Source organism: Quercus robur, chromosome 4 (genome assembly GCF_932294415.1).
Source record: "Quercus robur chromosome 4, dhQueRobu3.1, whole genome shotgun sequence".
Lineage (NCBI taxonomy): Eukaryota > Viridiplantae > Streptophyta > Magnoliopsida > Fagales > Fagaceae > Quercus > Quercus robur.
In genome coordinates, this window is record NC_065537.1 from 27154027 (window position 1) to 27226115 (window position 72089).

Sequence of the window (72089 nt, forward strand, 5' to 3'; positions counted from 1 at the left end):
GTTTACTATGTATAATTTCGAGGGCGAAATTTCTATAAGAGGGGAAGAATGTAACACCCCAGCCAAAAAAAAAAAAAGGGTGGATCAGATTTTAAGGGGCCACATGTGTAACCCCAACTACCCATTTGCTCCCCACCACTCATTTGTAAAATATCTCCTCTCTTTGGCCGGCCACACTCATTCTTTGCTCTTCTTTTCTTTTTCATTTTCTCTCAACACAACACACCTCTTTCTCACACTCCTTCACTCTCCCACCGGCACCTTCACTTCTCATCACCTCAACCATCTTTTTCCGGTGAAGTATACCGGAAAACTCCATAAGAATAAGGTAAGGCTCACTCATATCTATTTATTTGCAATAGAAAATTCTTAATCTTTTGGTGGGTTTATATGCTTTTGCTTGAGGTTATGTCTATCTAAGTTTTAATAATAATACCCATGTGATTAATGAGCATTAGAAGTGATATTTATGTGTTTTTATGTATGGGTTTTGGTGTTGGTGGATGTATTTGATGAGTGGGTTTATGATTTTTGCAATAGTGGTTATTTAAGTAGTGAAAATTTGGGAGTTTTGGTTTTTTAATGTGAAATAGATTGTGAATATAATTTTATTGAGTTTATTTGGAGCTAGTAAAAGATTTAAATGGTTGTGTTGGAGGATATTGTGATTTTGGTTTCATGGGTCTTTGATGATGTTGTGTAAATCTTATGGAAGCGACTCATAAATTGTAAAGATTTTAGTATTAGGGAGACGACATTGAATGGGTAAATTTTATAAATTGGAGCCTATGTCTTGTGAGTTAATTTGTTGAGAAACTTTGGAAGTGGAATATATTATTTGTGAGGTTAATTACTAGGCTTGCCTAATTAACTGCTTAGTTAGCAATCTCTAATTCATAGTTAAATGCAATGTCAAGCTTTATGCTTATTGTGATAGGTTTGCTTGGTATTGTTTAGGTTCTAGCTAATCTCCTTTGCAGCTTGGAGAGTTAGGCTTTTTGCAGGTTGCAAGGTAAGTTGCTTTTTAATGGGATTTTTCAAAAATAATCATGTTGCATAAACTTTTTTTTGGTCAAACACATTTTGGAAAATTATTTGTGGAACTATGTTTTTCTTAAAAAGTATTGTGCTGTGACCCTATTATATATGATTATATATATGAAAAGCGCATCATGTTTAATATTGCATATGGGGAAATGTATGATTTGTTAGTATGGAAGAGATAAACATCTTTGATATAATTCTTGGGAATGACTTTTATGGATTTGTTGCATTATTTGCAAATTCTAAAGATGTTTTATCTTGACTTATGATATTTGGGAAATTGATAGAAAATGTTATTGACGAGAAATGATTTTGGAAAATTTGAGAACCTTATGAATATATTGGGTATTTCAAGGGTTTTTGTTAAACTACTTGAAATTGAACAATGTTTTAATTTCATGTAAACTGTGAGCTCTTTATGCTTTTACCCTTGGGCTGTGATATGTGACTAACCGGTGATTACCCAACCAGATGTCGTAGTCTTTGTGACATTGGTATCTTGGCACCCCGTCTTTGTGGCGGATTGATGTCTTTGTGGCATAACTGATGTCTTCGTGGCATAACTTGATGTCTTTGTGGCATATCTAACGTTTTTATGGCAGCTTATCATGTGGCCTTCGGTTAGATTTTTAGGTTTTAAAAAGGTTGTTTTGATAGCTCACAGTAAATAGTATGTAGTTTCATGTTGGTATACTTTGAAAAAGCTTGGTGCTTCATTCTTCTAATCATTCTTGTCATTTTATTAAGAAAAATGGATTTGCTAGATTTTTATGGAAATTCCTAGACTATGAAATGTTTTGTAAAATGTCCATTATCATGAAACTTGCATTTCCCCCACCCCCATCAATTGTGCTACTTACTGGGCTCTGTCTCGTCCCATTATTTTATAATCTTTTCAAAGTAGGCAACAATCTTTTGAGACAACTTTTTGGTGGCTAATAGTAGTTAGACTAACTACTGATGGAGGCTGAACTTTTGAAATGGAGATATTAGATGTTGTACATCTTAGAATAGGCTTGACTCATTCTTTTGTATATTATAGTGGTCATTGTAATTAATGCTCAGAGCTCTATCTTACTCTGAGAGTATATTCAATGGAATTGTAATGATAATTCTTGATATTAGAACTTGATATAATTTTTGTGGATTGGATTGTTAAAAAGGAAAAAAAAAAATCTACAAGTACTTTGAGATGTGATTTTTCATGTTGTGGACCCTTTTGGGTTTGGGGCGTGACAACTTAGGCCCAAGGATCCTGGGCCGAGTTGTTGTTTGGTGGACTGGGTTTTGATTCACCACATCTAAAGGGCTGTTTAAGAATCAAGTGGTGCACAGTGCATACTTCCTACAATACACATAGACTAACAAACAAGGATATTTGTATTGAACAACAATCAAAATATCAAAGTAATGCAAAAAACAAACAATAAAAGCACAAAGTAATAGTTAGGGATCCTCAAATCAGTAGAGAATATTTCATTGAATTTTCTTTATTATGATTACAGTGTGCTCACTATGACGTGATACAAGGTTCAAGTAAGCTCAAAAATTACAGTCTTAGATGGTTATTCAAATCTCTAAGACTTGCAAAGTTTGATTCTTTTTTGAATCCGAGTATGTGCTATAGTGGCTTTTTCTAGGATACCGGGAAGTAATTTACTAGTTTCTCTGAGTTTTCTTCTCGACAGAACTTTCTCAATGATTCTGTTACCAAATTCTCTCCTTTTTGCAATCCTCCCCCCCCCCCTCCCTTTTATAGTGTTATTCTGGAGTCCTAGGGGAACTACTGATTCCCCTGTTTTGCCCTCTGGGTAGCAAAGCCTGTGTTGTGCCCATCGCCCAGAAGGTTCAATTTCCCTATTCTTCATTCTTTCCTTCCTTTTAGTTTTGTTTCTTTGAAAGCCCATGGCTGACTACCTATTTTGGAGTATGTTGAGGTCACGTTCTTCACAGTCCAGCTTTTGGCCGTCCTTCTTCTTTATCTTTTTTCTCAAATGGGCAGAATCCCACTCTGCCAGTTTGAAAGTCTTTCGCTGCTACTCCTTTTTTTATACTTCTTCATTCTGGTTCCCCCGAGGTGCTACCCACTTGCGCTATGAGAAGTCGTTCCAAGTTTCTCTCTTCTTTTTCTTGCTGGGTCACTTGACACTTGAGAAGGACGTGCCCTCTCCTCTCTTTTTTTGTGTTCCTTTTTGTCTTTTTCTTTTGAACTGTCTTAGTCCTTTCTTGACTGTATTTACACACCTAGGGGATCTCGAGCCTTTTGGCAATCTCTGAGGATCCCGGCTCAGCTTTCTTCTTCAATCTTTTGACCTGGGTTTCTTTTCTTTTTCTTTCTTCTTTTCTCATAAACTCCTGGGCTTGCCTTTTTTCTTCTTGATGTTTTTTGGGCTTCAAGCCTTTGGGGCTTACCATTTCTTCCCTTTTTCGTGGCCCCTTGCGCTTATTTCTTTGGGCTTGGGTGCTGTGACTTTTTGGACCTCAACACACATTTACGTATCTTTTGAGTAATTCCACTAACTACTTCTTTTCCTTTGCTGATAATTGGCTACTAATAAAAACAGGTTTTGGGGTTCTTGGGTCAGCCCCCAAGTTTACTACTTCCAACTCCTCTTTGGGCTAAATCTGTGCTTCCTTCTCCACGTCTTCTGGTATCTCATCTTGAGCCATCATGTAGTCTGGTGGTTCGAGACCCTCCTATAGAGTGCGTTCAAGTCTCGTGTACCTTCATAAGCAATATATCAACCTACCTCCGGGTTCTTAGACTACAACACACTCCTAGGATCCTAAGGAACTAGCCTCTTTCCTTTGCCTCTTCCTATCCAAGAGATCCCTCAGATCGTGGGTGTTACCCCCTTCTTCTTCTTCTAAGACAGGTGCACCCGGGGTCCTTAGTGTGGGACATTCATCATCTGGTACTAACTTATTATAAAACACAGTTTCTAAGAAGTTCGCTTCACCTTGATTAAAGGGATTTGGGTTGGTAAGGGTCCTTTTGGGTCTCCCATTCAGCCTCTTTTCACACATTGGTGGTACATTGATTGGAATTAGGCAGTGCTTGTGGAGCCAAGGTTGCCCCAACAAGATATGGTAAGAATCCTCTGAGATGATCACATGGAACTAAGTCAAGGCTGTTATTGGGCCTACCCTTAGGGCCAACTGCATATATCCTTTAGTAGATTTAGTAGCTCCTCCAAATCGTGTTATTTCCACAGGGCCTCCTAGGATCCTCTTGCCAGCCATGCCAACAGCCTCCAAGGTACTCAGGGCAATGAGGTTGAGTGAAGCTCCAATATCTATCAATGCTCTTTTAACCTAAATAGCATTTATGGTGGCTGTCAAATAGAGGGGTCTTCGATGGTATGGGTACTCAACCTCTATATCTTCATCCGTAAAGGTTATTGCATTATTCGTTTCCAAGAAAGCTCTACTTGCATAGGATTCTGCTATGAAGCATTCCACCCCTAAGTTTGCTACTATGCTCATGAGGGATTCTATTGCGATCCTTCTTGCCTCTAGTCCAAATCCCAACTAGTTGAACAGGGACCTGAACCTAGGGTTCTTCTAAAGGGTCCTAACTGTGTTTGGATGGAAGGATTCGTCTAACACTTCCTTTGTACCTCAAGTTCTCGCTGGGTAAGCTTTAGAGTCCCTTCCCTCAACTTCTTATGAAAAAGTCTCCAGAGGGTCCAACAGTCCTTGGTGGAATGTTTGACATAGTTCTGGATCCTGCAGAATAAAAGGTTCTTCCTCCCCTCTTCAGTAGGTGGTCTTGACATAGTGAATGGCCGACAACTCCATCTCCAATCCACTTATCTAGGACGTGGTTCAGCTCTTCTGTAGTACATGGGATCATAGGTGGTTCCTCAGTCACTTTTCCTCCAAGTCTCTTCCTTTTTCCCCCTACTGAGGCTGTCATGGCCTATGAGATTGGTACCCTCTTTGTTTTCATAGCTAGCATTGTCCTCCTGGTTCTTTACAGTAAATCTATGAACTAGGTTATGCACAGGTTCTCCAGATTAAGTTTGTAATCAAAGAGCATGTTAGATATGTAGGTTTCCATAAGCTCCTTTTCTTCATAGTTTCCATAACAATCTAAGGAGACATCTTCGAATCTTTTGATGAACTAGATGGGATCCTCCCTAGGCTTTTGCTTCACCATCTGAAGGGTTTGAAAAGTGGCTTTATCTTCACCTAGGTAGTACTTTGCTAAAAATCTCTCCATCATCTCATTCTAAGTCTTGATGGACCCGGGCTTCAAGGTGGTGTATCATGTATATGCTTTGTCTACTAGGGATATAGCAAACTGCCTTAAACATAATTCTTTGTCCTTAGCATAGGGACCCATAATGTGAATAAATCTACTCACGTGCTCTACAACACTCCCATTCCTCCCTTAAAATGGATGGAATTTTAGGGGTTTATACCCTTTGGGATAGGGCTTGCCGAGGAGCTCTGTTGGGAAGGAGGGATCTTGAGAGAATTTCTTGGGGATCCCTAAGAGCTTCTCCCTTTCTTATTCAAGAAAGGCATTCACATTTGCTAGGGTGAGATATTGGGGATTACCTCCCCCTCCTACTGTTGACCCTCCCTCTAGATGGATCTCTTGCTGGAGGTCCTTCATCGTCTCTGCCCTTTGGACCATAGGGTCTGGTTCTCACATCTTGCACCTTGGCCCTGAGGCAATTTTGTGTTCTGCCAAGGGTACCTCATTCCTTTGCCTAGAGGCCACTTCATTTTCTCCCACGGGCTCTAATGCTACGGGTGGTAGGTTAGTACCCTTGTTTTTCCTTAGCCTTGAAGCCATGCTTTGTGAAGGGGTTGCTTCTTCCCTCTTTTTTGCTCCCAGTCCCTAGTGAAGTCACCTAAAAATATGGGTTCCTTTTTTGGTCAATACCTAGATCCAAGTAACGACAAGGGTCCTAGGTCCCCAAAGAGTTTTATATTCGTTTATTGGTGAACTGAGCTTGGTCCACCACAACTATAATTGGATGATTACAAACCAAATTATGCATAAAACATGGGCCTTACAACACATACACATTCATACATACAAACATATACATATTGTAAAATAAGTGGCTAAGGAAAATAAATAATCATTAAAAAATGCAAATAATCATTATATTGAGTTTTTTAGTACATTGGACCCTATTTCTCACTAGGATATGCCACGAGGTTCAAATAGGTTCAAAATTCACAGACTTAGATAGCTCTTTGTAGGCTTCCAAGACTTGTGAAGTTAGAATCCCCTTAAATCCAAGTGTATCCTCAAGCACTTATCATAGGATCCCACACAATATTTCTCTCTTTTCTTTGTTTTTTGAGGTTTAGTGACTCTCTCTAATGTTTCTTTTTGCCCTAATTAATTGTTACTGAATGAGTTTTCCTGAGGGCATGGTCCCCTTTTTATAGTACCTTCCTAGGGTTTTTGGTGTGCCATTGATTCCCTCCATTTGTTGCCTTGGGTACTAGAACCAATGTTGTGTCAGCAACATTGGTGGCTAATCCTTTCCTAATTTTCTCACTACATTCTTCTTTTGAGGTTTCCCTCCCAAAAGTCCTCAGTTGACCTTCCTCTTTTGGGGGTCTTGGGAGCTGACTTTTTATCCCTTTTTCCAAAGCTTCTATAAAAACTTTTTCAAAACCCCTTTTGGCTGCCTCAGCCCTTGTGTTTTTTCTCTAAATAGGTAGATTCCCCCCTGTCAAGCTAAAAGATCCCCAACCACCTTCCTTCCATGGTTCACCTTTCTACTCTTCCCAAGGTACTAGGCTTCCCTTCATTAGGTGTTGGTTCTTAAGTCATCATCTGGTTCCAAAGCCTTTTCTTTTGAGGTGCAGGTGGCTGATGGGACATGTCTTTCTTCATTCCTTGTTTCCATGAGCATGCTTCCCTGAGCTGTCCATTTTTCAACTGATTCTTGCCTGTACTTCCCAAGGACCCCCTCCCTAGTATCCTGGTCTAGTCTCTGTTTAGGCACCCTGGGAGCTTTTCTCACCAAGGCTGGGTCGAGCTTCCTCTGCTTTTTTCTTCTTTCTCTAAGGCCTAGGGCTCACCCATTCATGAGCTTGGGCTTCCTTTTACCCATTTTAAATGGGTGTTGGCACACGGATTGGGCCTTTCTCATCTTTGAGGGCCCATTAGTTTTGGATTTTAATACTTGTAATATTTTGGACCTCAACACATTGTTATGAACTGTTACTTATTCTCTCCCTGTCTTCTCTCTCTTCTAATTAAGATTCTCCCTTCTTTACTGAATGTTTATGTTCATGCTAGGATCTTTGAATTCTATTCAGAGTGATTGTACAAACATACACACATAGCCATATAAAACTTGATGCCCCCAAAAAATCTTGATCATAAAGCATAAACACATATTCATAATCATTCATGCACCAACAAAAACACTATATTAGACCAATTTTAAGAGAAAACCCACAAATCCACATATTACCATATCGAAACCCCACCTTTGAAACCCAAAAAAAAAAAATCACCAAATCCTTTATCACCAAAAGTAAACCCAATCCCTAAATCAACCAAGGCTCGAACTAGCTTAGGAGGAGAAAGATTAGTGTCCAGTGGTGGCGTTACCAATGTGATTTGTCACATATGCTAGTGGTGGAGGTTGTGAGTCTTCGCCAAAATTCCCTTGACGTTTTGTACACAAACCCAAACACAAACAGAAACCAAGCCCAAAAGTAAACACAAATACGAACTTTCTCTTCCATGGTCGAGGAACACCAAAGCTAGTGTCGGTAGCACCTGATTAGAGCCTTCAATGAGGAACAACAGTTGTGCGGTGAAAAGAAGCTCGAAAATTCCTGTCCAACTATCTTCATGGAACTAATTCGAAGTGAGATTGCAAGATGGTAATGGAAATACAAGGATTTTGGCCATAGCCAAAGCTTGAGAGAGGGAGTGTTCATCCGCTATGGATAAGAGAGATAGAGAGAGTGTCGGAGAGAGACAGAGAGCGTCAAAGAGAGAGAATGGGGGAGAAGTTGGGAATAAGTAATGACCCTAAACAGCGTTTAGGAACCAAATATTGTTTAGAAACCAAGTTTGTCAATTTTGAAAAATTTTGGACCTTGTTGGCACCAGCCCGAATCTCAGAGTAGTTTACTAAAATTTACCCTAGTCTTTTTGGGTGATGAATACATTAGCTGGCTCAAGCAGGTAGACTACTAAGACAATAGCTTAAGACCCTACCCTTTTAACTAATAGTATAATTTAATATATTAATGGGTACATTTTAATTAAGGGCCCTTTACACACAATAATAATAATAATAATGCCATTTGTATTGGCCACGAATGCATTGTGTATTAAAAATGCCTCCACATTTATCATTATTTCATTTTGAAATTTGAACAAAACCTATCAATTTATCTACAGGCCAACTAGCACAAGTTTACACACATAACACACCTCTAGTCTGTACCTTTTTTTTTTTTTTTTACTAATTAACACAAGACTACTAGAGTAGAGTCCTGTATTCATTTATGGCATTATCACCTTATATCAAGTCATCAACCGATCAATTTTTTTCTCAAAAAAGAAGATGAAAACACCATCAACCAATTTGTTTCTATGTTAAATTGTTTTTTTCAATTAGTTTGACTTTTCTCATTTCCATTGGTACCTACTGATTTTTAATTTTTTCTAAAATATATTTCCATTGTATTTTTCAGATATATTTGCATTAGTTATCCTTTTAGAGTAATTTACTTTGTATTAGTACTAATTTATTTAGTTAAGTGCTAAATAAATACTTTCTAAAAAAAAAGTGATAAATAAATGTTTATTTGTGAATATTTAGAGTATAAAGTGATCACATCATTATAAATTTGCAGCCTTGCCTTTGATCAGGTTTCTATTGTTCTGTATTTTAAATTATATTTTAGTTAAATTATAATGTTTTATTATTATAAATTGTGTTTAATTTATTTAGAAATATTTCTTAATTATAAATGTCTAATAGAAAATATACAAGTAGATATGAAAAAAAAAAAGAGAAAAATTAAAAAATAAACAAAACACAACATAAAATTTGGGTGAAAATATAACAAATGGACAAGAAATTCACCAAAAGAAGTTAGAAGATAATGAAATTATACAACAAAAATATATTAATGAAAATAGTCATAATAATGTTCAATCGAAAAGAAATTTTAAAGAAACTTAAATACAAAAAACTTAATTAGTGATTTTGCATCTCAAAAATCAAGAAAAATATATTTTAAATAAAAGGTTAAAAATTAGATAAATATTATTTAATCAATATTAAAGTGTAAGGCCCACTTAAGCCTTAGGCTCCAAAATTTGTTAAGCCAGCCCTAGAGGCATCGGTAGGTCTAGTACCAATCTTCTTAGTTTGTGACAAATATCTTCAAGTAGCATTTTGTATATGTATGTTTACTTTTTTTATTTATTTTTTATTTACTTTTTATCTTTGTAATTCCATGGCCTTTAATAGGAAAACTATTTTTTATTTTCAAGATATTTTTGATCACCTGTAAGATGTAGAATACAGAGTATGAAAGGTTTGAAATGATGAGCATATGAATGATCCCAATTTTTGTCCATGGATGCTTTTGAGGAGACAGTTTGATGTGAGTGTTGAGTATGTATTGAAATCAAAACAATGCCCTTGTATAGGGTCATTAGTGTAGCCCCAGCGAATGCAACAACTGTTCCGAATATCTTTGCTTGTGAACCACGTTGGGATATGTCTAACTTCTCCATCCTGAATTCAGAAATTAAGCATAACTTGTAAGTGTTTTAAGAAATATGAGTTATAAGAAAGCCTAGACTAGGATATAAAAGATACAACATGGTCCAAATCCTTATTTTATTAGGATTTTTATTATAAATAGAAAGCCTAGTACAGATGTTTTACTCTATATTTCATTATATTATAAATAAAAAGCCTAGTTCAATATGAGTTATAAGAAATATGGGTCCAAATCCATATTTTATTAGCATTTTTTTTTTTTTTTTTTATAAATAGAAATCCTAGTACAGTTGTTTTACATACAATAATTCTATATTTCTCTCTTATTTTAAAGTCTTTTGCCAATGCATATGTTGATTATGGAACGTTTGGTTTACTGTAATAGATTTTGTAATGAAATGATTATTCATGTGGGACAGCCATTTGAATATTTGATTGCATCTTCGTTACAAGGAATAACTGGATTAGTATTATGGCAAATAAGTTGATCTAGATATAATTTTTAGAAGATTATGTTGACTACGTGTACAAAATTAATTTGAGATAATCAGCAAAAGATTGGCTTTGGTATTGATATTGTTGATAATCTAGGTTAAGGTTTGCTTATCTTAAGTTGGACTTAATGCGAAAAAAGAAATAAGATATAGTTCATGGACAATGAATCAATTCATGATCATTGCATTAAATTCCTATTCTTACTTAGTTTCCTATATGGGTTTTCATGGTGTAATTAAAATGAAAGCCTACATCTTGTCAATGAAATAATTTTGAATTCTTTATCCACAAATGAATAACAGTTTGTTGAGTACCAAAATTTGACAAGAAAGTCCATTCCATGAAAAGCAAAAAAAGACCATGGGCCTTGACAAAAAGAATGCCCAACTCATGAAGTTAAGAAGGACCATGAAGGCCCAAAAACCCAAAAAGAAGGAAAAAAGAAAGAAAAAGTAAAAATAGAAGAGGACCCAGACTTAGCCCACAAGCAGGATCTCCATCACCTAGGAAGCAAATACTTTGAGAGAAAGCCTAGTAGATCCTGAAAAGGATGTGGATGGCTTAGAAGATCCTAAGAAGGATATGGGCAACCCAGAAGATAGAATAAACCATTCATAGGTATCCTTGAAAGAAGGAAAGATTTGTTAGATGTCTTGTTGAAATCAAGAGGCAAAGAGAAGTGAAAGGGACAAGTGGTATCCTCGGGTTTAGCACCTAACATAGAAATCGAGGGATCTCGATCACCCATTACATTGAATATCCCACCTGATGATGCACAAAAAATCAGTAGGCTGAACGCTCCGTGCTTCAATGGGCTAGTGATTGCTTGGAAGGCCTGAAAAGAAAGAAACACAAGATCAAAGCTTATGTTAGTTTTTCTCTCTAGAACTCAAGGATTCCAACTTTAGGAGTGGTGGAAACTTACCTTCATTTGATGTGGATAAGTCCTTATATAGTGAGTTTTGGAGTGGTTACTTATTTGGTAACTTCCTCAACGTGTATGGAAGTTAGAAGGTTCAAACTTAACTTCCACAACCGCTATAGAAGTTAGAAGATTTAATCTTGTCTTCTATAACTGCCATTAGAAGTTAAGAACTTAGTGGGAAGTTAAAGCGATGAATAAGGATATTGCTCATACTTCAAAATAGTAGAGCGTGGTTCGAATTATAAGCTTTTGTGCATAAATTCATTCTAAAGATTTTCTAAGTGTTGAGGGGTTGTCCAAATGTTTCCTTGCTAGACGACCTTCTTTAGTTTAGACGACCTTCTTATACTGGACCACCTTTTTGGACTTGGGTGACACTATGGACGAACTAGAGATGGCCCAATTTTTGGTTCCATCAATTGCCCCCTTTGTCCAAGGATCGTCTTGAACACTGTGGTATGACTGTTTATTCTTGACATGAGTTAACATTTTTATGGTCAACAGATATGCCACATGTCATCCTTGCCTGATTTAATTATTTGTTTCAGATTGTGACACGTGTCAAAATCTCATTGGTTAGCTATTCGTGTCGATTTATTTTTCAAGGAAAATGCCACGTGTCAACTTCTGGTTGGTCCATGTTACTTTGTTGATCCACCTCTAGGCTCTACAAATATGTACATTCTTTCTCTTACCCTTTATAGTTCTAATAATTTCCTTTCTGCCATCTCATTCAAGAGCCTCGTCTCTAGTCTCATCAACTACTTCCTTCTCTTCATCCTTAGGTTTTCATCTTGTTCATTCTTCTAATCATGTCTACGTCTAGTGGTAGTACTGAGAGAGAGATAGATGAGTATCAAGACGTGTCCTCTAGAAGTGGTGGTAGCTATGAGAGTAGTAGTGAGGGTAGTTTTAGTAGTAGTAGTGATAGTAGCTCCCTAGACAAGCATTATTCATCTGGGTTTCCTGGTTTTCCTTTAAAGGAAGTCTAGGAAATGCAACATAGGATGGCTTTTGGGACAAAGCCTAGCTCGTCCAAAAGGAGTAGGTCACCTAGCCCTCCTCAAGACCAAGACCAGGAGGAGGAAGAAAATATAATTTATAGTTGTGCCCCTAAGGAGGTGTCTACTTTGGACGCAGGTAAGTTAAACACTCTAGTAGGTAGATATTAGATTCCTATAGAGTTTAGGCCTCATCTGCTTGAAAGGGGGGAATGGTGCTGTTCTCCTCTTTCAAGCTTCGTTGTATATACTTCTTATCCCTTAACAGGCCTTAGGTTTCCTTTAAATTCTTTCTGTAGAAGTCTCTTCCATAGGTTGGGTATTGGAACAAACCAACTCAATCCTAATGGATGGATGACGATAGTTGCCATGCAAGTGTTATGGCATGAGGCACTTGAGGGGAACCGTCCAATCACAGTGAACGAGTTCCTTTACTGCTATAAGCCGTCAGAAATTAAACAATCTGCTGGTTTTTACCAATTCTCATCTAGGGGCTCCCAATTTAGCTTGATTAGGGGTCGTAGTTCTTTTGATAGGCTTTGGAAAAAAGAATTCTTTATTATTTCTGGAAATTAGGCTAGGGATCCAGTTGATGTAAATAGCGCCCCCTTCCCTCCTTTTACTAGCCCCTTAGGTTGTCTTCTTCTAGATGGTATGTTCTTTTTCCTTTGATTATCTACTTTGTCTTATCTTCTCCTTGTCTAACTCCATTCTTGTGTTTGTGTAGCTGTTACTAGTCCACATTTGGATAGTTTTTATTTGGAGCATATTGATAGAGTTCGTGCCTTCCCTAAGATATCCTTCCACAGCTTGGTGACTCTTAATCGTCTAGCTGTTTGGGGACTTGGCCCTGAGCCTACTGTACAGAATCTTGCACATGAGGAGACCACTAGTCAAAGTAAGCTTCGTCCATTCATTCACTATCGTACATATATATATATATATATATATATATTATGTCATTAATTCTATGTCTTCTCCATCACTAGGTTAGCTACTACGAAAGAAAATAAAGGGAAAGGCGTTGCTAGTGGCACTGAGGGTCAAGTTCCAAGATGATGTTACCCCCTTGGTCGTCCAAAAGCCTGTCATCCAAGCTAGGAAGAGGAAGGTCATATTTAGTTCTGTGGACCTTGGTGAGCTTCCATCTCATCGAGGTCCTAAGAAGCAAAAGTTTGGCAAGACTCCTCATCCTAAGGTTTCAAAATTCCCTCCTACGACGGTAGACCTAGACGACTTGACAGTGAACTTGGTACCCATCCAGACCACTCCATTCGTCCAGCTTGAGAATCTTCCTCCTCATGCAGCCAAAGCTCCTCATAGGACTCATCCTTCAGAGCCAACCAAGTGTTCTCTTAACTTGGTGTTGGACGAGGGTTATTCTTGATGGTCGTTCAAAGGACTCATCACTGAACATGAGGTGAATGCATGCTACAACATGTCAGTAAAGGACTTTAAGCGTTCTGCCATCCATGACCTTTTTAAGGTAAGTAGTTTTTCATTATCTCTATTTTATTTTCTAAGAAATTTAAGTAAAATTTCTAACTCTCCTTCATCCATCTATTTTTCATGCCATGTCGAAGTTTTACATTGGGTCCACTCAAGCCAAGGAGCTTTGTAATGAGGCTAAGGTTGCCAAGGAGAAGAGTAAGGAGCTGACTAATGAGGTCCTCTTGAAGAAGGTGGAAGTAATCAGGCTGTCTGAAGAGCTTTCTCATCTACAGGGAATTGAGTATAAGCTAAAGAATGAAGTGGAGGAGCTCTCTCGTATCACTCACCTTGAGGTGAAGGTTCAAGGGTTCACTTCATCTATGGAGAAGGCTCAGAAGGTAGCCGTTGCAGCCTTCATGAAGTCTAACAAGTTCAAGAATTGTCTAGATTTTCATTATGCTGCTGACTATGAGGACTTCCTTTCTAATGCCAAGGAGGCCTACCCTGAGATGGACTTTGACTCCTTCAAGATCCCTACTGCCATAGAGAGTTCCCTGCTTCTGATGAGCTCCGAGGACGTCAACGTGATGGACGATGCTTCAACTGAACCTACCCAGGACACCACTGATGCCAGAAAAGACGACCCAAAGTTAGGGGTGATGCCCCCAGTGGTTTATCCTAGTAATTTATTTTCTTTTTTAGAAAAATTTATTTATTTTAGCTTGTTTGGAAGTGCCCGTTGTTTTGGGCTTTAACATTTAAAATTCATTTAAGTACAATTGCCTTCATTGGCTTTGAATAACTCAAGAGTTTTTGGACGGTGGTCGTCTACCATTCTTTAAATTTTATGAATGAATGTTTACTTCTATTTTCATTCTTCATTTAATGTTGAACATGTTATATGCTTTCTGTATGAACAAATTTCTTTGTTTAGATCGTCCATGTTATCTTTATGGTTTTAAGTGTGGTACATCCACTCATGAAGGCATTTAGCTTGTTTATGTTAAAATAATTTTCCTATGTTCAACACTTACCATTCTTTAAATTCTATAAGTATAACTCATTTACGAATGGTATTCCTTTTGCCAGCTTTATTCATCCATAAATTTGACTTATAGCTTGCGCTATCTTTCGTCTTTGGGTAAGACATTCCCAGCATTTACTCATCCAAAGATTGGACTTTTTGGCTGGTCAAATTCATCCATGGATTTTAAGTATTTTTACGTGCACGTTTTTCCTCGTCCATTTATTAGATGAATATACCTTAGGTTTCACCACGTCCATTGATTAGACAAATATACTTTAGGTTTATTTTTCTTTGCTTCATCCATATTTTAAGGAAATCTTAAAGAAGTTACATCCCTACGTCCAGAGATTTTACTCATCTTGGGCCTTTAGCCTTCTTGTAGATTAGTTTGAATGAAAATAACATGAAAATTAGAAATTCACACAACATTATATACATTAGGAATCCAAACTATATATACACAACATAAAACATCGTCCACAAGCATGGCACATGCTTAGAAGCTAGTGCCTTTAGGGAATTAAAAATACTTATGTATAAACAGACTAAGTTCATGAATTCATCCATCACAAATTCGTCTATAGGCAATGCACAAGATGGAAACTAATGCACTTTTAGGGAATTAAAATATTATAATATGTAGTACTAACAATAAACATAAATATGAGGAAAGTAAAACATAACTCCAACTTCGTCCATGATGATGCTTATCTAGGCTGATCCTTTACTAATAGTATCTTCTTAGATGCTCAACATTCCAACGGTGCTCTAGCCTCTGTCCATCTTGGGGTTCCAAGTAGTATGATCCTTGCCTTTTGCAATTGATGACCCTGTAGGGTCCTTCCTTATTAGGCCCCAATTTTCCATGGGCTGGGTTTCTGGTTGCCAAAGAGACCCTTTTTAGAACGAGGTCCCCAATGTTGAAGCGCTTGGTTTTCACCATTGCATCATATTGTCTAGCCATAAGATTTTTATATCTTGCCATCCTCTGCTATGTATCCATCTTTACCTCGTCTATTAGATCAAGGTTAAGACGAAGTTGTTCTTCATTCTCCTTGTCCTGATACTTCATCACCCTGTGGTTGGCCATGTGCACCTCTGCAGATATGACTGCCTCACTTCCATAGGCTAGTTTGAAAGGAGTTTCCCTTGTGAGGGTCCTCATAGTCGTCCTGTAAGCCCATAGAACACCTGGTAACTCGTCTAGCCATACTCCCTTTGCCCCCTCAAGCCGAGTCTTGATGATTTTCAACAAGGATTGGTTTGCTACTTCTGCTTGTCCATTTGCTTGTGGGTGGGACAGTGAGGAATAATGATTCTTGATTCCAAGTTGCTCGCAGAAATCTCTAAAGGGTGTGTTATTGAACTATCCTCCATTGTTTGATACTAGGACTCTAGGTACCCCAAATCGGCATACAATACTCTTCCAAACAAAGTTTTTGACATTCTGCATTGTGATCTTTGCTAAGGGTTTAGCTTCTACCCACTTAGTGAAGTAATCAATCCCCACCACAAAAAACTTCATCTACCTGGTTACAATTGGAAAGAGACCCAAAATATCCAATCCCCATTACGCAAAGGACCATGGAGCCATCATCGGGGTGAGGTATTTCGATGGTTGTCTAGGGATGTTGCTAAAGCCTTGACATTGATCACACACCTTCACATAAGCCTTAGCATTTGCTTGAATGGTCGGCCAGTAATAACCTGCACGGAGGACCTTGTGGACAAGTGCTCTAGCTCCTGAATGGTTGCCACATGCTCCTTCATGAACTTCTCTCAATACGTACTTTGCTTCGTCTGGAGCTAAACACCTTAGGTAAGGCTAAGAGAAACCTCTTTTGTATAGCACCTCGTCTATAAGGACATACTTAGCTAATGAAATCCTTAGCTTTCTGGCCTTGTCTCTTTCTTCTGGAAGCCTTCCATTCTTTAGGTAAGCTATTATTGGGGTCATCTAACAAGGCGTCTCACCCTATTAAGATTTTTTCTTTTCATCCATTCTTCTTTTGCTTCACATGTTCCATTCACTTGGCCTATGATTAGTTGAGAGTCTCCTTGGACAACTATTGCCTCTACCCTTAAGAAGAGCTTCATACTCAAATTCATTGTTGGTTGTTTGGTACTATAGATGAGCTACATACTTCAACTTGTTTCCTTCTGGGGATTTCAAGACAACTCCTATTCCTCCCACATATAGCGTAGATGACCTATCTACATGGACGACCTATGCCTTAGCCTCTTCTACCCTCTCTAGATCACCATGACTTGGAGTGAATTCCCCAATAAAATCTACTAGAGCTTGAGCCTTTATTGCATTCCTAGGTTGATACCTGATATCAAATTCACGTAGCTCTATAGCCCATTGGATTAATCTTCCTGCAGCTTCCAACTTGTTCATCACCTTCTTGAGCAGATGATCCATCATATCATTGATGATCCTTGCATCATTATTGTCAATTAACATGTATGCTCCAATGGTGTTTACCCCCTGCTTGAAAGTTAGAAGTACATCACAAGCAATAGTCACATGGTTTGACTTGATAACTTCATCAAAGTCTAGATCAATCTTGTTTTCTTTGGCAAGCTTCATGATTTGTTCTTTGAAGCCGAAGAATTTTTGGATTGGGTGGCCAATGATGTGATGATATTTGTAGTAGTTAGTGTCATCAACTTTCCCCATGTCTTCTAGTTGCTTGCATTTTGGCAGTTCAATCAACTTCAATTGTAGTAGTTGTTTTAAGATGTTCAGCACATCTTCATTAGGAATGGATATACTTTTTGCTCATGTTCCTTAAAAGTCGGATGATGCACCTCGTTCTTTTGCCATCCTTCAAGCCATTTTTCATTTGCTTTTGCTCCTCGTCTTGGAACCTTAACGACGGTAGTGTTAACAGTCACTAGGTCTTTAAGATTGACTTTTGCATTCCTGTCATTCCTTCTTACTTCCTTCCTTTCTTTCCTTTCCTCAAGTATGAGAGGTTTGGTATTTCTGTGGCTAGCAATGGTTAGCTTCATGTCGTGTGTGCGAGTTGCTAACTCTTCAAATGTTTGAGGCTTTATCCTTTAAAGGATGTAAAGAAGTCCCTAATGCATGCCTTGGATGCACATCTCTATAGTAGATATTTCAAAAAGTATGTCCTTGCAATCCAAACTCAAAGAACACCATCGATTGATATAATCGACCACCGGCTCATTTTCCTATTGTTTGGTATTAGTAAACTCCATCGTGCTCACTATTCAATGCGTTCTATAGAATCGGTCAAGAAACTCTCTTTCAAGTTGTTCCCAACTGTCGATTGACTCAGGTTCTATGTTTGTATACCAATCAAAGGCATTCCCTTTGAGTGAATGGTCAAATTTTTTTACAAGGAGGCCTTCTTGAGTCCCTACGTTCTCACAAGTTTCTATGAAGTGAGCAATGTGTTGTTTAGGGTTTCCTTTGCCATCAAATTGCAAGAACTTGGGGGGTTGATACCCATTTGGATTTCTCATGTTGTCAATGCGCTTTGTGTAGGGTTTTGAAAATGTGAGAGAGCTTGTAGAAGAACTTCCATATTTTGCTCGAATGGTATTTATTATCATATCTTGCAATTGTTGGACTGACAACAAAGCAACCGAAGTAGATTGTTCTCGCCGGGGAGTGTTTTCAATTTCTCTCCCTTTGTCATCCTTTGTAGATGTGAAGTCGGATGGGAATTTATGACCATGGCTTGATTCACCAAGATCTTGTACTTCGAGTTTATTCATTAGATTTGCAATTTGGAGATCCTTATCTTCAAGTGCTTTTGTGAGAAGAACAACCCTTTGTTCCATTTCAGCCATCTTTTCTTCCATGGCAGAGGTGTTAGTCATCATGACTAACACAACTTAAGATGATGGAGAAGAAAGTGATTCGAAGTAAGCACATGAAATCTCATCTTTTGGGTTCCCTGCGGTGGGAGAGAAATCATGCGACCAACTTCTTGTGAAGGAAGAAAGGGATTTGCCCCCATACTCGAGGAGTTTCAAGGTAGAGATGTACTTGTTGATGACTTTGTTTCTTGCAAGAGGGTCTAAGGAGATGATTGTTTGGACCTTGGATTCCTTAGTTGATTGAGATTGAAGTTGATTGTTTGCTTTAGGTTGGCTGCGATTGATTACACCAATGTAGTTGTTGGTGGTAGCCGTACCAAGTCTAATTGAAGTAGCTATTGTTGAAGCTTGAATGTTCTTACTAGAGGCCATTGAAGTTGGTAGCAAGATGATGAAGATTTCTTTCTTTAAAGGAGAATGAGATGAGAGGCAGAGATGTCCCATCGGGCATGCCAGAATTTGTGAATTGTTGGGTTAAGATAGCTTGATCCTGGTTAATTAATTCAATTACTTAATTTGATTAATTAAGTTCAATTGCATGCAAATCGTGAAGGCACCAACAAATCACCAAAAATACTAAGTGCAGCAGAAAATAAATTGAACACGGTGACTTGTTGACAAATGGGGAAAACCTCGCAAGGCAAAAACCCCATCGGGTGATTTTAAGGTCACTACTCCAAAGAATCCACTAATCAACAATCAAGCGATTACAAGTATAAGGAATCTTACCAAATACCTTTGGCCTATCTTGAAATACCAACCTACATTTGAACTTTTGCTCCAATACCCAATTAGACTAGATCTTGTAGTAGCCTTCTTTCCCTTGATGCATAAACCTCTAATTTGTGACTAACCCTTTGCAAAGATCCCAAGTACGTTACTAACTCCAACAGCTTGAACAGATGTTGTTGGTTGCAAAGTTCTTCAATTTATTAACAATGAAGATCTAGAAGCACTTGGTTACAAAACCTTATGTCATACAAAAACAGTAGCTTCACACAGAGAATATAAGTCTCTTGGTCTCTGCATCCATGTGTGACGGCCTTTAAAATAAGCCTTATATATGTCTAGGGTTGTGAGAAAAGAAACCCCAAACAAATATACAAGATTAGGCCGAATTTCATATTTAGAAATTCTGAAATCGTAATTTGCGATAGATCAAGTTGCTATCGAGCTATCTATCAAGCTTCACATTAAGTCTCGATAGCAGACATTTGTCTAGCTATCTGTCGAGACTTAATGAATAGCTTTTCTTCACTTATTTCTTGGATCAATCTTCATGTCTTTAATACTTGAATTGAACAACATGTTTCTCAAATTACTAAACTCATCTTAGATATACCCAATTACTAGTAAAGTGAATTTTGTCAAAGAATTAGCGAATTACAACAAAATATAACCCTAACAATCTCTCATTTTGGCAATCCGTGACAAAAACATAAAAAACAATTATGAGAGAAGTCTAGCACAATTGTCTCATAATACAAAACTACATAAGTCTAACCCTAACATGAACTCTTGAAAAACTTTGGAAGAAGAGAGATCATGGCATGGTAGACTTGCAACATGTCTTAACTGAAACACTTAAACAAGATTCTTCAAGGCATTAAGTGTGAAACATAGACAAGTTGTATACAAGAAGAAACATGTGTATAAAAATAGAAAAGAAACAACAAATGTGATACAAAGGTGAAGAAAACATAAATCATCTCATATATATATATATATATATATCGAGGAATACAATGTATGTAATAAAAATGGTCACAAAACCATGGTACATGTATTGAGAAAGAATACATCAAAACCTCACTACATCCCTCAAAAACACTAAAAACTATTCTCCCCCTGTCTAGTATGTCCTATGCTAGCTCTCCCTTTAACCCCTAGACTACTCTCATCTACAAAACTACTTCCCCTTTTTGTCACAAGTGACAAAGGGTGTATCACTAAGAGGTCATCATCTCATCGTCATACTTTGAGCTAGAAGCATCATCATCATCATTTCCACCATTCGAAGAAGAGGACTCCTCAGCAAGCTCCAGTGAAGGTAAGGGCGCAAAACCACCAAGTCGAGACTGGCGGTAAGCGATACTACTGATTCTGGTGTTCATCTTACACATTTTATCGATTAGATGGTCTAGATGACTACCAAAATTAGCACGCATGTGATGAAACTACTCCGTGATATCAACAAGGGAGATAGTGGCTTGAGAAGAGGAAGAGGGGGCAGAGGATGAAGAAGGTCGAGAGGAAGGAGTTGTAGGATTTGCTAGGACTGTATCGAAAGGCTCTACCCATGGCGGCTTTGCAGCAAGCTGCGTTGCACTACGCCAAATAGACTTCTTACTAATGGCACCCATGACGTAGAAGTGATGAAAGGGAGGGATAGTGACGTGCAGGTGTGTGAGGATACACGTGATAGACGTAGGAAAGATGAGCTTATCACGTGTAGTCGTGTTGCAAAGGCAATCTATAATAGATTCTACCATATGTGAAGGAAAGAGTATAGAGAGACTTTCCATAAAGGAAAGAAAACAACGAGCACGAGGCTCAGTGACAGTGTTATAGTGAGATTGTGGAGTGAGTACAAAGCTCATCACTATATTAGGTAATTATGGTCCTTTAGTGAACTCGGTTGTGGAGAAATTAAGGGTACCTCCCCACAACATGGTCTTCTCACCGAAGATTAAGGCCAACTCATCTTTAGAGATGGAAAAGAGACGAGGATGACTAGGGTAATTTGGATGATCCACCTTAGGGACATGTAGTACCTCGGAAATTAAGTTCGGGGTAATTACGATACATGTACCACAAAATACTATAGTAAACCAAGGCAAAAAGGTATCGATGGCGTGCATATTGGAGTAAAACTTTTGTATGAACACATTGGAACACCTCGAGGGTTTCTCACAAAGAGAAGCCCATCCCCAAGAGCTAATAGCATCGCGTAAAGGAGTGTCTAGGAAATCAAATAGAATGACCTAGCATTCCAAATGAATCGTCCGGTTAGAAAATTTCTCAAATTAATCACTATGTGCCTTCTCATCACGAAACCGAATAGAATCAGGAGGAAAAGAAGAACATGAAGAACCATGACGAATCGGGTTTTTAGAAGGAATAGAATTTTTGGGTGCCATGATAAGGAGACTAAACAATAGAGACAGAGAGAAGAATAGAAGCATAGTAAAAACTTTAAGGCATAGGAAAGAAGAAAGAACGTGTAGTGCATGAAGTTGCGTGAACATGTGTCATGCAAAAATAAATTGCATCATGGACAAAAACCCAATCCAACCTAATAGCACTTATAAGATATAATCAAACACACAATTCTAGAATGCATGAAATAGAGTTATAATGAACTTAGAATGCAATGCATGATCATATGAGTTCATTTTAACAACACCCAACCCAAAAATTTTCACAAAATCATAAAAACCCCAAAAACTTTCCCAAAAAATGGAAACTTAGGAAGAGATAAAGAACACTTACCAAGTGAGGGAGACTTGGATTAGGCCGAAAAAATGATAGGAGTGATTTTGGTGAGAAAGAGGGTTTTAGGTCACGAGAGAAGAGAGAGATTGAAATATATGAGAAATTTCAAAACCAGGTCGAACCTCAAACTATATATAGAAAACGTAGCTCGATAGATCGAGGAGGTATCAAGCTTCTATTGAGAACAGAAGATCAATGGATCAAGAGGTATCGAGGAGGTGCCAATGGCAAAAAAATCTCGATAGATCTAGGAAGGTATTGAGAAGCTATCGAGTCGATAGAAACCCCAAAGAATTTGGCTCGATGGATCAAGCTATCTACCGAGAGGTATCGAGAAAAACCCATAAACATCGATAGAAAGGCTTGTATCGAGGAGGTGTCGAGCAGGTATCGAGGTATCTATCGAGAGCCTTGAAAAAGAGATTTTGAGGAGGAGAAACAACACAAGATGAATGCAAACAAGATAACCATCAAAGCAAGTATTCAAAGGGCAAGTGTTGATACCATATTTTGTCTGCTCTCGATTTGCATGTCGAACCCTGAAAATCAAAAAATATTATTTTCTCTCCATGGGGCTGCGAGAGAACATCCAGAATGACGTGGCGTAACCTATTCGGACATCGGAGCACCCAAAGTGCCTTTTCAGCCAAAATTACCAAAAACACCCCTAGTCAACCCTAGGTTGACCAAAAGTCAAACAAAGTCAAAATCCCCTCAAAACCCGAGCTTTTCAAATATTTTTGGCAACTTTGACTAAGTTTGACCTAGAGTTGACTTTCGGCGGGCCCCAGAAACCATAATTTTGATCCGGCTGTTAAAATGGATTGAAACTAACTCAATTGTGAAGATTATAAAATTTTCAGTCCAACGACTATTCATGGGTCTAAATCGGAGTTAGAACGGCTAAGATATCATGAAAATCGAGTTAACGCACCGATCGATGCAATACTAACTTCTAGGAGTCATGAATTTTGATTTGACTGTTGGATTTTCAAGTTCCATACCTATTTAGAAACAGGAAGTCGAGATCTTTTTAGGGGTATATAAATCAACTTGATCAGAGGCCTTTTGAAGGGGGTGGCCCTTGTAGGGCCATCGCCTCAAAAAGCATGTCGGGACTATAAAAGGCCCCAGGAACCTCCAAACCAAAAAAAAAAAAAAAAGAAAAAAAAAAAAAAAAAAGAAAAAAAAAAAAGAGAGAGACTTTCCTGGGTCTTGCTTTCTACCTGGATGAATTTTGAATTTTTCTCCTCTCTTCCAAATACAAGAAACACATCAAAGCCGCTTGATTCTTCCTTCTTCTCCAAAAATACAAGATATTGTTCTTATACCCGATCTTCTTCTCCTTGGTTCTACACTTTGGATTTGGGGTTTAGGGGTGTGGATGTAGCTTTTTAGCTACTATCCACACCCCTAACTCTCTAAATCTTTCCCTAGCATTTATCTTGCTCTTTTTGCTTTGATAATATGATTTATTGCCTTATCTAGCATGTTTCTTGCTTTACCTTGCTTCTAGCATGTTCTTGGCTTATTTCCATATGCTTCCATGTTTGTTCATGTGTTAGTTGCCTTTTCTACATGTTTTATGCTTTATGTCATGCTTTAGATGCTTAGATATTTTCTTTCCCATGTGTTGATGTTTGGGTCTACACGCTCACATGCTTGATATTATGTCTCCGGCTATGCCTTTCTTAGATCAATATGTTTATATGCATGTTCTATGCTCCTATGCCTATGTTTATGCCTTCACATGCTTGTATGCTTGGATTTGTGTTCTTCCATGCTTTTATACTTACTTCCACATGCTTAGATGTACATTCACATGCCTAGATCGATGTTCTGTACATGCTTTATGCCATTATCTCTGTGCTTAGATGCGCTATGTCATGTTTATGTGCATGGGCCTAGACCTTGTTTGTCATGCCATGTGCTGTTGTAGCCATTTTGTTCCTTTTATCCCAATTTCTTGTGTTTTGGCCTAATGGTTAGGACTTGATCTAGACCCTATGGTCTTTGTCATCGTCCATACACTAAGGCCCACATCAAAGGGTTTGGATCATCTAATTTGCATGTTTATGCTTGCTTGCTTCCATGCTTTATGCTTGTGTTAGCCTTTCTAGTTCTAGGTTTTGCCATGTTTGGTGCCCACCATGTGCTTGATCTTGTTTGGTTATATCTGATGCCTATGAGGCCTTGTTTGGGTGTGACCCTTCCCTTTTCCACTCCGTGCAATGTTATGCTTATCATGCTTGATTTGTGCACCTCCTAGAAATAAGAGGCACACCCCGTCATTGCTACATCAATATCCATGAGCCTGTACTCGCAAGAGACAATGGAGAGATCACTAAGTCGAGGGATATGTTGGATACCCCCAAACTGCCATATGGCCATGCCCAGAAAGTACCCTGTGCATAACCAAATTCAAAAATTTTGGGACTAAAAAAATAATGTTGTTATTGCTTTTATATATATACATATATATATATATATATTTATATATATTTGAAAATAAGCTAGTAATTAAAAAAAAGTTGTCCCAAATATATATTTAAATGAACTAAAGTTGACTAAAAACTAAGCTTATGCTTTCATTCTACAATTGGCTGAAACATAGATAAAGCACTCCCGCTAACCTAGTCACAAAGCACTTGCAAGCCAGACTAAAGTGGAGTCACTGAGGATAGCCAAAAAAAGAAAAGAAAAAGCTGTCGTAATATATATTTGCATGAAGAATCTCTTATTAAAAAGCCGATGGAGGTTAGAACCATATGTAAAAGCCCTTCTAATTGAAAACGATCAAAATGGAAGACCTAAAGGAAGAGAGTGTAAGAGGAGGAAGAGGAAGCACTAAGCAAGAGGTGTGCAAAGAGTTGAAACCATATATCTATTGCATATTCTCTTCTTTTTGCTATGCAGGATTCAACATAGTCTCCAAGGTCTATCTAGACAAAGGCATGAGTCGTTATGTGCTAGTTGCCTATGGACATGCATTTGGAACTTTAGCTACTGCTTTTCTTGCATTTCTGTTTGAGAGGTACCCTCTTTCCTTTTTACTCTATTTTTTTTAGAAGTCTTTAATACTCTTCAGTTTATTTCTTCCACTATATATGACCCGAAAAGAATGGAGAAAAAACAAAGAAAAACTTTTTCCACAAGTTCTCTCGTTGCATAATGGCATCACAATGTTCAGATGAGAAATTGAACATGAACATACATTTGATTACAACGAATGAGAGCTTAAGCAAACATTCTCAGAAACTAAAGGCCTCTTTTATGGCATATCGTTTGTTCCTATGCCTCAACTCATACCTTACAAGTTTTTCTCTAAAGAGATGTCTCATAAAATTGGAAGTATGACAGTAACTAGCAAAACAGCCAAAACTTAAGCGGAAGTTCGTTTTCACTTTATGGTATTAATGAGGAAAACCCTTTTAATGAGGAAAGTAAATTTATGTTTGGTTGGCAGGATATTATATATATATATATATATATATATATATATAATTTAGTTATGGCTTACAGGAATCCACGTTCATGTGTCTATCTTTTCTCACCTATTCCACGCCTGAAGTCCTGATCACTGAAATGAGAATAAACGGTGGACCTAGATCCTTCTTTCTTCCACCAGCTAATAATAGAATTCTCTCTCTCTCTCTCTCTCTCTCTCTCTCTCAATTAAATAGGTTTCTTCTTTCTCTCTAAGGTCTGAGTTGATAAGAGGAAGAGGAAGGAAAATGGTAAAATTATTATCAATTTTACTAAAAAAAAGCTTTAGAAATTAATAAGAAAATATCATTGGGTACTATTGGCATAATGGTTACTAAAACATAATAAGTTCTTGTGGGGTAAGAAACAAGAGCTGAGATTTAAGTTTAAGGTGTGTTTGGCTGGGATGAAAACAAGGATGAAAAATAGAGAGGGGAAAATATGGTGGAAAATGTTGTTTTCCACTGTTTGGTTGAGGAAAGAAAATAGAAGAGACAGAAAATAGGAGAGAAAGTTTTCCCTCCGAAGCCCACTTTTTTTATCCACCCAAATTGGGAGGGAAATGAGGAGGGAAAAGTGATGAGAAATACATTTTACACAAATACCCTCATTTTATTACACTCACCTACCCCTCTCACTTTCCTACTATTATATAACAAGGACATAATAGTTAATTTATATAAACTACATTTTCCATCCTTCCCTTTTTTCTCTCCAACCAAATAAAAAATTTTTCCACCCTCCCACTTTTTCACCTCTCCAACCAAATACACATGAGGGAAAACCAAATATTTTCTATCCTCCCACTAATTTTTCATCCTTCCACTTTTCTACTCTTTCAACTAAACGGGCCCTAAAAGGAAATTTAACTCATATATACACTTAAATTAAACTAGAGTAGATTTCTATCTCAAAAAAAAAAAAAAAAAAAAATGACAATGAATGTGATAATCATTTTAAAAACATAATAAATAAATGTCTTAATGATATTTAGCAATGGTAGAGTTTTTACAAATTTTATTATATATATAAACTTTACAAACTGATAAATTAGCGATAAAAAAATGTAATTTAAATATTTATTTATTATGTTGATGAAGAAGCAATACACATTCTTTATTATATTATTAGTAGTATATCACTATAGGTTTACATGGTAAAATTTATAATGTCTCTAGCTACCATCAATTAGAGGAAAGAGAGATAACGGAAGGATGAGAAAAATATACAGATGGCTCGAGGAGGGAGGGGAATCACAATTCATCTGGGAAAAAGAAGCCATCATTTCCTTGCTCCCTATTAAATAATAAGAATAATAATGATTTTAATTATTTCAATCATGGGGTAAATCTCATATGAAATTTAATTATAGAAAAAATAAACGAATTTCAATATGAGTATTTGTGTTTCTTATGCATGGAGAGAGGGTATCTTCTCTAGATAATAAACAATTAAAATTTTCTTGCTTGCAGGAAAAATGACAGCAAAATTAGTGTACCAATCTTACGAAATGTCTTCTTCTTGGGTCTGCTGGGGTGAGAAAACTGCCAACCAAATTTAAAAGTCATGGCCATTAATTAAAATTAATTTTGTTTTTAATTCCTTTTTTTATATTTTAATTTTATATTTAGAGCCGTGTTAGGGAGGACACTATTTTACGCAGGACTAGAACACACTTCACCAGCGTTTGCATCTGCCTTGTCCAACTTAATTCCATCAATTACCGTTATCTTGGCAGTTTTGTGCAGGTATGGATAAAGCATAATTTCTCCTTATTTGTATTTCTCATTCTTGATGGAGATGTAGTTCTTTCGGATTTTATTCTTTTATTTATTATTTATTATTTATTTATTTTTAACTTATTGGAGATATGTTGGTATTGGGCCTTATCCATCTCATGCTTTCAGTCTTTTAATAACCTCCAGCCTCCAGGAGCTTAGAGATAGTGACGGAAATAGGCCCAACCTTTTAACAAAAGAAGCCGCATTTAGAGAGACAATAAGCAGATTTTTAATTTTTTTTATATAATAATTAGATAGTTATAATCAGGGAGAGAATTTGAATTCTAAATATCATGAACACACTAAGAATTATAAAACTCTTAGCATGAGCAAATTAATTCAAGTACATGTGAAAAAAATAATATAACAATATTAAAAATGAAGCTTACAAACTATTATCTCTTGTTATAAAATATATATATATATATATATATATATATATATATATTCCTCTCAAGAAAAAAAGAAAAAAAAAAAATCAGTGCATGACTTGTTGCTTCCCCTTAACTATCACATCAAAATTTAAAAACTCCCCCCTTGGGGAAGGATGACTTGTTGGGACATAACCCACTTTTATACAAATTATAAAAATCCAACAAATAGGGTTAAGGCAATACTTAGTTATGCAGAATTAAATTCAAACACTGTTGCATTGACTAATAAAAATATAAACAATATTATATTTTCTAAAAATAATTAAATCCAATTCAACTTTGTGTTTGAATTTATTTTGTAACCCTAATGTACTGTACCCCATTTAGTGTATATCTAAGTTTTTCCTTTAAAATTATGAAGCCACAATCCCAGGCCAATAATTATCACACAAAAGAACCATAATCCTATTTTTTGGTAAAGGAGTTGGTAATTTCCTGTTACTAGAATATAGCCCTCTCACTGATATATCAGGCCTTTTTCTTTATGCTTTCAAATATTCCAAAATAATCTCTTGATTCGTGTGCAACTAAATTTTGTTATTCAGGATGGAGAAATTACAGATTTCAAAGCGTAGTTCTCAAGCCAAGATATTGGGAACTATTGTAGCATTTGCTGGTGCAACACTGATGATCCTGTACAAGGGTATCGCCTTGATTTCTCTACATAATCACCACTCACATCAATCTGCCAATTCGTCAAAAGTATTCTTAGACAAAGATTCAATAAAAGGTTCCCTCATGCTTGGCGTTTCATACATTTCATTGTCAGCGTTCTTCATCTTACAGGTGATCTTCTGGCTTCAGCGTTGAATTAATGCTAAATTTCAGCCATTATTTTCATCTACGGTTAGTAGTCTCCAATAAAATATGTTGGCTGTGACAAGAGGTAAATGTAATATCCTTATTATTTAGCTAACAAAATATTGTAGTTGCTCTGAAATTAATTAGAGTTTCGGGTGAGTGTCAAGTTGGTCTTTGAATTTCGATAAGAATAATTAATTCTCTGGATATAAGTTTAATGGTAAATCAAAATTTTTGTTTGTATTCACTGTTAAAGCTGATAGATTTAATAAATAACATTCACATGATAAAAATAATATTTCAAAATAATTGACAATGTAGGGGGAATAAAATATGTGCGTTATGTGATATTGTGATTAGATCGGTTAGCTTTTAACCTAAACTAGTAGCAGGAAAAAAAGTGCTCGTGATAATAAAGTTTTTTTTTGGGTAGAAATCGTGATAATAAAGTTGCTTGTCAGGTAGTGGCAAACAGTAAATAAACTTATTCGTGTCTCCCACCCACAATAGATGGGTAGCGCACTTCTCAAAAACAAAAAAAAAAAACTTATGCGTCTGTATTATCACCAATAGCACGAGCAAAATGGATTGTCGGATACAAAACCTGGATTTGGTATTCCATAATTGGGATTTATTAATATATGGTTAAGGCATACCTTAATCGGACTCTCCATAATTAGTCAATATTGTTTGTTTGAGTTTACACAACTTATGGGATTTAGTTAGCTCAAGTACTTAACTGGTAAATTCTCTAATGATTGAATAAAATATTTGGAGTTCAATTCCCACTTACACCGAAAACTGATTTATGCCTTGGTTTGATAATAAACTCATTTTAGAAAATATTTTGAATCTCTTTTCATGGGGAAGGATAAAAAAAAAAAAAGAGCTAATTTTTTAGTTTTTTATATTTCACACAAAAGTGGTTTCAAAATTTACTTAAAATAGTTCATTAACAAATGTGCTATGAGCACAAGTTGATTAGACATTTTTTTAATAATTATTTAAAATTTGGTTCCTAGATTTTATCTATTAAAAATACTATAAATTGTTAGCTGAATTATAAAGATAATCGTAATTAAGATGATTACAATATTAAAGACTAACGCACATCTATAACTATTGCAGACCATTACAATTAAGATGTATCCAGCACCAATCACACTTACATCTTTAACATGCTTATCGGGTACAATACTCTCCACAATCATGACCGCAATTTTGGATCATAAAGCTTCGTCATGGAAGTTATCATGGAACATCACCCTACTAGCTCCAATTTATAGTGTAATCTTTTGACTTAACACCAAATTTTCCTATTCATATTTACGAAAGCCTAATTATAGTCTTTTGCAGGGAGTTGTGATATTTGGAATCATAGCATATCTTCAAACATTGGCAATAAGACAAAAAGGGCCAGTTTTCATGACAGCATTTAGACCATTGGCCACAGTAATTGTAGCCATTACAGGTCTATTCCTTTTAGGCGATGCTTTATATTTTGGAGGGTACGTATACGTATGTGGATTATTGAGCTAGATTAGTGAAATTTGAGATTTTATAGAAAAAAATAAAAGTTACAAATTTGGAATAGCAATTCTCATATTTCTACTTTTACTCCAGCGTTATTGGAGCTATGATGATAATTCTTGGTTTGTACGCAACTCTATGGGGTAAGCAAAGAGAGAAGGCAGAGAAGCTGTCGGAGCAAACCATGTCTGTGGAAGGTACTGAAATCAAACAAGAAAAGTAATAGAGGTAAATAAATATATATAGATTGTAATTTCATATAAGTGAAGAATGAAGTAATGTAATTTATATGTTTGAATCAATTTGTCCAATGGCAATAATCACAGAAACCTCTGCCAAAATGGATGCATATATATTAGAGTTATAACTATGTAATTTAAATCTATTATCTACTACATGATAAGGAAATCACGTGACTGATGCAAAGACATAAATAGGCTATATGAATTGTTAGAATATAGGTCTACTTGCTCGAGGACCAGACTCTTTGTCAAATCTACTTCATTTTTTTTAGTATTGTTGTTTTACGTCGATATTATGCATTGTACTTGTGTACTTTAAACCTAGATTCTTAGGCCTATATTGAGGGTTTATTTATTTATTTATTTATTATATATATTATTTTATTTTATAAGTTTGATAGTTACAATAGAGAATGTTAAATTTGAATTCAGGACGTTTTGATTATAATGAAGGAATAACAATTACATTATAAGACTCTATATATAAAATAGGTTATCCCCACCTTTGTTGCACTTATGCCCACTTATGCCCACTTATGTTGAGTTGGTTTATGCGGGTGGTGAGTTGAACGAAAAGGATTTAGGTAAAATGTCAGCAGGTAGCTTAATGGGAGTAATAATATATTATGTTTATAATAACCAATAAGAAGAGCACTGTCCTTGACAGTAGACAAGGCATCACAACACTACTGTCACTACACAAGGGCCAACTTGGCCGACTCACAACCATTTAAAAAAAAAAAAAAAAAAAAAAAAATCTCATTCAATGGTCAATGCTTGCTAGCTGTAGTCCATGTCCATCACTCACTCGGTTCACTCCATTGTCCAAAGCCAAAGCACAAAATGCACAATACAATCAATTATACAAACAAACCTGAAAAGTGAAACCTGAAAGTTTAGTTGAGTTCCTCTACTTCTCTAAGTTCTTCTCTCGCGCCTCCATGTTCACAGTCTCTGCCCTTCTTCAGTCTTCACACATTCGACATTCCACACTTTTTTATGTTTATTTTTAAATCTTTTTTTTTTTTCTTTAGTTTATCTTTCGAAGTAATCTAACTTTACTATTATTTTAAATACAACAGAAATATGTGCACTTAAAAAGACCAATAACTTGCTACTTTGCTAACTTACTTCTTTTGTTTGTTTTAAGATTTATCTCTTTTTGAAGTTGTAAACTTGTAATTATATGCATTTTAACAGTGAACTATTAACATTGAAGACTTTTTACATTATGAATTTATGACCATAAATAATTTTTGTCATGCTCAAAAGTCAAAACTGTTAGAATTGGAAGGATATTAACAAATGGCATTAAGTGCAATTCATTTGCATAACTGATTATTCATTCTCTCTAAACAGGTTGTCATTGATTTGTTTTTGTAATTGAGAGAAAAAAAATAAAAATAAATAAAAAATAAAAAAATTTGAAAAATACGGGTCAACCCGACCTGACTCGAAACCTGATTGACCCGTTTAAAAATGACCCGTGACTCGTTTGACCTGCCAACCCGATTGACCCGACCCAAATCCAACCCGACACGCCCGTTTTGCCACGTCTAAGTGGGCGAGTCCTCCAAAACTTTACCATGCACATGTGTTTGGACCAATTCTCTTGCACTACACTTAATTAAGTCCAATAACTTACAGGACTTAAAATTAAACAAGGGCTCTCTCTCCTTATTAACGTGGTATTCAATTTATTTTACAAAGACACTAAGTGGCCACTTAAGGTTCATTAACCACATAAAACTCCCACTTTTTCTCATTTAATTTGCCAAATTAATTTATTAAAAATTCATAATAATATTAGAATTAATAGGGGTGTGCATAAAACCAATGAACCGAAAAAACTGGCCGAAAACAATCAAGCTGTTGCAAAAATTTCAGTTTTTAATTTTTAAAAACCGAAAGTTTCGGTTCGATTTTCGGTTTTCGATTTGGTTTTGATTTTTTGTTTGAATACACCGAACCGACCGAAACCGAACCAAACATATTATAATATATAATATTTGGGCATTAGGCCTCCTATACATATTTGGACCTACCATACATGTTTGGCCTTTTCATTTTTTTTTTTTTTTTAAATCCATTTGGGCCTTTCTTTTTTTCTTTTATTAGATCCAGCCCTTTCCCCTTTTCCATTTATTCATTTTATTTTTACAATAAGTAAGTATAATTAAACTAATTACTAATTAAATATCTAATTAACCTAATTAAACTTAATCTAATTTAACTATAAAAACAAAAGGTAAACCCTACCCACAGCACACTTTCTTTCTCATAGCCTCCACTCTAAAGATTAAGAACCTTAGAGAGCTTCTCAAATGTGTTGGCCTGACGAGGAGTCTAGTCTTTAATGACGTCGCCGGTCATATCCACAAGCCATGCCGGCCAGCCTTGCTGGTTCCTAACAATGCAAGGTTCGACTCTCGGCTTCTGGCGATCAATTCCCTCCGCTAGAGTAGAACTTGCTGGAAAGTCAGCTCTGGAGAACTGACTCGCCCTGATAACATTTCGCCTTTCTTTCTCAACTGCCCTATTCCTAACACCAACATCGGTAACGGCACGCTCCTCGATGCCACCCACACGCCGGCCTCCCTACGTTGGCCTAATCTTTTCATTCTAACGGTGACCCTCTCTCTCTCTTTAATTTCTCCATAATTTCCTCTCTCTTATTTATATTCTAGGTTTGTTTAATATTGAATCAATGCTATTTTTTCAAATTTTATGTGCAAATAAAGTTAGGGTTTTGAAAAAACCCAGGTGCTTGGTTGTTTAATCCAACCGAAACCGATTGAATTCCAATTACTTCAGTTCATTTCAATTGAGAATTTTACAAACCGAAAATTTCGGTTTCAGTTGGCCAACACTTACAAAACCGACCGAAACCGAACCGACACACTCCTAAGAATCAATGTTCCAACAAATACCTTTGCCACCTTACATGAATTCCATACTATTCATGAGCATGGTTTTCAGATTTGGACCGTTCAAAGAACCGAGAAAGGGAGAGGTTCAAGGCTTTTAAGGTCGAACCGTGATGACGTCATAATTACTTTAATAATTAATTAAAGCCCAAATATATATATTAAATTTATAAAACTTGCAAAATTGACTAATATATCTATATATGTGAGGGAAATTTAATAATTTTCAAGTATATATTTACAAATTAAATAAGATAAAATAAAATAATAACCATGAAAATATTAAAATTTATGATTAATTTTTGAAGTAAAGTTGAATATCTTTGAAGGATTTTAATTATAATTTTTTTCATATTCCTTTTAAGAGATGGATAATTTAATTCAATAGAAAGAATTGTGTTCAGTTGTTTTTATAAAATTAAAAAAAAAAAAAAAAATTGCACTAAGTTTACTTCAAGTGTTTTTTTTTTTTTTTTTTATTGTTGAGCATCAACTTGCAAGCTTAGTTTAGTGGTTAGACTCTAACTCCAACTCTGATCGTGCCATGGTTCTAAACCTGGTAAGCGCACTTTTCCAATTTTTTCTTAACTAACAAGCATGGTTGGACCGCAAATTTCAAATAAATCTGGTTCTCTTTGTTTAAAAAACCGGATTTTAGTCTGGTTTCTAGTTAACTCCCGAATTTCAGTCCAATTTTTGGTTAACTCGGTTGGACCACCCAGTCCGGTCTGAGTTTGACAACCTTGTTCATGAGGTAATAAGGGTCTGTTTGGCTGGAGGAGTGAAAAAAAGTGATTATGCATGTGTGCATACACAATCACTTTTTGATTCCAATCATTTATACTGTGTGTACACACAATCACCATGCACACACATTATACTATTCATTCTAATCTCATTATAGTTGTTGCATCTTGTCATTCTCCCTCTTTTAAATGGATGTAAAGAACGCATTTCCTTATACTCCTAATAAAGTTAATTTGATGACTATGCCTTGCATTATATAGATTTAAGCAAGCAACACGTGCCTGGTTTGCAATGTTCATTTCCTCTATCTCACAGATTGGATATTCGGCCTGCTCCTATGTCTTGTCCTTGCTAATTCGAAACACAAACCACAGTATTGTTCTTCTTTTTCTATATACGGATGTCATGATTATTATAGGTGATGATTTGTAGGATTCACGAGCTCAAGCAGTTTCTCAGTCAACACTTCTAAATGAAATATTTAGGTCCACTCAGCGACTTCCTTGGCCATGAGGTTTCCTCATCCCTGCATGGCTATTATCCAACCCAAGCCAAGTACACATCAAATCTCCTTTCTTAAGTTAGTATCATAGACAGTAAGATAGTTGACACAACAATGTGTCCAATGTTTGTTGTAATGCTCATGATGATGAACCCCTTCGTGATACCACTCTTTACGTACAGTGGTTGAGACCTTGATTTATGCTTTTGTCACACAGTTACATCTCATATGCTGTGCACATCGTTGTACAAGATTGCGCCCGTGGCCCATTTGGCTTCTGTTTAGGCTAACCTCGCGTGAATAGGTGGAGTTTTGTTGGTGTCCCTCCTAAATCGAGGGTTTTAACAAGGAGATACCATTTATTTTGTTTAAAGAAAAAAAAATTATATAAATAAAAATGCATTTCATTGAATAATTGAACTTGTCATTAAATAGAAAATAACATTACAGCTTACAAGGCCTTGGTCCTAAATACAATATAAGAATTACATGAGTTTTGTCTAAGTTACATTCTATAAAATGTAAAACTACATGGACAGTAACTAGTCTAAGAACCTTTAATCTAAGTTTGAATGATAAGTTACAAGGTGAAAAGGGGTTAGACACCCACCTTGCTCAAAGAAACTAGTCTTTTAGACTATGTTGGCCATTGGTCATATCATATTATCCATACAAAGAAACATGTAATCAATCAATTGCGTCTTAAAACTTGAAAGTAAACATGACATGTGATCTTGCTCAAAATTAAAAAAAGTGTTTGTGAGTGCATGCATAGTGAAAAATCTGAATTCTAGCATTACGATTATTTCATCTGGATTTGGATTCAAAATAGGATGACTATGTGTGTGGTAGGTGTAAAACCCTAATTCTAGCATTGGATAATTTCATACAAAGTGGAATTCAAAACATGGTGATTATGTCACTATGATGGCATTTTTTTTTAGTGGCGTTCATAAAAAAACGCCACTATAGGTATTATATAGTGGCGTTTTCTAAAAATGCTACTATAGGCTTATCTATAGCCGCATTCTAAGGGCTCTATAGTGGCATTTTCAAACACCAAACCTATAGTAGCATTTGAAAATAACCTATAGTGGTGTTCATGAATGCCACTATAGGCCTTTTAAAAAATAAAAAATAAAAGGGTTTATTGTGGTGCTCATAAAATTTGGAGAGTTGAAGGGAAAAAAACCTTTTGATCATGACTAGAGGGAGTCGCCCTAATTTAGGCGAATTCCTTTGTAAAGGTCTCGAAAACAGTGATTTTACTAGTTTTAATAATATATATTTTCCTTAATAACTTTTAGTTTAAAAGTCAGAATAAGGTCCTGTCTATTTTGGAATGTTTCTTTGAGAGTTGTTTCAATTTCCGCAATATCTTAATTTTGTTATTTTTGGTAAAAAATTACTATATTGCCACCTAATTACATGATTTGCATGAATTCGTTTCCTAGGCATTTTCCTAGCCGCCCTAGGTTTTTCTTTTTACTATTTAAACGTATTATAGCCTCTAGGGCAATTTAGTTTTTTAGATTAATACAAAATTCAAACTTTTTTTCTATTGTTTCTCTTTGGTGGATTCTAGAACTCTATCACCTTATGTATTTAAGCGACCTCTCATGGATTCAAGGCCTTCATTCAGAAGCTAATGTGTCTAGCTTATTTTTTTCCATTCAGAAAGCAACGTGTTTGTTTTCTTATAGCTTCCGCGACATAAAAATTACTATCTTACCCTAGGATGTGGAATTACCATTTTCTCTTAAGACATGGTTAAATTCATGTTGTAAAATGAGATATCTACATTGTCTGCCAATTCATGGTGGTGCCATGATATTCTTATTTTGCCACCATCCTTCATATTCTTGGATGTCTAGAATACACATTGTTCCATAGAGTCTACTTCTCCTCACAAACACCATTGAATGGATCATATAATGATGCTGATCTACTACATTGAAAAATTTAGGGCCTGTTTGGTAGAGAAGTTTGAGTAATGCTGTTTGTATTTTTTTGAAATACGTGTGGGTGAAAAATGTGTGGAAATGCATATAATGTTGTTTAAAAACTAAAAACATATTGCTAAGATGCTCTATCAAACGAGTCCTTAGTTTCAAAAGTGTGATCGAATCCATGTCTCAACTCCGTCAACTTTTATTGATAACTTTATTTGGTGCCCAAAAAAAAAAAAGATTCAAATAATATATCTACTTTTTATTCCAGCAAGTACTCACATAGGTACATTATACATGTAAATAATAAATGTGTGAATTACATTTTGCCAAGAGTTTTGTAACTCAACTGACACCTTCTGATATTTCTAATAGTAATGTTCAAGATTCAAATCCCCTTCTTACAACAATTGAATTTTTTTTTTTTTTTTTATTTAAGAAAAGGAACATGTCAGTCGAAATTCTACATCATAAATCTTTATAAGATTTTGTTAACAAATACCCTAAGGGTATTCATTTAAGAAATACCTTAAGAAATTTTTATGAGAAATGAAAAAAAGTTACTAATTTATTATCGCTTAGTGATGCACATACAAAGAGAAGTCGATGTTATTTGGCCATGTATTTGTGCCCTAAAGAGTGTAACTAAACCAATGTGTAAGTGTGTATTTGGGAATGACTTTTAAGCTTCTATCACTACCATAGGATCCACTTAGCTTGTTTTTTGCAATGTTATTAATTTCATTCTATTCCGACCGGAATAGATGGAATATTTCGTACTGACATGTAATATAGTACAGTATTAGCTTTGCTATCATCTTTTATTATTTTCAAGTTTCAACTTTTCACTTTTGCTTCATCTAGTGTGAGCCACGTGATTGGCTTGGGAAATGACAAAGGAAAGTTAAAAAAAAAAAAAAAAAAAAGTCCACAATAAGTGTTAGACACTCAGACTTATTAACTTCATTTCTTAAAAATAAGTCTTTGTTTTTATTTTTCCTATTATCTAGGGACAATGGTACATGTTAGGCTGCGTTTGGTTTAATGTAAAATGTTTTCCAAGTGTAAAATATTTTCAGGTGTTTGGTGGCATTTTAAAAAATACTTGAAAAATATTTTTTAGTGTTTGGTTGTGTTCTTGAAAATACTATAGAAAACACATTTTCTCATCTTCCAAACAAATATATAATATCAAACCAAACCCAAAAATTCATCAAATCCAGTTAAATTGAGAGAAGAAGGAAGAGAGAGAGGCGACTGGGTTCGATCTAGAGGTGGCGGGTCGCTCGTCGATGAGGGTCACGGTGGGTTCGATCTAGAGGCGGCGGAGGCAAGATTAGTGACATGGGTCTAATGGCAGCGAGATCGATGGGTGGGTTTGAAGGAGGCAACGGCGGCGAGATCGGTGGGTGGGTCTGAAGGAGGCAACGGTGATGAGATTGGTGGGTGGGTCTGATACCCGTGACGAGATCGGTTGTCTTTTTCACTTTTCCTTCTAGCTCTCTCTCTCTATCTTCGGGTGTGTGCTCTCACTCTCTCTCTCTTCAGGTGTGTGCTCTCACTCTCTCTCTTCGGGTGTGTTTTCCAAAAACGCTTTGAAGGTAAAATCAAAGCATAAATGATTTTACGCTTCAAAAGTGGTTATTTTCCGGTCAAAAGCGTATTTGATTTTCGTTGACCATATTTTCCGTAGCTGCCAAACACATACAAGGGTGTAAAATGATTTCCTGAAAGTGTTTTCAGACGAAACAAACGCAGCCTTAATGTTTATTTATTCTTAAAAAAAAAAAAAAAAAAAAAAAAAAAAAAGAGGTATTATTATTACTATTATTTGGGTGTGCTTTGACTTTCACCTTTATTGAATTGTTTACAAATATAGAAAATGTGAATTTTATTTGTATAAAAATTATAAATATATATTTTTTATACCACTTTATTTAATATTTTTTAAATAAAATAAAATAATTAATTTATATAATAGTATAACTTCTTTGAGTTGATACTTTTATGTTGTATAACCAAAAAAAAAATGTATATGGATTAGGTTTAAGTTACACCTGGTGTAACTTTAAGGCTCTATTTGGAAGGAGGGAATGGAATGGAATGAAATAAAAAGAATATTTTTAGAATATTCTTCCCTCCCTCTTATTTGGTAGTTTTAATGGAGGGAATGAAAAGTTCAATCCCTTATTTGTGAGTTTAGGTGGGAGGGAATGGAATAGTTAAGAGGGAATACTCATTCCCTCCTAAGCCCTCAAAATTTCAAATTTTTGTTTCTCCAAATTGGGAGGAATAGAAGGGAATGAATTTAGATTTAATGAAAATTTTATTGAAATTCCTAAATTACCCCTTGAATCTTAGCCCTCTTTATTTTCAACCAGCCGTACCAATATTTTTGCTCTCTCTTTGTCGCTCCTTCTTTCTCACGCTGCTACTAATCACAACCAGCCATACCCAACTATGAGTTTTTCAATTGTTTTTGATTTCATTGATTTAGTTACTATTAAAAAGTTTTTAATTATTTCAATTGTTTTGTTTTCATTGATTTTTTCTCAACTAGCCGTACTCAACTATATGTATTCTGCTTGTGCTTGTGTGAGTGTAGTTTGCTACTCCTTCTTTCTCACGTTGCTGCTAATCTCAACCAGCCATACCCAACTGTGAGTTTTTCAATTTTTTTGATTTCATTGATTTATTGACTATTAAAAAGTTTTTCCATTGTTTCAATTAAATTTCTTTCATTGATTTTTTCTCAACTAGCCGTACTCAACTATATGCATTCTACTTGTGCATGTGTCCTTAATTCCTATCATTGATGCACAAGTAGCGTCAGGTCAGCATAGTGCCAGGGGCACCAAAACTCCTTTACTATTGGATATTTAGATTAGTTTGTCTCCCTATAAAGATATAAGCATAACATGTTAGTGAGTAAGAGAGGAAGGGTTTTAGTTGGTTTACAAATTTTACACTCATTGGGGGCTATCCAAATAGTGCTATTTGCCTTTCATGTTAGGAGATATGCTCTGTGTTTTGGTCAAGAAACAGAGTGTTTTTTAAGTCATCCATATTTTCATTAGGCAAGGGTAAGGACTAACGAGAGGGTTTTTGTTAGATAATATTCCTCTCAAGTTAATGAATTTAGTTTAAGCTAATATATGTCCAACACTTATAATGCCAGTAATCAAAGAGCACACCACATGTCAGTTCAAAGTTAACATGCAATGGGATGAATGTGGCCACGTTGAAATGGTTCTTACTAATTCATATACTTATTGTACCATTATTTTTAGGCGAAATCACATTATTGGTCCCTGAAGTTTACCATGTGTACGCAAATGGTCCCTCAAGTTTGAAGCGAGTACAATTAGTCCCTTAAGTTTTAAAATTGAGTTGTGTTGGTCATTTTACTAACTATTATTAACGGTGTTACTTATGTGACTAACGAAACAATGACTTGGCTTTTTTTTTTTCTTTTTTTTCTTTTTTTTTTTTTTTTAATGATGTGGCATGTTTTTAATTAAAAAATTAAAATCTAAATTTACACATGAGAAAAAAAAAAAAATCACCGGTACCAAATTAAAAAATTTATTTTTTGCCCGTTGTAAAAACCCACAACGAGAGGGTTAAAATATCTTTTCTCTTTTACCAAAAAAAAAAAAAAAATCTTTTCTCTCTCTCACACTATTCTCTCTATTCTTCTTTCTCTTGACTCTCTTTTCTCTCTCTTCTTTCTCATTTTCTTCTCTCAAATCAAATCAATGTGCAAAAGCAGGGATTACATCATCAATACATGATAAAGTGCTATAGACAGCAAGTGCAAAGGAACCAAAATGAATTGCAAATTGTCAAATTGTCAAGATTGAGAAGAAAAAGATGGTAACTAAACTTGAAAAAGAGGCCATTGATATTTGGGCACTCTCAGATACTCCAACCTGCATCAACTAAATATGCAGGAAGACCAAGTAGATATGAATCACTAGAACCTTTTGCAGAAGATATCCAATTTAGCGGGTTCATTGGTTTGAATTATTTGCCTAGTCGGCCTCTTGCCCATGGTGGTCTTTGGTGGCTGGGTTTTAGTGGTTGTTTTGTGATTGGTTGTTTGTTGGCTGGGTTTTGTGATTTGGTGGTTGTTTTGTATCAGTGGTGGCTAGTGGTGGGTTGATTTTGGGTTGGGGTTTACGTTGGGGGTAGGTGAGTGGGTGATGGTGGCTAGTGGTGACTGTGGGTTTGTTGGGTTTACAGTGTTTGTTTTCGCTTTTGATTTTGGTGGTGGTGGTGGTGGTGGTGTGGTTGCTGTGGGTGTGGGCAATGGGTTTGTGTGGGGAGTGAAAGATCACTGTTTGCCTGATAACTCTCTCTTGTTGTGGGTTTTTACAACAGGTAGAAAATAAATTTTTTAACTTGGTACCGATGATTTTTTTTTTCCTCATGCGTAAATTTAGTTTTTAATTTTTAAATTAAAAACAAGGTACATCATTAAAAAAAATGTTAAGTCATTGTTCCGTTAGCCACGTAAGTAAAACCATTAACAATAATTAGTAAAATGACCAATATAACTCAATTTTAAAACTTAAGGGACTAATTGCGCATACAGAGTAAACTTCATGGACCAATAGTGTAGTTTTTCCTTATTTTTAAGTTAACGATGAAGTGAAATGTTTTTTATTAAAAAAACAATATTATCTATTATCTATTAAAAAAATTTGTATATAAGATAACATATACATAAAAATTGACTCACTACACTTGATCTTTCACAATAATTGAAATTGATTTTTCTCATACCACTACATTTCTTAAGTCTTTTTTTATTATTAAAAAAATCTTCTACCAAACCAAGTTTAAAATTTTCTCACCTCTTCAGCTTAAAGCAGTAGGTCCGTAGCCATTGGCCCAACAAGTCATTATACAACTTTTCAAATACATTGTTATATTTTTTACACTTTTTCATTGAGTTTGATGGTTTTTAGACCCCTTAAACAATTGATTATACCTAGGTAATTAGCCAAGTTGTTACTTAGTCCAATTAAACAAGTCTAGGTTATCACAATGTAAAAGATCAAATCATGCAAAGCAGCGGAAAATAAATAACACAAGATCAGGAAACCAAACCAGTAAAAACCTAGGGAGGATTTGACCTAGCTATCCTCAAGGTAAACTTGAATCCACTATCTTGAAAGAATCAAAGTTCATACAATAAGACTTACAAGCCCCCACGCTCAACTTCTTATTGCTACCAACCAGTAGAACTTACTGACACGACCACGTGCAAGCTCCGAATCCACAGACTCCTTCTTTCTTGGATTCACCACCAGATACAAGCACACCCGCTTATGTTTTCTTTAAGCTTCAATGGCAGCAACTGAATTGATCATCAAGGTGTAGATAAATCTTCTCCTTGAAAACCCTAAGTTTGTGTAAAGGAAAGCTCCTCTAGATCTCACAAGAGATTTACACAAACCGCAATTATGAGCAACACTAAAACGTGGCTAGGGTTTGCCTTTTATACTTAGGACAAATAAGAAACCCTAAAAACGTTTTAAAACACTTAGGGCTGAGTTGGACGAATCTGCAGAAAAACATTCTGCCCGAGCTTCGATCGATCGAGCTTGTCTTTCGATCGATCGAGCTAAGCTGAAAGGCACAATCCTTTCCTGCTTTAACTCGATTCCAACTTTACATAGACGCAGAACTTTGAGCTAGACTTAAACACTTCTAAACACATTGTTTTGATCATGGTTTGCCAACAATACAAATTAGAGTTCTAAATACATAAAATCCTAAGACTTTAGAACCTAACAAATTCCCCCTTTGGCAATCCGTGACAAAACACAACTAGAAGCTCAAAGTTTACAAAATAAAAAGCCCTTTACAAAATAATGCTCATACAACAAATTCAATCCTAACTACTATCCATCAGTTGCAAGTGTAGACAGCAGCTCAATTAAATCAACCTGTATATTTCCTAAAACACTAAACAAAATGCATAACCGCATGTGTGGAAACAATAGAAGTAAACAAAATAACTTCTTGATTTCAAACAACACACAAATAAAGACATATATCAATGAATAACTCATAAATATAAATCAATAAGCAGTTTGAAACAAGAAACATATAAAGTACCAACAAAAACATAAAACTCCCCCTAACATGAATATCCCATCAAAAACAAGGTAAGAGCTAAAAATGTTAAGTACAAAGTGAAGCACCTAGATGCAATCTAAACTCCACAAGCTCCAACCAAAAACAAATAAACTCCCCCTGAAAGCAAAAACTCTACAAAGTACTCCCCCTTTTTATAACGGAATGCCAAAGGGTAAACAAGATATCCATCATCAAAAGAGAGGTGGTCTAAACTGCGCCAACTCCGCACGCAAGGCACGGATCTCATCAAGCACGTCCACCAAAATCTGTCCTTGAGCCGCCTGAACGGTCAAGACATGATCCAACGTGCGACGAATGTCTAAATCATCTGAAACAGTCGATGGAGGAATATCAGCATCAGCAGCAGCACCTGTAGAAGAGGGAGGAGGGGGAACACCACTAGATGATGCACCTTTAGGACGAGAAGGAGCAACTCTTAACTGAGCAGCCCTCTGACGAAGAAAGGTGGCACCTATGGGAGCAATCACATGAACATGCTCACCAGACGGAAAACCATCTAGGCCTAAGAAGAGCAAAATCCTATGAATGAAAATAGGATGAATCAGCGCATGCCCTACAGCAGAACTCCTATGAACCTCGTTCAAAGAATGAAGGAACAAGTGAGGAAAACTGATAGACGCTCCAAAAACAAAGGCATACAAAAACACACATCGCTCTAAAGGGATGGTGTGGAAGTGAGAGATAGGCCACAAGGAATGACACGCTATCCTAAAGAAGAGATAGGCCGTCTCGGTAAGCTCAGCGGACGTGATCCGAAGATCAGAACCCCACTGGATAGATGACCTAGTGATGTAAGACATGACAACATCTAATGAGGGTGACTCATTATAAGGATAGTCAGTCTCCCGAACAATCGGCACCCCAAGAGCCTCAGCCACTACTCGAGGGGTAATGGTGAACTCTACACCTCATATCCAACTCCTAATAAGGGTGTTGGAATCATAGATGTGGCAAGAGAGGTTTGAGAAGAACTCTCTAATCAGGGCGATCGGGGGTGGATGATCTATCTCTAAGAGAGGCAACCAACCTCTCAACTCAAAATTGGCCCTAATGGCCGGATCAAGCTCATCCAACACAACAGCTCGCTCAACCCATATCTTACGCTTACAGTTCAAGAAGTCAAAGGCTTCTCTATACTTATCATTCCTAAACAACTCAACCCTAGTGAGAGACTCAGAGGAAGTGGAAGTGGTCCTATGGGCTCTAGTTTTCCTAGGCATGGTGCTAGGATAAGGACCAACACACAGATAGAAAAAAAAAAAAAAAAAAAAAAAAAAAAAAAAAAACCAAGGGCAGAATGCAAGTTAGCACAAAAACAAAATATAGAATAAAAATCTATATGATGCATGAACAAGTTAAATGACATGATGCATGTTCTAATGCATTGAATTAAGTCCAAAAAGTTCAAATTCACAAAATTGGCTTGAACATTAAGGTTTTAACACAAAAAAAAAAAAAAAAAAAAACCCCAAAATTTGGAAAACCACTTGATAAATTTGAAAAATATTGACGAATTGATCATCACACATGATAGAATAATAAAAATAATGACCAAATACATCAATTTGATAAGCCAATTTCATCAATTTAACCCAATTAGACAAAATCCCCAATTCGGATCAAATTCAAACCCTAGAATTTCCAATTTTTCAAAAACCACAAAATTGATCAAATTAAACTATAAGAATCATCATTATAGCATCATAGAACAAAAACCCATTGATCAATTTCACCAAAATAGGCTCGAATCATCAAAAACCCCAATATTTTGAAAGTGCAGAAAATAGCCACAAGAATGCATGAAAAATGCATGAAATCATGAAATAAAATGGAAAAGGAAGGGCAAAAGAGACTTACCGGCCTCCAAAGACAAAAACCTTGCAAAAATCTTGAAGAAAAACGACAAAAAATTGATGGTGGAGCCTTTAGCCAACGCGGAGAGAGAGAAAAGTTGAAAAACTATTTGAAAATGTGACTTTGAAAAGTCCAATCTGTCTTTTTAAAAAACCTGTTTCACGAGGTTCGATCGATCGAAAATCAGCCTCGATCGATCGAAACAGACAGAGATTCTCTCTATCAAATTTAAAAATTTTCGATCGATCAAAAAACAGAATGGATCGATCGAAATAGGCAGAGGCTTACCAAATTTTGAGGAAAAAACACAGTTTTTGAAAAACATTTAGAATTAACTCAAAACATTGAAATTTAAGAACAAAAATGCATGAGTATGTGATGATATGATTTTCAAAACAAGAATTTTAAGCCCAAATTCCCAAAAAACAAAATTTCTTGCATTCTCCACAAATTTTCCAACAACAAATTAATTTTGCACAAAATTCGAAGTATTTGCAAAACTTGGTTGGTCAGACCATAAACACACACAATAACATGTACAATATTTAGCAAAGAGTAACTCGTGTAGTGTGTGTAACTAGCAAAAGCTTGAGATACATGTGAGGTGATATGTGAATAGTAATCAATCACAAAGTCTACGAAATTCATCACAAAGAATTTAAAAGAGACTATCACCTAAAGAATTACATCATATAACTCCCACATCTCCTAGATCATAAGCTTGCAATCATGTAAGTTTCTTGTATTTATGGCTCATAATATACATACCAATTTTAAGTTATGTGAGTTTGGCATCAAGCCTAATAGTACACACCAATTTTGATTTTAAGAATTAAGCAATTTAACCCGAGGCTTCACCTTATGTTCTTTTTGTGCATGTGCTACACTTTCTTGAGCACAAAATCTTATGATATGCACTAAGGTGTTCATGATTGGCTAGTGAACAGTGGTGAGATGGTTATTTATGCCTTTCTCTTCAAAGTTCAAGTCAAACATTTAAAAACATGTGACTTCAAGATTAAGACATAGTAATCAAAGGCCATAAACATCTTTCCCACACAACATGCACTACAAAGTTTCAACTAGTAAAGTGCAATAAATAAGCTCAGCAAAGCTAAACAAGGTACAAAAGACATGTTATGTGAAAATAAATTGACCAACCTTGTTCTCAAAAACCAAGAAGAATAGTACAAAACAAAATGTGCTTCCTTTTTCTTCCCTTTTTTTTTATTTTATATATATTAAAAATAAAAAACATCTAGAATGAAATGCATGAATGTTATGCTATGCAAATCCTAGAAACAAAAAAAAAAAAAAAAAAAAAAAAAAAAAAAAAAAACCAAAGAACAATGGTCACAAAAGGTAAAGCAATGAAGCACAAGGACCATGTCATAAAGACTCAGTTAGATCGAGTCTTTTGCATCCAAAACCTTTTAGATGCACTATGAGCATTGGAGTTCTTATTCACATGAGAATGATTACCAACTCTAGGATTGGAATTAAGGTTTAAAGCCTTTACCAAATCACCAAAAAGTACCATAGGATCAAGTGCTTGAGGCACAGGTACTTTTGGTTTGTTTACTCTCTTAGCAGCTTGCAGCTTGTAGCAATTTGGCCGGATGTGTCCAGACTTTCCACAAAAGTGACAAACCCATGCATGCTTATCATGTGTCTTGTCCTTAGATAGGGTAGGCTTCTTAGACTTAGACTCTTTCGGATTAACCCTAATCTTTCTAGATGAAGAACCTTCTAAGGGTTTAACAATCTCACTCACAGGGGGTTTGACAGTTTCACTCACTATCTCACTCACGGAAGGTTCAGAACAAGAAGATGAAGGAACAAACTTTGTGGAATGAGGAGCGGACACAGAGATGCTTTCAACATAACCTAATCTAGTTTTGTCAGAAGAAAACTTTTGAACACTCAGCATTTGATAAAAGTTTAGAACTAGCAGATCTAGCAACAGATAAATCAAGTTCCAAAGATTTAACTTTATCAAGCAAAAACATATTTTCAGTTTTCACATTTTTCAAAAGATCATTAGCATTAAATAGTTTAACAAGCAAATTTTTCTTTTCAAGTTCAAGAGATTCAATTTTCTTCAGGCCAAGTTCAACATTCATAGCATCCTTTGCAGCAACTTTGCAAAGTTTATTATAGGCCTCTTGAAGATCTGCATCTTCAGAGAGTTCCCCATCAGAAGGGTTCTCTTCAATAGATATGCTCTCATCAACTACAGCAGTAGCGGTGAAAGTAATGAAGTTTTCATCCTCATCACAATCAGACTCATTATCCAAAACTTCACCATCACTAAGGGTTACAGCCATAGCTTTACCCTTAGACTTCAAATAGGTTGGACATTCAGATTTCATGTGTCCATACCCTTGACATCTAAAACACTGAGAGCCCAAGGAATTATTGGAAGATTGACCTACTCTTTCTCTAGGTTTATCATTGTTGTTAACCTTAGTGGGATCATGCTTCCTAAAATTTCTAGGTTCAGCAGTGTTTGTGCCTCTTGCCTTTCTATTACTATTTCTGAGAAAGTTTCTAAAGTTCTTGTCAAGGTAGGTAATCTCTGTAGCAGAGAGCTAATCATCAAATCCACCACCTTCAGCATCATCAACTGACTTAAGAGCCATTGATTTGGATTTGGTAGTTTTGGGTAGATCCAACTCATAGGATTGAAGAGATCCTACAAGTTCATCAACAGGGATGGAGTCCACATCCTTACTTTCAGTAATGGCAGTCACCTTGGGTCTAAAGTCTTCAGTCAAAGATCTAAGAATCTTCCTAACAATTTTAGGTTGATCATAGATTTCACCCAAGTTAAAAGCAGAATTAACAATATCATTCAATTTAGCATAGAATTCATCAAAAGATTCATCATCAGACATCCTAATACTTTCAAATTTAGAAGTCAATTGCTGTAATTTATTTATTTTGACAGCCTTTGTGCCTTCATGCACAGTCTGGAGGATGTTCCAAGCAATATGAGCGATCTCAACATTAGAGATTCTCTTAAATTCCTCCATAAAAACAGCGTTAAAGATCGCATTCATAGCCTTGCTATCAAATGAAGCTGCTTCTTTTTGAGAAGTTTCCCACTCACTAACAGGAGTAGTGGGCTTCTTCCATCCGTATTCAACGGAGTTCCACACTCTCTCATCAATGGATTTCAAGAATGCTTTCATCCTTACTTTCCAGTAAGCATAATTATTCCCATCAAAGTGAGGAGGAATAACTAGAGAGTGTCCCTGTTCCATGACAACAGGGGTCAAGGATCAGCTCAGTGATCAAAGGATCAACAACAAAAGAACAACCCGCTCTGATACCACTTGATGGATTTTAGACCCCTTAAACAATTGATTAAACCTAGGTAATTAGCCAAGTTGTTACTTAGTCCAATTAAACAAGTCTAGGTTATCACAATATAAAAGATCAAATCATGCAAAGCAGCGGAAAATAAATAACATAAGATATGATTACCCAGGAAACCAAACCGGTAAAAATCTGGGGAGGATTTGACCTAGCTATCCTCAAGGTAAACTTGAATCCACTATCTTGAAAGAATCGAAGTTCATACAATAAGACTTACAAGCCCCCACGCCCGACTTCTTATTGCTACCAACCAGTAGAACTTACTAACACGACCACGTGCAAGTTCCGAATCCACGGACTCCTTCTTTCTTGGATTCACCACTAGATACAAGCACACCCGCTTGTGTTTTCTTTAAACTTCAATGGCAGCAACTGAATTGATCATCAAGGTGTAGATAAATCTTCTCCTTGAAAACCCTAAGTTTGTGTAAAGGAAAACTCCTCTAGATCTCACAAGAGATTTACACAAACCGCAATTATGAGCAACACTAAAACGTGGCTAGGGTTTGCCTTTTATACTTAGGACAAATAAGAAACCCTAAAAACGTTTTAAAACACTTAGGGCTGAGTTGGACGAATCTGCAGAAAAACATTCTGCCCGAGCTTCGATCGATCGAGCTTGTCTTTCGATCGATCGAGCTAGGCCGAAAGGCACAATCCTTTTCTGCTTTAACTCGATTCCAACTTTACATAGACGCAGAACTTTGAGCTAGACTTAAACACTTCTAAACACATTGTTTTGATCATGGTTTGCCAACAATAAAAATTAGAGTTCTAAATACATAAAATCCTAAGACTTTAGAACCTAACAGAGTTAATCTCATAGTTTATTTTGAGTACATTGATTAATTTCTTGAATTGTGTATAAATACACTGATAAATGTCTACAATTAATTTTTATTTAATATGAATTAATTATCTTTTTTTTATTATATAGTTTTTTTTTATTTTTTATTTTTTATAATCGATGCAAACTCATATTTTTTAGATTAATTTTGTTTTCAATCTTATCTTGTAACCTTACCCCCCTGAACTAAAATCCTAACTCCGCCACTGCATAGTGCAGTTTGTTTACTTTAAATGATACACGTAGTGTTTTTGTTTTTTTCCTTTCATTCCCCTGTATTCGGTATGTTGGAACAGGGTTCATTCTTTTGTGTAATACATGTGCTTTAATTTAATTTTGGTATGCTGGAAGAGGCTTATATCAATAAAAGTTTTGGGTAGACAATAGAGAACATGCTAGAACATGTAGGATCCTTATCAATATTACTTGTTTGTGGTTAAATTAAGTTCATTAGTGGATGCTTTATTGGATGCTTTTTTACATCAAGTGATCATAGGTGGTAGAGTTAATGGAACTTTTACCTCTAAGGTATATGATGACATAGTGAAAGAGTTGGTCAAAAAATTTCACATGGAGATTAACAAGGATAAGGTGAAAAATTGACAAAAGACATTGAAAAAGAATTTTCATGAATGCTATGACATATTTAAAGATGGATTGAGTGGTTTTGGATGGAATGATTCTTTAAATATATGGACAGCTGAACTAGAAGTTTAGGAGCCACTCATAGCAGTAAATTCCCATTTTTTGTTAGTTTAATTTTGTATTACATAATTATATATTTGTTGTATTAACATTTTCCTTTGTTTGTAACAGTCTAAACCTGCAACCAAGAAGTGGATGACAACACCTATGGCCAACTACTCTTAGATGACACAACTTTGGGCTAAAGATAGAGTAAAAGGTAATCATGCTAAAACTGCAAAGGAGAAAAGTGCTAGGTATGCTGCATTGACCACTATTGATGAGATTGATAATTTGGTATCCCAAAATAAAGCTTCTTTGGAGAACTTTGAAGTCGAAGATGATCAAAGGTCACCAGAAATTAATGTTGTACATTCTCGAGTATCATCACAAGATGCAATGTCTTCTAAAAGAAAGAAAAGACGACTGGCAGAAGATGATGAACTTGGGAATGTAATTTCCCAGTCATTTGATAATGTATCTATGGCAATTGATAGGGCGACTGAGGTTATGGCAAAGTGCTTTTCAAAGTCATATGGAGCATAAGTTCATGCAGCTTTGGACGTATTGGACTTAGATCCAATATCAAAGACTGAGGCCTACAAATTTTTGATGGAAAATCCAACATATAAGGAGATGTTCTTTGGTTGCCCAGATCATGAGCACAAATGTGTCTTATTGACACTGATGTCTAGGTCTAAAAATTAAAAAGTGTGGGATTTTTTGGCCAACCTTAGTTTTGGAATGGATTATGTTATTTTGTTTTGTTTTGGCAAGACTCATTATCAAAGTTTTAAAAAAAAAAGATATTTGTTTGCATTTTTAGACAATATTTATTTTGTTGAGAATAAATATATGATACGTGAATTGCTTTACAACATAGAAATATACATAACTTGTTTTTTATGTTCTTTAAAATGAGGGGTATAATAGTAATGTTGTTATAAAATGATTCTATTCCATTCCTTCCAATGTCACTTCCAAACGATGTTACTTACATTCAATTCCTTTCCATTCCTTTATTTTATAACATCAAAACAAGATTTTTAAATTCCATTCCATTCCATTCATTTTCCTATTAAATCCATTCCATTATGAACTCCTAAACAGAGCCTAAGTAATGTTATACTACACAATAATTTATTATAGAATTCATATTTTGAAAATCCCACTATTAAATTACATGTTCTATATGTTCTTAACATTCATGCTAATTTTCATGTCAATTGGATATTATTTACCATTTGATCCATAAACTCATCTTTTATGCATTATTTTAAACTACAAAAACTTGAATTTAAACAATTGATTTATTACCTGGCTATTAATCTTTGATCACCTTGAAATTTTGCAAACATGTAGAATATATGGAGATAATGTAATCTAACGGTAGATTTGTCAAAATTCACACCAAATTAAAAAATATCAATTGGTGTAAAATTGCTTAAAGTTACATCAGGTGTAACTTGAACCTCTTTGAAATGGCACGCTGAAATAGGCCGGTATCGAAATATTCCGTTCCACTAAACAAACCTAAATGGAGTCCAGAAAGAAATTAATAACATTGGTTTTTTTGTCAAAAAGTCACTTCTTTGCAGTTCCCAGTCCTTGATTTTTACTTTTTTTTCCCCTCACATTTTCATTTATTGCAGGTCTAACTCTACTTCTTTTTTTTTTTTTTTTTGCTACTGTAATTTAAAAAAAAAAAATTATTTTAGCTTTTATTTATAGTACTTTTAACCAAAATAATAATAATAATAATTAGATAAGTTATTAACCAGTTACTAAATAAATCCCATTGAGAACATTCGTAAAGCACTGGCCTCTGGATTTTGTTAAAGTGAAAGTGGAATCAATGCAGAATTTGCATTCTGCAGTAGTAGACTAGTAGTAGGCCAATTTTTGTACACTGTCGAAAAGCAAATAGGATTAATTTAATTGTCCTTTAGTTCTCACAAGTTTAAACATTAATTAAAATGATAGAACATAGGTATAGTTCCTTAAGTGTGGTATTTTAAGTTCTCTAATTAAAATCATGAATTCAAAAATGTAGTTATATTAGTCAATACAATCATATATAGTTAATTTTAACAGGAGAATTTAAAGAAAAACACTTAAAGGTATAGTGAAATTTTACTCAAATTGAAATTGTGCGTGGGTGGAATGAAATAAGTAGTGGTATTCTACTAATGTTAATGGAAAGGGCGTGGGAGTGAGGTAGGTGGATTAGAGTAATTTATTTTTTTTCCATGTTTTGGCATTGCATGGTGGAACTGAGGAAGAGAATCATAGCCCTTTTATTAAAATGAATCGTGGCCTTTTCATATAAGTTCATCCTCTTAAAATGTACGCGCATGCCAATACAGATTAATGGTTTTGGCCACTAGATTGAATCATATTATGATATATATTAAGATCTTTCATCTGCTTAAATTTGATTAGCATTAGTTGGTAAAGCTGCTTTACTTGAATACCATATCATCTATTTTTTTGTGACGTCCCCTTCACCTAGCTAGAAAAGTGAATAAATAAAAAAAATCAATGCCAAAAAAGAAACCATGCCTGCTGTGGCCCTAGCTGTGGGGAATGAATATAGCGGAAAAGGGCAATTAAGTATGATGAAGTAATGGAAAAAGCATTAGCATTATTGGTGAAAAAATATTTTTGTATATATATTGTGGCCGACTAAATTTCGAGTTTGAAATAAATCAAATAAGTAAAATAGTTTCACAAATGCGAATTTGCATTGATAAATATGTGGTACAATTCTTTGTAATTACAAGAGAGTGATCCTCTTATTCGATCTCCTTGAAAGATTTGTTGATTGGAATTGTGGTAATGTGATTTTGATTTGAACAACAAATATCCTTCAATTTGGTTGAAGAATGTATCGAAGATCTTCGAAACAAAATTACAATGAATCTTTGGTTACGAGCTTGTTAGAATCCTTTGTTCTTCACGTACTTCGTGTGTTCTTCGCTTGTTCTTCATCTTTGAAGGTTTGTGGTGGAAGTTCTTTAGGGCTTTAGAGGCTTGAATCTGTAGAGCTTCACTGATTTGTGGTTTCTTGAAGTTTCTGGAGACTTTTGAGCTTGATTCCAGTGAACTTTGAGATCTAGGAAGATGATTTGGATGATTTCTCTTCAATGTTCTTCATATTTGAAGGTTTGTGGTGGAAGTTCTTCGGGGCTTTGGAGGCTTGAATTCGTAGAGTTTCACCAATTTGTAGTTTCTTGAAGTTTTTCGAGGCTTTTGAGCTTGATTCTAGTGACCTTTGAGATCTAGGAAGATGATTTGGATGATTTCTCTTTGAATGTTCTTCGTATTCGAAGTTGAGGTTCTTGAAGTTCCTGGAAGCTTCAGGGCTTGATTCCAGCAGAGCTTCTGTACTTTTGAATCTTCTTTGATACTGCTTGTGCTCTAGATATCTTGATGTCTTCCAAGATCTCTCCCAAGATGTCTTGGTGTGTTGAAATGCCTTAGGAATGCTTCTATTTATAGGAGATTGGGGTTGGGTGAGCAAAACGTGGCGAAGTCTGATTGGTGACATGTGTCATAATCTGATTGGAGGAGCTTTAAGACTTTTTCTGCAAGACACGTGGCATCTTTTGATTGACCGAAATGTCTTGATTTTCAAGGTGACATATGTCAGCACCTGATTTGACTGCTTATGTCATTGCTTACATGCGCTAATGTGTGATTAGTTTTTGCATGCTTTTTATGTCTTTATTTCAACGACACTTGACAAATTTCTGTTGGTTTTTGAATAGTGATAGCAAAACCTAGAAGTAGTAGGTGGCACACTGTAATTGGTCGTACTTTGTGGACTTTGTAGTATGATGTGTCAACTTATGATAGATCGGGAATTTTTCCTCTCTACAAATGCTCCCTTGAGACTCGTTCACGCACACAGTTTCGGAGTGTGGTGAGGGAATGAGTCTCGAAAATTGATTTTGACACTTGACTCTTCAAGTGAAGTAGTTGAAGATGGTGAAGCTTTCAGCAGGATGAAGTAATTTCAGAAGAGTAAACCCACCCAAATGAAAGGTTTTGATGAGAATCAACAAGTAGTTGAATGTACCTGCGTGACTGAGCCTTCTCAACATAGGTTAAGTTGAAGTAATTTCAAAAGAGTGTTCCATGGTATTTGAAATGGGTTAGTGAGGCTGAAAGTTATTTGCCAGTAGTTGGATGTACTTGCGGGATTGAATCATTTCAACAAAGGTTAAGCTGAGGTAATTTCAGAAAAGCTTCCCATGGTATTTAGAATGGGTCAGTGGGGCAAAAAGTTATTTGAAAGTAGCTTGATGTACTTGTGTGACTAAATCATATTAGCAGAGGTTAAGCTAAGGTAATTTCAAAAGAGTATTTTGGATTGCTGGTGGCAATTATAGGGTGTAGAAGATGGTGATGAGGCAAGGATGTTGGCTGGGTACAACATGTAGAGCTATAGGGCTAGCCACGCGCTTTTAGGAAGTCTAAGCGAAGTAATTTCAGAAGAATATACTTTAGATTATGGAAAGGACATATGGGAAAGTGGTTGAGTGTGCATATGTTATTGTATCACTTAGGTTAAGTTGGGAAAGTGGTGGTTGTGAAGAAGACGGAGATGAAGCGGAGATGGTGAATGTGTGAAACATATGACACCATGGAGTTGGCCCTGTATGTCAAGGAATTTCTTGGTGTAGATGCTTCTGGGGAGTATATTTTGGAATATGGGACTGATAGTATACTAAGCGAAGTCCAGCGGCAAGTTGTAGAATGTGCTTGTGTGATGGGACCATGCCGACGAAGGTTAAGTTGAAGTAATTTCAGAAGAGTACTTTCTGAAATACTTCAAGTATAATTTAAGTTGGAGTAATTCCAAAAAGATGTGTTTTGAAGTACCAGCAACGATGATCTTTGTGTCCCGAGCTAGTGGCAACATGGAATGTGGCTTTGGTGGAAACACATCTTTGATTGACCAACACTAGAGGCTAATAATTGTGGAGGACCCAGACTGAACCATGCTGCCAATTTTTGATGAGCTGGGACCTTGGAGTTTGTTGTAGTGTTGGATGGGAGAAAATTTGTAGGATGCCCTAAGACCTTTACAACCCCTATATAATGGCACTTGTTGAAAGATATAAACAAAGTCGGGGAGGTTGGTTGAGATAGATGAGTTAATGATTTTGCAGTATGTTGGAAAAGCCTAGAAAATGAAAGATAGAGCTAACTTGTGATCTTGGTTTTAGAAACCAGCCAAGTTGCTATTTGTTCTGAACCTTTGTTTTTGCTGTAAGACCAAACAACTTGAGAAGGACTATGGAGTTCTCAAAGCAGTTAGGAAGTTCCTTAAGCTAGGGTATGGGTGATTTAGTTGGACTTGGATCTCCTGGCTAGGTAGATTTGAGACTACAAGGAACAATGATGTGGGCTATGTTATGTGGAGAAACAAAGCTTGTTTGGATCTCAAGACTACAATGATGTTGTGAGGAGGGTTTCTCCTGAACCATGAGAAGGTTGAGTTCAAGCTGATTACGAAGCAATATTGGTTGCTAGGTATTGAGAATGATGAAGTTATAGCGAGAAATGGTTGTGAGAAGGAGGATTTGAAAATTTGCAAGAAGCAAATCTTTATTTCATGATTTAGTGTGTTTTTCTTGATGAGCTTAAATGAATTCAAACCTTCTATTTATAGTGGAGAGATGAAGAACGGTTGATGGGTATGTTAGATGAGAATGGTGGATGAGAATTTTCCGTGGGAAGGGTAGATGAGAATGGTAGGCATCGAACAGGAATGGTAGGTGGGAGACTAATAGGCATTGAACGGGAATGGTAGGTTGAATTGGTGACCCAATATAACTTTAAGTTTAGGATACACTTGTGAGAGTTCACTGTTCTTTGAAAGGGAAGCCTTGATGAAGTCGAAGGATAACCCTGAAGGAATCCAGACTAAATGGATGAATCTCAAAATCGCGTATGGGTGGTTTCCAAGTTCTAAATAAATAAGTGGATTTCAAAATCAGAATCTTCACAAAAAACCGAGTGGGACAAGCTTTGCTCGGACATCTTGATTCTTGGTCAAAGTTCACATCAAAGCCAATAGTTATAGAATCACACTATTTGAGCAATTTTAAATATTCAATGAAGAAATAGACCCCAAAATCGGAATCTACATGAAAAAATGAGCAAGACAAGTTTGGCTTGAAAATTTTGACTTTTGGTCTACTTCAACATGAAAGTCAACTATCTTGGAATCAAGCCATTTGCGCAATTTTAGAGTCTCAAATGAAGGAATAGACTCCAAAATCAAAATGTACACAAAAAATTGAGCAAGACTGGTCCTTAAAAATGTTAACTTTTGGTCAAGATTTATGCAAAAGTCAACTTTCTAGAAATTAGACGCTTGCGCAATTTCCGAGTTTCGAATGAAGAAACGGATCCGAAAATTGGAATGTACTTGAAAAACCGAATGGGATAGGTCCAGTTTAAAAATTTTGACTTTTTGGTCAAAGTCAAAGGTTCGATTTAGTTTTTTTTTTTTTTTTTTTTTTTTTTTTTTTTTTTTTTTTTTTTTTTTTTTTTTTGCAGGTGGATTGAATCTGGGTCAAAGCTTCTGGTCGGATCTTGGACAAACAGCTTAAACCGAATAGTGAAGGATGACATCATCCTTGATGTCAGATGCCTGTTGGCGTGTGGAAGCACATGAGATTTTTACTGCGCATGTGAGCGTGTGAAGAACTGTGGAGGTGTGTGGCAGCGCGTGAGTGTTGACGGTGGTGTGTGGGAGCACGTGTTCATTGAGGTAGCATTTCTTGGAGCTTCTAGAGGCGTGTGGCAGCAAGTGACGGTGTTTTTGTACTTGGAATTTTTAGGTTTTGTAGAGCAAAGGGCGTAGAATCTCTTGGTATGGCATGTTTTTTTTTTTAATTCTAAGCATAATTGAACATTTTTGAAGGTCTTTGCCGCTAGTCATTGTGAGTTTATGGCTACGCGTGGGAGCACATTTTAGCTCCGTTGAGATTGATTTTCCTGGGTTTTTTGGATCGAAGTTTGTTTAAGATCCCCGTTGGGTAAGTTTTGTGAAATGATGTATGCATTTTCACAAATCTAAAAGAAAAGGCTGTGGGTAACAATTTGTTTGTATTGGACTGTTGTGGCTTTTCTGTTCTTTTTGCAGTGGTTGCTCTGACAAGGAGGTGCCAAAGTTTAGACTTGTGGGTCATGAGCAAACATGGCAAAACGGGTCAGGATTTTCTGACCTGACCCGACCCGACTCGAAAAATACTTGATTCGAACCCGATTTTTTTGACCTAAAGCAAAAACAGGTTGACCCGTGACCCAACCCGTGTTTTTTGCGGGTCAACCCGACCCGACCTGCAACCCGACCCGAACCCAAACCATTTTTTTAAAACTTTTTTTTTTGGTAAAAAAAATAGTGAAATTAAGACAATATTGGTTTAATTATTTATTGTGAGCTTTAAGGAAACAATTGATACGTTTACATAACTGCATGCAAATTAATTGAAAGATAAATGGTTGAGTATTCTGTAATGAGTAAAGATTTTTAGATATCAAATAGCAAAGTACATGCCAAGATAATCTGGTTACAGTAGAGTTAAAAATAGATTTAAAATTGTAGACATGTGTGAGACAAATTCAGAAGTGTGAAAATAGTAAAGCCAAAGTATCAAATTAGCATAAATTGTGAATGCTTAAACCTATTTTTTAACAATTTATGTTCAAAATAAACGGCTTTTCAAAATAAATTATGATATTTCCTAGAATGTGTGCTGCTTAACAATGATATGATCTTCATAAAAGATACCATATATAAATAAGTAAGCAATCAAACTTTAATGTATATCTCAAATTTAAATAGAGTGCCAACCACAATTGATAATACATTATAAAATTAATTTTCAAAATTGTAACTTTCTTATATGTTTTTATTTTTTATCAAATGAGTTATCCAATAAGTCATTTGTAATTTTATTTTTTTTGAATGTTGATATTGTGTAAAAATAAAACTTGTGTATTTGTTTTACTTATCTTTGTGTTATTTTGTTTTAGATAGTAATGTTAGGATTTGTATAATTTTAAAATTATTGAATAAGTATTAATATGTTTAACTGAGTTCATTCTTGATATAAGTGGTGAATTCAAAATAATGCATTTTACATCAAGTAATACGTTGCAGAACTTTCCAAACACATATTGTTTTCTTTATATATATATATATATATATGTATAAATAATAATGTGAAAAATACGACCCGACCCGACCCGCAACCCGATTGACCCAAACCTGTTTGTAACCCTCTGAAAATGACCCGTGACCCATTTGACCTGCAACCCGATTGACCTGACCCGCCTGTTTTGCCATGTCTAGTTGTGAGGTAGGTGATGAGCCTTCTAATTTTTCAGTCTTGCTTTAACCACCTTTTCTCATCTTCAAAATTTGGTGCAAAATTCTTTGATTTTGAGTGCATTTGAGTTTGCAAAATTTGACTTTTAACTTCAATTGTTTTCACATTTTTGAAATGTGAACAAGATTTTTTTTTTTTTTTTTTTTTTCACTGGCTGGCTGGTGGAACCATTTGATGGATTGTTGACTTTCTTTATTTTTCTTGCCAACTACTTTAGTAGAAGTTCTCTATATAAGGGTTTGTGAAATTGGCTTCGTCCATTACTTAGGCATTTTTAGCCTTTAGCCTTCTTCTCAAGCTTTTAAGATTTTTTTTTTCATGTTTCTCATTTCTTTGTACTTGTTGGCTAGAAATTGATGCTTTCTCTCTTTGTTGATATATAATTTTTTTTAGTTTAGACGTGCCATGAAATTTTCTTCAGGCAAGTTTTTTTGTTGTTCTTGGTTTTTGTTTTATAGCATGCGCTCCTTATTCTTTAGGCTTTAACGTCAAGCTTTACATCAGGGTTCTTACAATGATGTTTTTCTCCATATTATCGCATTCTTGCCTTGCAACAACAATCTCTTAGCAACATCTATCCTTGATGTTCTTATAGTGGTAGTCATCTAGGCAACAATGTTATCACTTGTGTTCATGATACAATGATGCTATTACTAGTACTTGACTTTGAAGTTGTACTGGCCCTTGTCTTGGCAATTTAAGCAATACTAGCACTGGTCATTGCAATGGAACCATGCTAGCACTTGTTTTTGCATGAAGGTGTTCCACACTTGTGTTTGAAATGTAGCCACACCAATTGTTCTTATCATGAAGCATCGCCATTACTTTGTCTAATGAAGCAATACTAGCACTTGTCTTTGTAATGAAACCTTTTCAACATGAAGCCACGTCAACACTTCATTTGTACTGAAGCCACGCTAACATTCATGTTTGCCATGAAGCCACATCAACACTTTATTTGCACTGAAGCTATGCCAATATTTGTCTTTGCCATGACACTGCATCAACACTCCATTTGCATTGAAGTCGCACCAACATTGGCTTTTTATAATGAAGTTGTATTAGCACCAATTTTCAGAGGAAATATGGTTCGAACATCATAGGTGCAAAGCGACGTAGCCCAGACTTTAAAGATGTTAGAATATGCCACCAAAAATTTGACATTGCACGAACATGCCCTTAGAGGAGAGATGACACAACACCAACTTTAGATACATAATCTATTATCATTTTGGAGGAAGGTGACGTTGTCCAAATTTCAGAGACATGATGTGAAACAGTACCACTCCAAAGGGAGATGATGCGGTTCAAATTTCAAAGCTGTGAAGTGGCACAACCTAGAAAAGAGACAATGTAGCCTAGAATTGAAAGGTACAAGAAGATGCTCCTAGGTGATATGTGATGCAAAACATACTTCAGAGATGTGGGAGGATGTCCACAAAAGATGGACAATGCCATGTAGACTTCATTCCTTGCAAAAGAGGTTGAAGATTTTATCTTACTCCATAACGAAGAATCAACTTATATTTATCATTATTTCAAGAAAAGCTGAGTAATACCAATTCTTTGTAGTTGTCATTTTATACCACAATGATCTTTAAGCATCATATAGTGAGCAATTGGCTGATCTTAAGCAACACCTTGCCAAACAAAGGGTTCTTGAAAGCATGTTGATGGCCTATGGGGAAACTCTTGAATCTAGACTGGCAATCCTTTTTCTTTTTCATGTGACTGAACTTAGTGAAAAGTACTAAATTGTCTACATACCCTGGAGAGGGATCAAGTCATTACATGGTTCAGCATATTTTTTTTTTAATAAATTTTTTTGATGATTTTTTTTTTTTGTTTTTTGTTTTTCTTTTTTCTTACAAAAAAAAAAAAAAGAGGGCTCATGTGTGTAGTCCTCGCCGTATGCCCCATGGTATTTCATGGGTACCAATTGCGATAATCTAATTGAATTCAAGACCTTAGTCTCAAGGGTGACAAAGGCATCCAACTACTACGCCACACTCGCAAATGGTGACATAAAGTGGGGTTTATTTCTCTTTATTTGCACACCTTCAAAGATAATGGGAAGACATTATGTACCCTTGTAGCGTTGCAATGGGCAGTTTAAACTCTTACCAAGGAGCGATCCTCGATTTTCAAGCGTAGAAGTGTTGCAAGAACTTCCCATTGATAGGGATGATCCTTGCATCATTATTGTCAATTAACATGTATGCTTCAATGGTGTTTACCCCCTGCTTGAAAGTTAGAAGTACATCATAAGCAACAATCACATGGTTTGACTTGATAACTTCATCAAAGTCTAGATCAATCTTGTTTTCTTTGGCAAGCTTCATGATTTGTTCTTTGAAGACAAAGAATTTTTGGATTGGGTGGCCAATGATGTGATGATATTTGCAGTAGTTAGTGTCATCAACTTTCCCCATGTCTTCTAGTTGCTTGCATTTTGGCAGTTCAATCAACTTCAATTGTAGTGGTTGTTTTAAGATGTTCAGCACATCTTCATTAGGAATGGATATACTTTTTGCTCATGTTCCTTAAAAGTCGGATGATGCACCTTGTTCTTTTGCCATCCTTCAAGCCATTTTTCATTTGCTTTTGCTCCTCGTCTTGGAACCTTAACTATGGTAGTGTTAACAGTCACTAGGTCTTTAAGATTGAATTTTGCATTCCTGTCATTCCTCCTTACTTCCTTCCTTTCTTTCCTTTCCTTAAGTATGAGAGGTTTGGTATTTCTGTGGCTAGCAATGGTTAGCTTCATGTCGTGTGTGCGAGTTGCTAACTCTTCAAATGTTCGAGACTTTATCCTTTAAAGGATGTAAAGAAGTCCCTAATGCATGCCTTGGATGCACATCTCTATAGTAGATATTTCAAAAAGTATGTCCTTGCAATCCAAACTCAAAGAACACCATCGATTGATATAATCGACCACCGGCTCATTTTCCTATTGTTTGGTATTAGTAAACTCCATCGTGCTCACTATTCAATGCGTTCTATAGAATCGGTCAAGAAACTCTCTTTCAAGTTGTTCCCAACTGTCGATTGACTCAGGTTCTATGTTTGTATACCAATCAAAGGCATTCCCTTTGAGTGAATGGTCAAATTGTTTTACAAGGAGGCCTTCTTGAGTCCCTACGTTCTCACAAGTTTCTATGAAGTGAGCAATGTGTTGTTTAGGGTTTCCTTTGCTATCAAATTGCAAGAACTTGGGGGGTTGATACCCATTTGGATTTCTCATGTTGTCAATGCGCTTTGTGTAGGGTTTTGAAAATGTGAGAGAACTTGTAGAAGAACCTCCATATTTTGCTCGAATGGTATTTATTATCATATCTTGCAATTGTTGGACTGAAAACAAAGCAACCGAAGTAGATTGTTCTCGCCGGGGAGTGTTTTCAATTTCTCTCCCTTTGTCATCCTTTGTAGATGTGAAGTCGGATAGGAATTTATGACCATGGCTTGATTCACCAAGATCTTGTACTTCGAGTTTATTCATTAGATTTGCAATTTGGAGATCCTTATCTTCAAGTGCTTTTGTGAGAAGAACAACCCTTTGTTCCATTTCAGCCATCTTTTCTTCCATGGCAGAGGTGTTAGTCATCATGACTAACACAACTTAAGATGATGGAGAAGAAAGTGATTTGAAGTAAGCACATGAAATCTCATCTTTTGGGTTCCCTGCGGTGGGAGAGAAATCATGCGACCAACTTCTTGTGAAGGAAGAAAGGGATTTGCCCCCATACTCGAGGAGTTTTAAGGTAGAGATGTACTTGTTGATGACTTTGTTTCTTGCAAGAGGGTCTAAGGAGATGATTGTTTGGACCTTGGATTCCTTAGTTGATTGAGATTGAAGTTGATTGTTTGCTTTAGGTTGGCTGCGATTGATTACACCAATGTAGTTGTTGGTGGTAGCCGTACCAAGTCTAATTGAAGTAGCTATTGTTGAAGCTTGAATGTTCTTACTAGAGGCCATTGAAGTTGGTAGCAAGATGATGAAGATTTCCTTCTTTGAAGGAGAATGAGATGAGAGGCAGAGATGGGCATGCCAGAATTTGTGAATTGTTGGGTTAAGATAGCTTGATCCTGGTTAATTAATTCAATTACTTAATTTGATTAATTAAGTTCAATTGCATGCAAATCGTGAAGGCACCAACAAATCATTAAAAATACTAAGTGCAGCAGAAAATAAATTGAACACGGTGACTTGTTGACAAATGGGGAAAACCTCGCAAGGCAAAAACCCCACCGGGTGATTTTAAGGTCACTACTCCAAAGAATCCACTAATCAACAATCAAACGATTACAAGTATAAGGAATCTTACCAAATACCTTTGGCTTATCTTGAAATACCAACCTACATTTGAACCTTTGCTCCAATACCCAGTTAGACTTGATCTTGTAGTAGCCTTCTTTCCCTTGATGCATAAACCTCTAATTTGTGACTAACCCTTTGCAAAGATCCCAAGTACATTACTAACTCCAACAGCTTGAACAGATGTTGTTGGTTGCAAAGTTCTTCAATTCATTAACAATGAAGATCTAGAAGCACTTGGTTACAAAACCTTATGTCATACAAAAACAGTAGCTTCACACAGAGAATATAAGTCTCTTGGTCTCTGTATCCATGTGTGACAGCCTTTAAAATAAGCCTTATATATGTCTAGGGTTGTGAGAAAAGAAACCCCAAACAAATATACAAGATTAGGCCGAATTTCATATTTAGAAATTCTGAAATCATAATTTGCGATAGATCGAGTTGCTATCGAGCTATCTATCGTGCTTCACATTAAGTCTTGATAGCAGACATTTGTCTAGCTATCTGTCGAGACTTAATGAATAGCTTTTCTTCACTTGTTTCTTGGATCAATCTTCATGTCTTTAATACTTGAATTGAACAACATGTTTCTTAAATTACTAAACTCATCTTAGATATACCCAATTACTAGTATAGTGAATTTTGTCAAAGGATTAGCGAATTACAACAAAATATAACCCTAACAATCTCTCATTTTGGCAATCCGTGACAAAAACACAAAAAACAATTATGAGAGAAGTCTAACACAATTGTCTCATAATACAAAACTACATAAGTCTAACCCTAACATGAACTCTTGAAAAACTTTGGAAGAAGAGAGATCATGGCATGGTAGACTTGCAACATGTCTTAACTGAAACACTTAAACAAGATTCTTCAAGGCATTAAGTGTGAAACATAGACAAGTTGTATACAAGAAGAAACATGTGTATAAAAATAGAAAAGAAACAACAAATGTGATACAAAGGTGAAGAAAACATAAATCATCTCATATATATATATATATATATATATCGAGGAATACAATGTATGTAATAAAAATGGTCACAAAACCATGGTACATGTATTGAGAAAGAATACATCAAAACCTCACTACATCCCTCAAAAACACTAAAAACTATTCTCCCCCTGTCTAGTATGTCCTATGCTAGCTCTCCCTTTAACCCCTAGACTACTCTCATCTACAAAACTACTTCCCCTTTTTGTCACAAGTGACAAAGGGTGTATCACTAAGAGGTCATCATCTCATCGTCATACTTTGAGCTAGAAGCATCATCATCATCATTTCCACCATTCGAAGAAAAGGACTCCTCAGCAAGCTCCAGTGAAGGTAAGGGCGCAAAACCACCAAGTCAAGACTGGCGGTAAGCGATACTACTGATTCTGGTGTTCATCTGACACATTTTATTGATTAGATGGTCTAGATGACTACCAAAATTAGCACGCATGTGATGATACTGCTCCGTGATATCAGCAAGGGAGATAGTGGCTCAAGAAGAGGAAGAGGGGTCAGAGGATGAAGAAGGTCGAGAGGAAGGAGTTGTAGGATTTGCTAGGACTGTATCGGAAGGCTCTACCCATGGCGGCTTTGCAGCAAGCTACGTTGCACTACGCCAAATAGACTTCTTACTAATGACACCCATATGCCAAATAGACTTCTTACTAATGGCACCCATGACGTAGAAGTGATGAGAGGGAGGGATAGTGACGTGCAGGTGTGTGAGGATACATGTGATAGACATAGGAAAGATGAGCTTATCACGTGTAGTCGTGTTGCGATAGCAATCTATAATAGATTCTACCATATGTGAAGGAAAGAGTATAGAGAGACTTTCCATAAGGGAAAGAAAACAACGAGCACGAGGCTCAGTGACAGTGTTATAGTGAGATTGTGGAGTGAGTACAAAGGTCATCACTATATTAGGTAATTATGGTCCTTTAGTGAACTCGGTTGTGGAGAAATTAAGGGTACCTCCCCACAACATGGTCTTCTCATCGAAGATTAAGGCCAACTCATCTCTAGAGATGGAAAAGAGATGAGGATGACTAGGGTAATTTGGATGATCCACCTTAGGGACATGTAGTACCTCGGAAATTAAGTTCGGGGTAATTACGATACATGTACAATAAAATACTATAGTAAACCAAGGCACAAAGGTATCGATGGCGAGCATATTGGAGTAAAACTTTTGTATGAACACATTGGAACACCTCGAGGGTTTCTCACAAAGAGAAGCCCATCCCCGAGAGCTAATAGCATCTCGTAAAGGAGTGTCTAGGAAATCAAATAGAATGACCTAGCATTCCAAATGAATCGTCCGGTTAGAAAATTTCTCAAATTAATCACTATGTGCCTTCTCATCACGAAACCGAATAGAATCAGGAGGAAAAGAAGAAGATGAAGAACCATGACGAATCGGGTTTTTAGAAGGAATAGAATTTTTGGGTGCCATGATAAGGAGACTAAACAATAGAGACAGAGAGAAGAATAGAAGCATAGTAAAAACTTTAAGGCATAGGAAAGAAGAAAGAACGTGTAGTGCATGAAGTTGCGTGAACATGTGACATGCAAAAATAAATTGCATCATGGACAAAAACCCAATCCAACCTAATAGCACTTATAAGATATAATCAAACACACAATTCTAGAATGCATGAAATAGAGTTATAATGAACTTAGAATGCAATGCATGATCATATGAGTTCATTTTAACTACACCTAACCCAAAAATTTTCACAAATCATAAAAACCCCAAAACTTTCCCAAAAAATGGAAACTTAGGAAGAGATAAAGAACACTTACCAAGTGAGGGAGACTTGGATTAGGCCGAAAAAATGATAGGAGTGATTTTGGTGAGAAAGAGGGTTTTAGGTCACGAGAGAAGAGAGAGATTGAAATATATGAGAAATTTCAAAACCAGGTCGAACCTCAAACTATATATAGAAAACGTAGCTCGATAGATCGAGGAGGTATCAAGCTTCTATCGAGAACAGAAGATCAATGGATCGAGAGGTATCGAGGAGGTGCCAATGGCAAAAAAATCTCGATAGATCAAGGAAGGTATTGAGAAGCTATCGAGTCGATAGAAACCCCAAAGAATTTGGCTCGATGGATCAAGCTATCTATCGAGAGGTATCGAGAAAAACCCATAAACATCGATAGAAAGGCTTGTATCGAGGAGGTGTCGAGCAGGTATCGAGGTATCTATCGAGAGCCCTGAAAAAGAGATTTTGAGGAGGAGAAACAACACAAGATGAATGCAAACAAGATAACCATCAAAGCAAGTATTCAAAGGGCAAGTGTTGATACCGTATTTTGTCTACTCTCGATTTGCATGTCGAACCCTGAAAAATCAAAAAATATTATTTTCTCTCCATGGGGCTGCGAGAGAACATCCAGAATGATGTGGCGTAACCTATTCGGACACCAGAGCACCCAAAGTGCCTTTTCAGCCAAAATGACCAAAAACGCCCCTAGTCAACCCTAGGTCGACCAAAAGTCAAACAAAGTCAAAATCCCCTCAAAACCCGAGCTTTTCAAATATTTTTGGCAACTTTGACTAAGTTTGACCAAGTTTGACCTGGAGTTGACTTTCGGCGGGCCCCAGAAACCATACTTTTGATCCGGCTGTCAGAATGGATTGAAACTAACTCAATTGTGAAGATTATAAAATTTTCAGTCCAACGACTATTCATGGGTCTAAATCGGAGTTAGAACGGCTAAGATATCATGAAAATCGAGTTAACGCACCGATCGATGCAATACTAACTTCTAGGAGTCATGAATTTTGATTTGACTGTTGGATTTTCAAGTTCCATACCTATTTAGAAACAGGAAGTCGGGATCTTTTTAGGGGTATATAAATCAACTTGATCAGAGGCCTTTTGAAGGGGGTGGCCCTTGTAAGGCCACCGCCTCAAAAAGCGTGTCGAGGCTATAAAAGGCCCCAGGAACCTCCAAACCAAAAAAAAAAAAAAAAAAAAAAAAAAGAAGAGAGAGACTTTCCTGGGTCTTGCTTTCTACCTGGATGAATTTTGAATTTTTCTCCTCTCTTCCAAATACAAGAAACACATCAAAGCCGCTTGATTCTTCCTTCTTCTCCAAAAATACAAGATATTGTTCTTATACCCAATCTTCTTCTCCTTGGTTCTACACTTTGGATTTGGGGTTTAGGGGTGTGGATGTAGCTTTTTAGCTACTATCCACACCCCTAACTCTCTAAATCTTTCCCTAGCATTTATCTTGCTCTTTTTGCTTTGATAATATGATTTATTGCCTTATCTAGCATGTTTCTTGCTTTACCTTGCTTCTAGCATGTTCTTGGCTTATTTCCATATGCTTCCATGTTTGTTCATGTGTTAGTTGCCTTTTCTACATGTTTTATGCTTTATGTCATGCTTTAGATGCTTAGATATTTTCTTTCCCATGTGTTGATGTTTGGGTCTACACGCTCACATGCTTGATATTATGTCTCCGGCTATGCCTTTCTTAGATCAATATGTTTATATGCATGTTCTATGCTCCTATGCCTATGTTTATGCCTTCACATGCTTGTATGCTTGGATTTGTGTTCTTCCATGCTTTTATACTTACTTCCACATGCTTAGATGTACATTCACATGCCTAGATCGATGTTCTGTACATGCTTTATGCCATTATCTCTGTGCTTAGATGCGCTATGTCATGTTTATGTGCATGGGCCTAGACCTTGTTTGTCATGCCATGTGCTATTGTAGCCCTTTTGTACCTTTTATCCCATTTTCTTGTGTTTTGGCCTAATGGTTAGGACCTGATCTAGACCCTATGGTCTTTGTCATCGTCCATACACTAAGGCCCACATCAAAGGGTTTGGATCATCTAATTTGCATGTTTATGCTTGCTTGCTTCCATGCTTTATGCTTGTGTTAGCCTTTCTAGTTCTAGGTTTTGCCATGTTTGGTGCCCACCATGTGCTTGATCTTGTTTGGTTATATCTGATGCCTATGAGGCCTTGTTTGGGTGTGACCCTTCCCTTTTCCACTCCGTGCAATGTTATGCTTACCATGCTTGATTTGTGCACCTCCTAGAAATAAGAGGCACACTCCGTCATTGCCACATCAATATCCATGAACCTGCACTCGCAAGAGACAATGGAGAGATCACTAAGTCAAGGGATATGTTGGATACCCCGAACTGCCATATGGCCATGCCCAGAAAGTACCCTGTGCACTCTCAGATACCCACTAGGGGAATGCTAAGTAAACCGATGCAATGGGTCTACCCCTACCATCTGGTAATACCTCACCTGACCCTCAAGGTTCAATATGTGGGACTCAAACTGCACAAGTACCTTAGCCAACCCTCAGTATCCCCAGAAAAAGGAAGATCAAGAACTATAGTAGCCCAGACTATACTCCTACTCGCAAAGCCCTCAGGCTGATCCCTAGCAATAACACTCAGGTGGCTACAGAACCATAGCTGTAATAGATGAATACAGCAACCTAGCCTACCCCTACCAGTCTCTCGACATAAAGACAAGGACCTAATGGTCTCAGAAAGTATAGCAGGAATGAAAGAGGTATCATGAGGTAGGGCACTTACTAAAAGGAGAACGGCAAAGCTGACAACTCCTGACAATGAAGGAAACAACACCGCACCAAAGAAGGCCACTAGGAAGGCCTAAAGTCATCTCAGTAGCCAACAGGACACTCCAATGGATGGAACCGATCATATAGAAAATTGAAGGACATGCTCCCTCCTATCCCACTGCCATACCAAGTCAGTGCCTCCACAACGGGCCTCTTTAAGCGCAACAAATCAGTGAGTCTCTTGCGGTAGCGTGGCTGCACTAATGGAACAAAAATAGTGCTTAGAGGGGTAGAAAGAGAAAGAAAATGATCATACTCCTCCAAGGAGGGAACCAAATCTCCAATGGTGATACATCTCAAGACGGGATTCCAAGAAGAAGTAATGACCTCCAACAAATGCCAATCTAGTGTGGTGTGAAGAAGAGTAGTGGCATCTCCCGGAAGTTGCTGGATGAATGCTCGGTCACTGCAAGAAAAGGAGCTTAACCACCTCCTAAGCTTCTTCTCATAGTAAGACTCCCTTTCAAGCTCGACTAAAGTGTCATAGGAGTGAGGACCAAGAGCATCCATGAACGATTCCTGCTAAATCAAATGATCTGCTAAGAATCTACACGAAAAATGATGAAAAATAGTGTTTTCTACACGTTCTAGGTGAAGAAAAGAGTAGAAGAAGACCCTAGAAAATCACAGACCAAAATGAGCTAAAATTGGGTTGAACCCAACCTTTTATACATGAAAACCGAGGCAGTGCACCTTGTAGGGCTGTCGGTGCACCTACAAGGGCCGCCAACCCTTAGGACATGTGCCAAGGTTTTTCAACCCCTAGGCATAAACCCCCATGTATTTTGACCACTACTCCTCTGTTTGGGATTTTTTTGACTGCCTTAGAGTAAAGATTCCCTTGTTTCAGCATCCACCGTAATGCGTGGCTAGCCTGACAATGAACCGGATTGTCAGAAACTTTCTCTCATCCAACCGAGACTGCCAAAATCCTACATTGGAGCAGTTTATCTTTGTGCATCTCGTTTAGCACTTTTAGAAATCTTGAACCTCATTTTTCCAGGCCTGGTTCACCCGGTTCAAGGGTCGGTTCAGCCCTGGTAATCCGAGCTCACAACAGAAAGACACTAGAGCCTGTTCTCAGCCGTGCAATAGCTTTTTTAGCTTATTTTGGGAATGAAGGGATTCATTTCCCATAAGGTCACCCGAAGAAACCTGTCTTTGAATTGATAGCTGGCCCGGGCGATAACAGGAGCAATTAGTGCATACTGCCTCATGGCGTGTCTAAGGAGATTTCGTTCAAAATGTCATTCATTACCAGCATTTGGTATGATCTATGAAGTTGAGGCCATTTTCAGCCAATCTGCAGGCTTGGAACCCCGCAAAACCCTAAACTGGAGCAGTTTATTTTACGCAGTTCCCTCCACCTTGTCCAATATAAAAGAATGGGTTCGTCTCACTAAGGATGTGTCCTTCATGTCAAGAATCGCATGAAACCCTAAATTGGGACAGTTTATTTCACACGGTCTCTCCATTCTCTCTCCCCCCAACAGGACGATCATTGTCAAAATCCACTGATAAACTCGTGAAACTACGGTGCAATACATACAGAATCTATGATGAAAATTCGATAGTGCATACATACAGCAATAGCCCTTTGAAAGGCGACACCCAGAATTATACATGTAAGTCCAACCCAGAGGCATTGTTTCATGCATATAGCAGTAGCCCTTTGAAAGGTGACATCTAGAATCATACATGTAAGTCCTACCTAGAGGCATTGTTTCTTGCATACATTAGCAGCCCTTTTAAAGGTGACATCCAGAGTTATGCATGTGAGTCCCAGAGGCATTATTTTTCACACACGTTAGCAACCCTCTCAAAGGTGATTTTTCTACGATGATACAGTAGCCATTTCAAAGGCAATTTTCTAGCATTATGCATGTAATTCCTAACTAGAGGCATTGCTTCTCACACACGTCAGCAGTCCTCTTAAAGGCACTTATTCTATGGTGATACATTAGCCCTCTCAAAGGCGATTTCCTAGAATTATGCATGTAAGCCCTGCCAAAAGGCATTGCTTCTCACATATGTCTACAACCCTCTTAAAGGTGATTTATCTAGAGTTATACATATAAGTCCTAGCCAGAGGCATTGTCTTTCGTATACATCAGCAGCCCTCTCAAAGGCGACTTCCTAGACCTTTGCATGTAAGTCTTAATAAAAGGCATTGTTTTTTTCACATATATCAGCAGTCCTCTCAAAGGAAATTTTTCTAAAGTCATACATCAACCCTCTCAAAGGTAGTTTCTAGAATCATACATGTAAGTCCTAACAAGAGACATTGTTTCATACATACACCATGAAGCTACAAAGAGATAATGCCATACATCAAGGCCCACTGTGGGGCAATATAATACGCACATGTCCAGGCCTATCAAGAGGCGGTACATAATATACATACACAACTGGCCCACCATGGGGTGATGTTTACAAGATACATGAAGAATACATACATGCCCATGTAGGGGCTGCATCATGCTACAACAAGAAAGCTAACCCTATTGGGAATCATTATCCCTAAAGGAGTCAATAGTCTTATCATTAGAAGAAGAGTCCCCATAGGATGTAGCATAAACAGTGACCTTCCCCTGGTCTCCTTTGGAACTCGTCCTTCATAACATAATCTGCAAACAGCAAGAAATCCAAGCATAATTGGTAAGCCTATAAGTCAAATGGCAACACAAGTGGACTAAAACTATTTTAAAAACGTGCAGGTCTATACCCAGCACACAGTTACAAAGGACACAAATTGGGATAGCTGTTCAGATATCCTCTATTCCTACCCGGCCTAAGACCAAAACTGCTATTCAGATATCCTCTGTTTCTACCCGACACCAATCAGGACTGCTATTCAGATATCCTCTATTCCTACCTAGCCTAAGACCAAGATTGCTATTCAGATATCCACTGTTTCTACTTGGCAAAAATTAGGACTGCTATTCAGATATCCTTTATTTCTACTTGACATAAATCAAGATTGTTGTTCAGAAACCTCTATTCCTACCTGGCCTAAGACCAAGATAGCTATTTAGATATCCTTTGTTTCTACTTGGCAAAGACCAAGGCTGTTATTCAGATATCCTTTGTTTCTACTTAGCAAAGACCAAGACTGCTATTCGATATCCTCTGTTTCTATTTGGCAACAATCAGGACTGTAATTCAGATATCCTTTACTTCTACTTGACACAAATCGGGATTGCTATTTAGATATCCTCTGTTTTTACCTGACACCAATCGGGATTGCTGTTCAGATATCCTCTGTTCCTACCCGGCCTAAGACCAAGACAACTATTCAGATATCCTCTGTTTCTACTTGTCAAAAATCAGGACCGCTATTCAAATATCCTCTGTTTTTGCTTGATATTCATTGAGATTGCTATTCAGATATCCTTTGTCTCTACCCAGATCCCCCAAATTCAAAGGCTAACTAGCAGCCGTGTCGTACGTCTCACCATCCTATAATCACGAAGTTCTTAAGTTCCGAATCACCAGGTAAGTCCCCTTACTTTTGCCTAGCATTTTGTTTTCTACATCCATAGCATCCAGCATTTGCATGTTTTTCTGCCTAGCCAAAAAAAAAAAAAAAAAACTTTTCCTTTCCCAAGCTCAGAGATAGGTCTAGAAAATGTTTCAAAAGCAACTACAGCAGATTGGTCCATTCAGGTAAAATCCGGTCTCAATCTGTGAGTAGTCTCCACATGCAAATTGGGGGCGACAAAATTTGAAATCAAGTTCTTTATCTGACACCTCTCATTGCACTCGAGATGTTTAATAAAGAAGGGGCAGTTGTTGATACCGTATTTTGTCCGCCCAGATTTGCGTGCCAAACCTCAAAAAATCAAAAAAAATATCATTTTCTCTATATGGTGCTACAAGAACATCCAGAATGACATGGCGTAACCTGTTTGGACATCGGAGCATCCAAAGTGCATTTTTTAGCCAAAATGACCAAAACACCCTTGGTCAACCCTAGGTTGACTGAAAGTCAACCAAAGTCAAAATCCCCTCAAAATAGCACCCTTCATAGTTTTACATCAAACCCAAGCTTTTCAGAGATTTTTGGCAACTTTGACCAAGTTTGATCCAAAGTTGACTCTAGTGGGCCCTAGAAACCCTAATTTTGATTTGGCCATCAAAACGGGTTGAAACCAACGCCATTGCAAAGATTATCAAATTCTCAGTCTAATGACTATTCATGGGTCGAAATTGGAGTTAGAACGACCGATATATCATGAAAACTGGGTTAACGCAACGATCGATGCACCACTAACTTCCGAGAGCCATAACATTTGATTCGACCATTGGATCATCAAGTTCCATACATTTTTAGAAACAGGAAGTCAAGATATTTCCAAGGGCATCAAGATCAACCCAATTCGAGG

At 36.5% G+C, this 72089-nt stretch overlaps 1 protein-coding gene across 4 annotated transcripts; it reads left to right on the forward strand.

Annotated features, from left to right (window-relative positions):
- The first annotated feature begins 24662 nt into the window (after positions 1-24662).
- On the forward strand, positions 24663-49499 carry LOC126721042 (WAT1-related protein At5g07050-like). Of its 4 annotated transcripts, none has more exons than XM_050424003.1 (8): positions 24667-25045; positions 26970-27032; positions 27129-27245; positions 28258-28498; positions 29642-29800; positions 29870-30021; positions 30137-30271; positions 49480-49499. In XM_050424003.1, exons 1-7 carry the CDS (start codon positions 24813-24815, stop codon positions 30264-30266), a joined length of 1095 nt encoding a protein of 364 aa, XP_050279960.1. In that variant the 5' UTR covers positions 24667-24812; the 3' UTR covers positions 30267-30271; positions 49480-49499. The 4 variants fall into 4 exon arrangements, with proteins under 4 accessions (XP_050279962.1, XP_050279960.1, XP_050279961.1 ...); XM_050424004.1 differs by lacking the exon at positions 49480-49499 and adding an exon at positions 34392-34584; XM_050424002.1 differs by lacking the exon at positions 49480-49499 and having other exon boundaries at positions 30137-30556.
- The last annotated feature ends 22590 nt before the right edge of the window (positions 49500-72089 follow it).

Bases quoted from the DNA above. Each gene is read 5' to 3' on its own strand.
- LOC126721042 (XM_050424003.1), top strand. From the start codon at position 24,813: ATGGAAGACCTAAAGGAAGAGAGTGTAAGAGGAGGAAGAGGAAGCACT. The intron at 25,046-26,969 runs GTACCCTCTTTC...TCTTGCTTGCAG, and splicing joins CTTGCATTTCTGTTTGAGAG to GAAAAATGACAGCAAAATTA. The intron at 30,022-30,136 runs GTACGTATACGT...CTTTTACTCCAG, and splicing joins GATGCTTTATATTTTGGAGG to CGTTATTGGAGCTATGATGA.